General features: G+C 39.4%; 6 protein-coding genes across 10 annotated transcripts; 4 read left to right on the top strand and 2 right to left on the bottom strand.

Moving 5' to 3' along the window:
- The first annotated feature begins 6,527 nt into the window (after positions 1 to 6,527).
- LOC116264155 (protein MEI2-like 2) lies at positions 6,528 to 16,198 on the top strand. 2 transcript variants are annotated; one of them, XM_031644207.1, is made up of 13 exons: positions 6,528 to 6,813; positions 9,355 to 9,397; positions 9,585 to 9,728; positions 9,814 to 10,277; positions 11,990 to 12,148; positions 12,220 to 12,336; positions 12,425 to 12,576; positions 13,525 to 13,616; positions 13,723 to 14,689; positions 14,789 to 14,873; positions 14,954 to 15,022; positions 15,361 to 15,540; positions 15,846 to 16,198. In XM_031644207.1, the coding sequence occupies exons 2-13, from the start codon at positions 9,367 to 9,369 to the stop codon at positions 15,873 to 15,875; spliced, it is 2,490 nt and encodes an 829-aa protein (XP_031500067.1). In that variant the 5' UTR covers positions 6,528 to 6,813; positions 9,355 to 9,366; the 3' UTR covers positions 15,876 to 16,198. The 2 variants fall into 2 exon arrangements, with proteins under 2 accessions (XP_031500067.1, XP_031500066.1); XM_031644206.1 differs by having other exon boundaries at positions 15,634 to 16,198.
- A 4,063-nt stretch (positions 16,199 to 20,261) lies between these two features.
- On the top strand, positions 20,262 to 23,702 carry LOC116263983 (PLASMODESMATA CALLOSE-BINDING PROTEIN 5-like). Of its 2 annotated transcripts, XM_031643843.2 has the most exons (5): positions 20,262 to 20,860; positions 21,983 to 22,477; positions 22,577 to 22,622; positions 23,076 to 23,115; positions 23,250 to 23,702. In XM_031643843.2, exons 1-5 carry the CDS (start codon positions 20,797 to 20,799, stop codon positions 23,421 to 23,423), a joined length of 819 nt encoding a protein of 272 aa, XP_031499703.1. In that variant the 5' UTR covers positions 20,262 to 20,796; the 3' UTR covers positions 23,424 to 23,702. The 2 variants fall into 2 exon arrangements, with proteins under 2 accessions (XP_031499703.1, XP_031499705.1); XM_031643845.2 differs by lacking the exon at positions 22,577 to 22,622 and having other exon boundaries at positions 20,349 to 20,860.
- A 1,886-nt stretch (positions 23,703 to 25,588) lies between these two features.
- Positions 25,589 to 27,207, top strand: LOC116263858 (uncharacterized). The gene has a single exon (XM_031643658.2). The coding sequence runs from the start codon at positions 25,977 to 25,979 to the stop codon at positions 26,862 to 26,864; it is 888 nt and encodes a 295-aa protein (XP_031499518.1). The 5' UTR covers positions 25,589 to 25,976; the 3' UTR covers positions 26,865 to 27,207.
- A 2,366-nt stretch (positions 27,208 to 29,573) lies between these two features.
- Positions 29,574 to 32,771, bottom strand: LOC116264252 (cold-regulated 413 inner membrane protein 1, chloroplastic-like). Of its 2 annotated transcripts, none has more exons than XM_031644376.2 (6): positions 32,495 to 32,771; positions 32,214 to 32,366; positions 30,411 to 30,506; positions 30,280 to 30,344; positions 30,034 to 30,103; positions 29,574 to 29,955 (listed from the first exon to the last, which is right to left on the bottom strand). In XM_031644376.2, the coding sequence occupies exons 1-6, from the start codon at positions 32,629 to 32,631 to the stop codon at positions 29,790 to 29,792; spliced, it is 687 nt and encodes a 228-aa protein (XP_031500236.1). In that variant the 5' UTR covers positions 32,632 to 32,771; the 3' UTR covers positions 29,574 to 29,789. The 2 variants fall into 2 exon arrangements, with proteins under 2 accessions (XP_031500236.1, XP_031500235.1); XM_031644375.2 differs by having other exon boundaries at positions 32,474 to 32,761.
- Positions 32,772 to 35,174: 2,403 nt separating this feature from the next.
- LOC116264251 (probable receptor-like protein kinase At2g42960) lies at positions 35,175 to 39,120 on the bottom strand. The gene is made up of 8 exons (XM_031644374.2): positions 38,667 to 39,120; positions 37,243 to 37,915; positions 37,058 to 37,162; positions 36,654 to 36,776; positions 36,354 to 36,524; positions 36,109 to 36,238; positions 35,795 to 36,004; positions 35,175 to 35,700 (listed from the first exon to the last, which is right to left on the bottom strand). The coding sequence occupies exons 2-8, from the start codon at positions 37,902 to 37,904 to the stop codon at positions 35,635 to 35,637; spliced, it is 1,467 nt and encodes a 488-aa protein (XP_031500234.1). The 5' UTR covers positions 37,905 to 37,915; positions 38,667 to 39,120; the 3' UTR covers positions 35,175 to 35,634.
- Positions 39,121 to 46,136: 7,016 nt separating this feature from the next.
- Positions 46,137 to 49,942, top strand: LOC116265069 (uncharacterized). Of its 2 annotated transcripts, none has more exons than XM_031645607.2 (4): positions 46,137 to 46,550; positions 47,309 to 47,462; positions 48,597 to 48,647; positions 48,970 to 49,942. In XM_031645607.2, the coding sequence occupies exons 2-4, from the start codon at positions 47,389 to 47,391 to the stop codon at positions 49,655 to 49,657; spliced, it is 813 nt and encodes a 270-aa protein (XP_031501467.1). In that variant the 5' UTR covers positions 46,137 to 46,550; positions 47,309 to 47,388; the 3' UTR covers positions 49,658 to 49,942. The 2 variants fall into 2 exon arrangements, with proteins under 2 accessions (XP_031501467.1, XP_031501466.1); XM_031645606.2 differs by having other exon boundaries at positions 46,139 to 46,550; positions 47,294 to 47,462.
- The last annotated feature ends 3,758 nt before the right edge of the window (positions 49,943 to 53,700 follow it).

The raw sequence follows: 53,700 nt of genomic DNA, 5'->3' as shown, positions 1-53,700 counted from the left end.
CAAGGGGAGTGTAGCAAGGGAAGACGATGCATTGTGTCTCAGAGGAGAGGAGGGTCGATGAGAACGGCAGTGGCCTTCGGAGGAGGCGTTCGAACGCATTTCGTCCGACCATTCCATTCGGCGGAACACTTTTTTGGGTCCGTCGGACCGTCGGGCCACGAGGAACGCGTTGTTCCGGACGGTCCACTGTCCCGCGTTTGTCACGCACCTGTGGGTCTCACCCACCATCAGCAGGAACAGAGGTGTTCGTTCTGCCGCCTCTCGTTCTAGAACCAAACGACGCAGCAATGTGCTTCATGGAAGAAAAGAATACACAAATATGAGTGGAAAAAGGCGCAGCTCCCACTATTTGATGTTTGCTGCGAGCCAAAAAGGTATTCGCCATAAGGATTTGAAGATTAGATATATTTAGAAGCATTGTCGGCAGATTGCTTTTGTGTTGTCCTCCATTAACCTGAAATCTTATTTTTCCAAGTTGGCTTATCAATTGGCATCCCAATCTCCTATAATTTTATGTTTTCCTTTCTTAGTGTTCTCCCAATTGAATATCTTACTAAAAGAGAGTTGGTGATTACATTTCAAACAAAATTCAGTTTCTCCAACTTGTAGACTAATATAGGTCAGTGTTATAGCCTCTGATATGCGTGCGATGAATTTTATAGGTTGTGTTCATAGTTGACAAACTTATGACTCGGATTTGCTCGACAAATGGCAGTGTCACTGGGTCAGCAAGTTGATTCACCATAATGTAAATCACTGCAGTTTGATCAGGTGAGTTGGGGCCGAGTCAAGCCAAGTCGGGCTTCGTCAGGCCGAGTCGGGGCGAGTCACAGTCAGGCCCAAGCTAGGCCAACCTTGACTTGTGTCTAGGTTTTTTTTCGAGATTCGAGCTGGCTCGAGCGATTCCCAAGCCAACCAGCAAGTTTGCCATCTATAGTTGTGTTTGATTGCCTTGGATCTCATATCACCTCAAACCTGAGATCGATGCTATCAAACGAATGCAGGGGGCAGAGGCAGAGGGGTCTACCTAGGCCGTGACACCATAGAACAAAATGCTCCCTCATGCCTTGTTCTATACTCTCGCCTATAGTTGGCAAACTCGTGATTTGGACTCGGATCGGAAGATGTCTGCATCACCAGGTCAGCATGGTGACTCGTCGACTCGAGTTTTAAAATAATCTGAATCTGGCAAGTCAGAACAAGTCCGGCCTAGACTGGCTGAGTCATGACGAGTGAGGGGCGAGCCCGGCCAACCTTGACTCATGGTTAGGTTTTCGAGTGATTCAAGCTGACTTGGGTGATTGTTGAGCCAAGTCGACGAGTCAGCCAACTATGCTCTCACCCAAAATGACCCACTGAGTTAAGCAATTGGGTACTCATTTATTGGGACTTTTATTTTACATCTGAATTTGAACCTCACTTATAAATGTACAATTGAATCTGAACTATTAAAAACCGATTTTCAAAATGCATGTATATTGGATATAATATTTAATTATTTGAAACTGCATTCGAATTCCGTCTCATATTTATTTAAAACTAAATCCAAATTCGATGGGATGTCATTTCTTAAAACTAAATTCAATATTTCTTGTTAATTTTTTTTCATATCCAACTTTTATAAAGTAGTTCATCTCATATCTAATCTAATCTGAATCCGATTCATTGCCATCGAATCCCTACCTGTGCCGACAATACTGAATTTAGTTTCTCATGAGAGCTCAATCCTTTCATTGGTATTGTGGATTAAATGGCTAGTAGAATATCATAAGAATATTCTTGAGGAAAAAAAAAATCGAAATGGAGACTGAATTCATGGATTTATAAACCAACCTTAAGAAGTTGAAATGGAAACTGAATTCATGGATTTATAAACAAATCTTAAGAAATTGACTTCTTTCTTTCTTTTTGACATGAGAAACTAAACTTGAAAAGGTTGAAAATTCCGAAACAAAGTCTTTATGAGGCCTGTTTTGGAATGACGGTCCGTACAGTGTTTCGTTCTTCCTTTTGCAATATAAAGAGTTGATATCACATAAATTTAATATGAAGACCAATTGTCGCTACCGCATCCATTGCGCCAACTCCTTCATAATCGCTAGTCATTCAACCACGGCAGCAACAATATCAAGAAGCGAAGCTAAAGCCTGTGTAAAAAAACACGTAAAATGGAGTCGCAGTTTTTCAAAATTGTGAAGAGAAGTTTGTCCCCACGCAAAAAAAACTATCTTCTTCTCCTTTTGCTTGCGGTGATGAACAAGCAAAAGAATTCTGAAACGCAACCTCCTTTCACAGCATCTACTCCATCTGTACATTCAATACTTTTGCTTCCATTTTCAACCCCATTAAAAAAAATAATTGTATTCAAAGATCAGGAGTTATCTTGACCTCATATTTCACCTTTCTCTCTCTATTTTATTCTCTTAATAAATTGTTCCTTGCATCCGATTCTTCATTCGGAAAGGAATAAATAAAGAATTTTTTGTTTCTTTTTCTCCGTGCATTTTCAGCCATTGACTGGTCGACTCTGGCATAAATAATTAACTACTGATGACTACCGTTGGTGCCCCGTCCTCTTTTTATCGTATAAAATGAGAATATACTCTTAAATATCTCAATTTTTTTGTTAATAAGACATAAATTAATTTGAAACTAAAGAGTTGGACGGTGATGAAGGTCAGAATTATCAGTCAAAACTCCTCTTTTTCTTTCTTTTCTTTCTTTTTTTTCTTTCTTTTCTTTCTTTTTAGTGGTAGAGTCAACAATTTCTCGCCAAAGGGTATCATTATTTTTTAAACCTTAAATGATACTTATATAAAAATAAATAAAAAATAATAAAGTATGTATGTATAAATAAAATATATGTTGTAGACTGTGGGCAATTGCCTATACAAACTACAAATGGCTCAGGCACAGTCTCCTTCTCATATCCAAGTGCCGCCTTTGATATATAATTATCATAAGAAAGAAAATAACGAAAGGAAGCAACAGCTACAGTAATAAGTTGTCGCAACTTGTGGGTTGTGAATTAAGTTGAGCCCATAATGATTGGTCAGGCTGGGTAGGGCCTGGGCTCTACCCAACATTTCGAGTTCGGCCTCGTTAAATTAACAAATATATATTTTTAATATAAAATAATATATAAATATAATTAATTGTAATAAAATATTATAATTATATATAAAAATTAATAAAATATATATTAAAAAATATTATGGAGCCCACCCGGACCAGCCCAATAATTTGATCGGGCTGGCCCAGTACCCTTTTTTACCCACCGGCAGCTCACCAATTTTCTTTCTCCAAAAAGTGTTTGATAGTGTTTGATGAGATATTTGCTTCAGGCTCATCTCTGCCGATGGCTTCATTTATTTATAAAAATTTGGAGCTTACTGCTTTTTCAACCTTCTCCTATGCAAAAGTAGCATGTGTGCGTGTGCACATGCCAAACATCACAACTCCTCTTTTCATGAAATGTATTCTTTCTTTGAATTGGGTCAGCAGCTGATATGACTAGTCGCAGCAGATTCGCCATTTCCTCATGCATAGTCATAAGGGTCTAGGATGAGGCCCGTTTGAATGCATGGAATTAAATTCTTGGGCTTAAAACTGCTGGGTATTTAATATCCAATAACTTTTGTTGTGGAATTTTTGTTGCACCAACTGTTTACCCAATTTGTACATTGACAAGTTAACATGCAAAAAATTTCTTCTGGCACTAACGTTTCACATCTTGAGATGAAACTTTAATGCTGATGCTAAAGTTTCATAATGATTCCAAATCTCCCGACACTTCTAACTAAAACTTTTCACCCAACTTGACCTAAAGTTTCATGTATTCAAGCCCAAGGATCTTGGTTACACCGCTAAATGAACAACAAAGTCTTTCATTGTTACGTTTCCGAACTATGCCTAAGCTAACCAAACAGCATATCTTTTTATTGGCTTGGCCGAACCAGACACAGTAAGCCGGCAACACGTGCCACAAAATATATACTCTCTTTCAAAATATTATGATGACTTCCTTTTTGGTTTTTCACTTCACTAAACAGTTTCTATGATCTTGTGATCAGGTCACAGGGAATGCGGCAATGTAGATGGATTTAAGAAATATATTTGAAAGAGTCGGGACCCTTTTTCTGGGATCCAAGCTTCTCGTTTCATCCAGATCATTCAATGCCACTTTGTGGTGTTCTCACTTAGCAATATGCACCGAATCACATTTATTGCACCATGAAACGGCTACCTTTTTTTTTAGCAAAATTCAGCGCATTGTTACCCGAGAATACCGATATCGTAGCACATCATATAAAATGTTTCCTAATAAGTGACCATTTGTTTATTTAACCATAAAGAAAATAATTTCGATATTTTATAAATATACTTTGGATAGAAAATAATATCTATGTATGACGTGTCCCCCATGCATCTAACTTGTGTGACGTAATTAGCCTTCTATATGACCTGAATTACCCGCTGCTCTCTGACTTGATTAGATGCAAATAAAATGAATGACTTCCTAACAATGTTTTGGAGTCTAGAAATTGAAAGTGGATTCACAAGTAAGCTCCTAAAAATTCTTCTTAAAAATTGGAGGCGAGTATAGATTTATCTTTTTAACACTCCGCTGGAATCTAGAAATTGGAAGTAGATTTATATTAAACCTCTTCATGTTCCTTTGGAGTCCAAAAATTAAAGGTGAAGTTGTCACTATCCATCAGATTACCAAAGAAATGAATGTTTTAAGAATGTAGATATGACTATGCTTATTTGTTATTTCCTTGCATGATTTATGCTTACTTAGCTACAGTATTGCATCTCTTGCAATTAACCTTATATTTTTTATTGTGGTATGCTCATTGGATATATATATATATATATATATATATATATATATATATATATATATATATATATATATATATATATATATATATATATATATATATATATATACCGCTCTCTATCTCTTTCATATTATACGGTGGGTTTCAAGAAACTCTCCAATTTCTTCAAATTTTTTATTAACCCAGATAGCAATTTGAAGAGTGATGAAAGTGAATCATGTAGTTAATTAAGGTTATTCTTAGTTATACTAAGATACTAGTCTTCTTATTAACAATTTTCAAATCCTCTTACTGGCTTCCAGCTAAATTTTATTGGATTGCCTTAAAATTCTACCCAAAAAAGAACTTAGACTTCAACTGAGTGTCTGATTTCGACGCAGTTCATGTCATTTAGTAGCTTGAAATGAACTCTACTTATTGGGTGGGTATGGTCTCATCAACCGGTACCAAAAAAACAACGTATGTTGTTAGCCATAAGAAATGGCTTCGAAAAGCACATCAAAATGCATTCGAACACAAAAAAAAATGCACTAAAAAGTCAGATATTACACACCTACTTTAAAAATCATAAAATTTGTGAAATTTTTGTGCGCTTGAGGAAATGTATATCAAAATTTAGAGACGATAAGTCCCCTAGATACAAGAATTCTCATAGTTTCAATAACAAACTGCAAAAAAGAAGCAAAAGAGAAAATATACAATATAACTCACAAAAAATGAAATAAGATGAGTGAGAAGAGAGTGAAAGGACGGAACGACACCATCACCCAGCCGCATAAGGAGGACGCCGCCACAGCCAAATGGCAAAATGAACATCTCCTTGCACAAAACGAGTGACAGACTCCGGCGAAGAAAAGGTGCCCTTGAAGACTCTGTTATTGTGCTCCTCCCAAATGCACCTCCAAGCTGAAATGAGCCACAACTTCTAAACACGATCCCATGAAATAGTCAAGTTAGAGGAAGAATAGAAGAGAAAAAAAAGACGAATGCAATGTAAGTTTGGAAGACTATTAACAAGGAAATGCCAAGAATAAATGACAAGAGGCAAAAAGGTGAATCCGAGACTCAGCCGCGGCAAGACAGAAGGAACCCTGGTTAGCTAAACTGATGCCAAGACGGTAAAAAATGTTAGAAAAAGAGAGAAAAAAAAAACGTTTAAAAATAAATAAAAAAAAACTTTGGTGCATTTTCTAATGAAGTTGAAAAAGCATTGGCTGTTAACACCAAATTAAACGTTTTAGTGGTTCCAAAGAAAACCAATGAACTTTGCTCTCCTCTTCTCAAATATGGCCAAAATACATTATAAAAAAAGATCTTTTTATGAACGAACCAACTTTTACTCATAATCATGCCAAGGAGGCTCATATTTCTCTTTTTCCTGGATTGAGTCTAATCCTTTGTGTCACATAAGTATCATTCGTCATCCTACAAAAAAAAGTCGGCTACTTATATTGGGAAAGTGGGGACTATTAATATTGAAATTAATGAAAGAAAGAGAAGAGTGTTGACAATTTTTTTTTTTCTGATTGCTCAGCAGAGCAATTCTAGAAAACATGTGGCACCCATTAAGGAAACAGAAAACTCTAGGCCTCGATCGACGTTAACGAGAAGTACTAGGACCGGCTGAAATTTTTTAAATAGTATATTATCAAGCCCCTGTGGAGCGCCAGCGTCAACGGACGCCAAATTATGTTTAAATCGAGTTGAATGAGGTCGAAGCCACCAACGAGGAGGAGCTCATCACCTCCCATGTACTTCTCTCCTATCTGTGAAACGTATAAGATTCGACCTCTTCTGGTAAATTTCTACCAGTGGTCGTCGAGGAAAGAGGACGATCACAGAGGGAGGGGGCCAGGCACAGACTGTGAGAGTTGAAGAGGAAGCATGCCTGTTCATTTTTTTGGTTTCTCTCTCCAGCGGCAACAGCATATGTGAGAAAACTCTGAGCTCCCAATTTCCTCAGCAGGTGAATTCCTTGGTGCCATCTTCTCGTTTGCTACTTTTAGTCCCTCTAATCAGTCGCAGAGAAGAGGTCTTCGATCCGCGGAAAAAAATCGAGCTTACTTGATTTTGTTCATTGGTTCTGGATGCCTTCCCCTTTCTTTCCAAAGAGAATCTTTACACATATTTTGCTAAATAAATGTGTTGGTTGAAGTGGGAGAATGGGTCGGGGTTAAAACTCTTTTCTCTTGGTTTAGTGGAAGATTTTTTGGTGGGGATCTGAATGGTTTTAGCCTATTTCTTGCATGAACTCTGGAGCTGTGTTAGTTCCTGGTGTTGGGCGTTCCTTCTTTTCTTTGCCTTTAGTGTGCTTGAGACGGAGTCTTCGGTTCATGAGATGATGTTATCTGTGATTGTGTGGTCAAAATAAGAAAGTTCTTTGATTTTGATCTTCGTGTTTCTGGTTATAATATGGTTGTGTGTGCATGCTTGTGAATAATGTAGTCTTTTGGGAAATTGACAGTTTTCATGACTTTCCGTTGTTTATTTCTTTAAATTTCTTATGTTATGCAAATTGTGTGGGCGGTTCATGAAGAGGACTAAGCTACCGCTCTGTAAGTAGGAGAAGAATTAGTTCCTTGATGGTTGCGCAGGAATTGAAGCTTATGATTGTTTGTCTCCATCTCGAGGTTGTTTTTTGAAGATTAACTTGTGGGTATTGTACAAATGATTCCCCAAACGACGAGTTCTTCTGTTGTTGAACTTTGGTTGGGATATAGGCTACGCGAAATGTGGTTTCTCTAGTCATCTGAGTAGTGATTGCGAATTGCTACAGATTGTTTTTCTTCTACTACTTCAGAGACAAGTTTGTGCTACTTTGTTTTAATTTTTTCCCTGCCTTGGATAAAATCAACCTTCGTATATGACACTAAAAGACAACATTTTGATATAAAGTGTCTATGAATATAATACTTCTAACTGCACGTCCGTTTTGTAATATAAGGTTGCATGCAGGAATCATTGGGGTGCTTGTCATGTGGCAATTTTACTGAAAACCTCTGTGTGTTATATCAGCATGTCTAGAACAACATCCTGACGAAGACCTAGTCTGGATAACCAATAAATCATTTCCATATCAATGACTTTGAATCTTGACATTATACAAAATCTAGAAAATAACATGAAATAGGTAACTAAGATGCTGTGAAGTCATATGGATACTGCCACAGTGTGATTAAAAATTTAAAACCCAATGTCAGGACTGGAATCAGCTGGGATTCTGTCTTTGATGTCTCAAGCTGATTGTCCTAAACTCACTGTCACAAATATCATGAGATTTTAGAAAATCTCTCGACATTTATGAAAAAAATCATGTAAAGCAAAAATATTAGAAAAACCTCACAAGCTTTTGAAAATCTTGGCAAATCGCAATGATTTCACATTTTTTGTGGCTTTTTTGTGTTTTTTTGGTGATTTTCTGATTTTTTTCTATTATTAGTTTCTCATTTATTTTATTTTTCCGTAAGTTCTAGGATTTCTTTTAAAATTTACTGAAATTTTTCCTGAGAAAAACTTCATCAAAAAATACCCGAGAAAAATCTCTCCAATATTTTCCCTATAACGATAATTTGTGACAATGATCCTAGTCTTATTTTGGTGGTGGCCAGAGCTAAGTAAGACAGGCTAATTTGCCTGTTTCAGTCTTCTGCCTGACTTTTGTCAAGGTCCAAATTTGTAGCACGTGAAAAATCACCTTGCAATAAGGGTCTTCCACGCTGGTGCGACATGAAGCTCCCCACCTTTAATGGGTTCGGCAGACCTCTATCCATGCATCTGATAGGATGTAAAAGGAAAGTTTACAAATCTGAATGTGAAGAAACTGTTCATGGCCTCAGGCCCTCAGGGTGTTCAGCCTTATTGTATTTGAGACTGAATTTTCTCCTTCTATGTAAGCTGCGAGTAATAAAGATAATAGTGCTCTCTAGGATTCCTCTTACATAACTTATTTGGATTTCAGGAAGGCATCCATTGACTATCTCAAACTAGTATTACTGTAACGTCTGCTTTATATGTCAAATGCTAATATCAATTTTCAATAACAAGCACACTTGCTTTTCATCTAGTAAGAAATAGGTTGCACTTCAGTTAATTAACTCCGCAGGTGCAGAGTGGATTACTTTGAGAGTAGCTACTTGATGCAAGATTGGTACACTAGAAGGGTAACTTGTCTTGTATTAATCTTTTCTTTTGGTATCTTGTATATTACATTAGGAAGCTGTTGTTTATGTTGTTTCAGCTATGAACTTTGAGCTTTTGGAACAACTTCTTTGTCCTTAATTAAAAAGAACTGATGGACTGTATGCTTTTATTGTGACTTCTTTGAGGGGTATGGCCAGTTTAAAATTTTATTATATGGAGAGATGTCATCTGAGTTGGTTTAAAACTTTAAAACTATGGTTTTACGATTGCTGTTGGTCTGTTGCTTTTACAACTTGACAAAATATGACTTCTATGGAGTTATGTACCTTACAAACTATGTGTTTTCTGACATGCTTGTTTTTGACAGATTTTTGACACAATGGCAGAGTCTTCAGGCTTGTCATCTCAAGGTTTGCTCCTTCTCTTAGTTATGTGGTTGAATAGCTATTTGTAATGATCTTCCTGTGCCATTGGTCAAGGGCATTTTTGTGGATCCCACTTTTTTGGTCATGTATATTTATGTGGATGACAAAAATTATTTTGGTTGTATTCACATTACCATTTTCAACTGCTTATGATGAGTGTTATTTCTTACAGGTCTGGGCAGAGTATTCTCAATGAGGATTCCTCAAAAGGTGGGGAACACTACATGGGGAGTTCAGTCTAAGTCAGAGAAATATCAGGTTGCAGATGATACCAGCCTTTTTTCAAGTTCTTTGCCTGTTTTGCCACATGAAAAATGTAAGTTGTCTGCCTCCGTTTGTTTTCATCACTCTTTTCATTACATATGTCTACTTGATGGAATTCTAGTAATTGGTATTTTCAGTGAATTTTGAGAGTTTGGACAAGCATGTGGAAGCTATGGGAACTGCATCGTCAAATTCAAACCAAGTTTTTTCTGAGAGAGAGAATAAGGAGTCCACTGAGGATATTGATCACGATCCAGTTGATCTGCCTGATGATGAGAATGAACTTTTGGCAGGCATTATGGACGACTTCGACCTGACTGGCTTACCCAGTAATATTGATGATGTGGATGATTATGATCTTTTTGGCAGTGGAGGGGGTATGGAGTTGGATTTTGAGCCACAGGAGAGCCTGAGTCTGAGTTTTGCAAAAGCAAGCATCTCAGATAATTATGTTGGGAATGCAACTGGGCAGTATGGGCTTTCAAATGGTGTGGGGACCGTTGCTGGGGAGCATCCATATGGTGAGCATCCATCGAGAACATTGTTTGTGCGGAATATCAATAGCAATGTTGAAGATTCAGAATTACGGTCATTATTTGAGGTAGATATGTGTACCCTGTCTTAATTTTCCTTTTCCATATTTCCTGCCTATGCTGGTTTGTGTAATCTGGAGTGACATAGGGGGAAAGCTACATCACATAGATGGGGGTGCAGACATCTATATATATATATATAAAACAACAATAAGATCTTAAACAAACAAGCAGATATATTTATTATTTTTATTCATAAAATATGAATTACTAAACAAGAAATACCAAAATAGACCCAAAAAACACAAAATGTAATTTTCCATGTCCTGCACCTGCACCCATGTCGAGCTGTGTCGGCATTTGTGCGGCGCTCTTCCAGGCATGTCTGTGGAACAAAGGACGAAAGGTTTATCCATCATCAAATCCACAAGAAATTGAATGGAACCTGCTTATTCTTCAAAGGGAAAGGAAAAGGTGATATGGGGAGCATGAGTGGCGTCTCAGACTTTGTTGCTTTCGCCCTCTTTTTGTTCATTCAAAAAGTAGGTGCTTGTGTTACGTAGCCCCTCAATGTTTGGCGACCTTCTGAAATTTTTATTGTTTATTCTATCCTATAGAATTTTGTGTCGACTACCTATGCAGTGAAGGAATAAAAAGGAAACAGGAGGGGATATATTTTGCTCTAGTGACAGGATAACATGCTCAGTAGCATTCGTTTGAGTTTTGAGGAGCTTTTTTAAATTTTAAATAGAGTTATGGAAAAGGATTGGGAAAATTTAAGGTTGTCAAGGTTTGGGACTATGGAAACGGACAGAAGATTTTGTATCATCAACAGAAGGCTCACTATCATGTTATCACTCTTATAACTTTTGAAATCATGTAAAATGGTTAAGCTTTTAGCCTTTGATGAAGTGGAGTTGTGATCTATGTCACATAGGTGTGGGGTGGGGGTGCGGGTGCCAGAGCGGTACATCCCAAAAAATTTAGGTGCGGCTGTACGGCGAAAATATTTATTTGTTATTATTAATTTATTATTAATATATATATATATATTATTAATTTCACACACACATATAAGAATTAAGAAATTTAGAGTATACGCTTTACACTGTACACTTTATGGATAAATTATATATGAATATTATATATTACATCTTATAAGTTCTAATGTATTGTGTATATGACTGTAACATATTAAACATTAAAATGCTTACAAAGTACAAACATTGAACAAGTAAACAAAAAAAAAAAACAAAACCAAGACAGAACACAGAAATGAAAAAAAAAAGCTAAACCCTCTTTTTAACATTAAAAATTTTTAAAATAAAAAATATTAAGAAAGGTCAAAAATAGACTTGACGTGGTTTGACCGCACCCGACTAGAGTCAAATGCAAGTCAGGTGCATGTCCAAAATGGATGAAAATGATCGGGTGCGGTCAGCCGCACCCCAACTCTTGTTGACTCGAGTCGGGTGCGAATCCGAGCTGCACCCACACCCGAGTCGTGTCGACATGGGTGCAGCAGTCATTTTGCAGCATCCATGTTGACGTGGTTTGACCGCACCCGACTAGAGTCAAATGCAAGTCAGGTGCATGTCCAAAATGGATGAAAATGATCGGGTGCGGTCAGCCGCACCCCAACTCTTGTTGACTCGAGTCGGGTGCGAATCCGAGCTGCACCCACACCCGAGTCGTGTCGACATGGGTGCAGCAGTCATTTTGCAGCATCCATGTGACTTAGGTTGTGATGCTGTCTTACTATTTTTGTTTGTCCCTGTAGCAATTTGGTGCCATCAGAACTCTGTACACTGCTTGCAAGCACAGGGGATTTGTGATGATATCTTATTATGATATTCGTGATGCTCGAACTGCAATGCGTGCACTGCAAAATAAGCCATTACGCCGGAGGAAACTTGACATACATTTTTCTATTCCAAAGGTTTGTCATAAAAATGTTCTTTTTTCATTGTAATTAGATCAGTGTTGACAATTTTTTATGTTGGATTCCAGGATAACCCTTCGGAAAAGGATATAAATCAGGGAACACTTGTAGTTTTTAATCTGGATCCCTCGGTTTCCAATGATGATCTCCGCCAGATATTTGGGGCTTATGGAGAAATCAAAGAGGTTAAACTTTTTTGTTGTTTGTTTTATTTCTACTTCTACAGCTAGTGCATCTTCTTAAAGTTCAATTTCTCCTGGTTTTTATAAACAGATCCGTGAGACCCCACATAAGCGGCATCATAAATTTATTGAGTTCTATGATGTCAGAGCAGCAGAAGCTGCTCTTCGTTCTTTAAATAGGAGTGACATTGCTGGGAAAAAGATAAAGCTTGAGCCTAGCCGTCCAGGTGGAGCACGAAGAAAGTAAGTCTCTCTCTCTCTCTCTCTCTCTCTCTTGGGTGATGCACTGTTGTAACTTTTTCCAATATTCTGGTGTTTGCAAGCATGTCCTGCAATTTGTATGTGAAAGAGTACCATTTGTTGTCTACATTTTAGTAGCCACATGGTTTTATTATGCCAACAAATACTCATCTCCCAGATAATATTTCTTTGTGAAGAGACAACTTTTCTCATGTATCTTGTTCTTTTATATAATACAGTGTTCACCAGCAGGCCACGGTAGAGCTGCCATTAGATGGGTTTTATCTAGCCATCAAGTTCCAGACTATTTGATCATTTTATAGCATCGTTCCATCATAAATTCCATTCTTCTTTGAAGCGTTTTATTTTTTACTAGGACTTCATTTCCAGGTGAAAAATTTACAAGAACCACCACGAACCTGATTTCCATTGTGTATGCCTCCATTTGCTTACTTATCTTATTTACAAAATTACAAATGGGCTCTTGGTTATCTGGAGGCTTGTTTAGTGTTGTATTTATTTGCCAAAGGTTTTTGAAAATATAAATAGCCTTACTTGAAAAATTGAGTCATGTTGTTTATTTATTTATTTTTAATTCATCATTGCTCAATGGCACCTACAACCTATGGTGATCAGTACCCATAAAGTTGTTTTCCTTGGGCAGCATCAATTACCACAATTGCATCCTTTTCCATTGACCACCACAACCTGCAGTGTCAGCCATCACCTGCACTCCTTCCGTTCTATAGCCTCCACTTCTGCCACCTTTTCCAACATCCACAATCTTCTTCTATGATGAACATTACTGACACTCACTTCCCCTGTTCCAGGCTGCCTGCTAGCATATGACTTGTCTTTGTGCAACAGGATATTGTACTTTAGCAAGTTTAGTGTCGGTTCTCATCCTATAGATTATTTGATTATAACAATTTTGATTCCTGTCCATTTCAGCTTGATGCATCAATTGACCCAGGAGCTCGACCAGGATGAAGCTAGAACTTTTCGGCCTCCAGGAGGTTCTCCAATCGGAAATTCTCCTCCAGGTGTTGTTACTGAGCTTTTTGGTTGATCTTTTCTGTGCGTGTGAATTCATATTCTGCTTTAATATGCGAAATTTAGAGAGACGAATTGATCAACTGTTTGTCACAGGTACTTGGGCATCATACAGCCCAAATGAAAATAGTTTGTTGCACGCTTCCAATCAGTCTCCAGGTGTGGGAACTATTAGTCCCATAGGCAGCAACCATTTACCTGGTTTAGCTTCTATATTACCACCTCTAATGTCTAACACTGTCAAGATTGCACCCATTGGTAAAGACCAAGGTAGGGGCAGCCATACAGAGCAAGTATTCTCAAGCAGGACTTCCATTAATGAAACTGGTATCCAGCAGTCTCATTCCTTTCCGGAGAGTGGCAACACTGTGATGCCAAATATGGGCCAGAGCCCTGGAAGCTTAACATCCTTTGGCCTGACTTCTTCTAGTGCATCTGGTGTTGGTACGTTGTCTGGGCCGCAGTTTCTCTGGGGTAGTTCTACCCCTTACTCTTCACATACCCATTCTTCAGCATGGCCTGCGCCATCAGCTGGACGCTCATTCACCTCTACTGGACAAGGACCTGGATATCCATACTCAAGTCGCCAAGGCTCATTCATGAGTTCATCACATCAGCACCATGTTGGTTCTGCTCCATCTGGAATGCCGTTTGAGAGGCAGTATGGTTTCTTTCCAGATTCTCCTGAAACAAGCTTCATAAATGCTGCTGCTTTTGGGGGTGTGGGTTTAAATCGCAATGACGGAGCTTACCTGATGAATATTGGTGGCAGAACTGCTATTAATTCTGGAATTGGTCTTTCAAATAATATGATGCCTGAAAATGGTTCCCCAAATTTCCGAGTCTTGCCTTCACAGAGGTTGGGGCATATGATGCTTGGGAATAGCCCGTTTGCTGGACCATTTACAAGTATAGATGGGATGGCCGATCGTGGAAGAAGCCGACGAGTTGAGAATAATGTGAACCAGTTAGACAACAAAAAACAATATCAACTTGACTTGGAAAAAATTGAGGGTGGTGAAGACACACGGACAACACTCATGATAAAAAATATCCCTAACAAGTATGATATTTCTCTGTTACAAAACGGAATCCTGTACTTGTTTCTTCTTTCTTTTCTGCCATCATACCTCTGGGGTAAGCTGACATGCTTGAACTTCAGGTACACATCTAAGATGCTTCTTGCTGCCATTGATGAGAATCATAAGGGAACTTATGACTTTTTATACTTGCCAATTGATTTCAAGGTAATATTCTTTTATTCCTTGGAGTATATATCCTTGTTCACAGCTGCAGTTCAACCTGATGTTCTCCTCCTTGTCTGCAGAACAAGTGCAATGTGGGTTATGCCTTCATAAACATGGTGTCTCCGTCATACATCATTCCATTTTTTGAGGTTTGCTGTTTTCCTTTTCCGGCTGTATTATTATGTGACTAAAAACTGATAAATCACCCATCCTTGCATAGTTGCATGTAATGCAAATTATTAAATGTAATATTACTATTTTTGGTTTCATTAAAGCCACTGTTCGGTTCCACACTGAGGGTGCATGCAAGGCACAAGCTGAACTCAATCACCTGCACATCCTGTAGACAAATAGAAGCTATATGACCCTTTACATCCAGTTGATAATGGCATTCTTCAGAGTCCTCCAAATCTGCTTGCAAAAAACATAATTTGTACTTGGGCTAGACAGCAATAGAAGACATGTCACTGTTTTCACGCTTTTGCAGGCATTCAATGGCAAGAAGTGGGAGAAATTTAACAGTGAGAAGGTGGCTTCACTGGCTTATGCCCGTATTCAAGGCAAGGCAGCCCTTGTCACCCATTTCCAGAATTCAAGTCTAATGAATGAAGATAAGCGCTGTCGCCCCATTCTTTTCCACTCAGATGGCTCAGAGGCTGGTGATCAGGTACCATATGCTATTTCATTTGTTCTAGCCTGCTTCCACACACACATACACAGGCATCCTTGCATGGGTTGCTGATGCAATATATTCATCCAGGAACCTTTCCCTTTGAGCAATGTGAATATGCGTCCTCGTCCACTGGATGCATCCAGCTCCAATAGCCTGTCAGAAACCCCAACAACAGTTTGGGGTAGTGAGAAAACTGAGAAAAATGATGGCTGATCTGGTGGCAGTGAATGCTTCATTAGCTGGAGGCAGAAACTGTTAATCTTGTACATAGTGATTAAATTGTATGGTTCATGTCGTAGGTGGATCCCGCTTGCCAAAGTGTTGGATGAACCGAGCTATTTGTCTAGAGACTGAAGAAGCTGTGAATGAAGAGTTAGGAAATCGTTTTGTTGTAGAAAATGGAGGGAAATAACAACCAAGTGTACAGGTGAAGCTGAGTTCTGTTTGTTGTTGCGTGTTCACCAAATTTGTCCATTATTGTCTTTGGTAATTAATGCTGAACTGGTCATGTTTGTCGGGCGGTGTGGTTAATGTCAAATAGGGGTTGTCGATGTACAGTCATATATGAGACTCCTGTTGTCCGTTGTGATATGTGAACATAGTTGTATCTACAAAGACTGTACAATCCATCTCCAGCACTACTCTTTCTTCCTCTTTTTTCATCCATTCGTTGGTTTCTCCAATGTATGTTTGGATATCAGACTATGGCATTTGCCTTGCGATTTCCGTTTCTGATATGGATGTTCTTACTAGATACATGGTTTTGGATTAAACGACTAAGTTGGGAACTCTGCATTGGGTGGTGTCAACACCGTCCCTAATGCAGTGCTTTGTGGAAAACATGGTTTACCAAATGATATCAGGGTTGTGATTTCAACTTTGACACCAGCATATAGTGCTCCGAAACGAAGGTTTATAGAAATCTGGCCCGACGGTGGTTGGGTTAATGTGGCGATGATGAGTCTGATCATGTCATTTATTTCTTTTAACTCGGGATGTACGAGAGAGCTTGAGTTGATTCCGGAGACGGCTGCATGAGGGAGGCTTCCAAACCTTATTGACTAAAAATTGGATATTTAGGAGGAAGAAAATATCAAACCTTTCCCACGGGGTAGCAGTTGAAACGCTAATCTTCAGGACTCCGATGGTATTCCCTGTCGACATAGAGCCATTATTTGATCCCAAAGTTCATGGAGGCAACTTGCAAAAACTGTATGGCCTCATCAGCCGGAGGCCTGCACCCTGTTCCAGAGGAAGGATATCTGTCACCAGGCTCGCTAGTCTTTCTCATTGTTTTGAACTAGTTGTTTCATTTTGAAGCAAAAGAAAAAGTTGTAAAGTTTCCTCTTGTAAGAACCAACTGTTCCACCTTCCAATAATGTAAAGTCTTATAATGTGAGTAATACACTTATTTGCGCTTAAACAAATTCGCAGTTTTGTTCCTATTCTATAAGGTCATGAGTTGAAGTATAGTCACAAATAACATCTTGGAGTTTTAAACGGTGACGTTTTTATCGGGTATAATATGGTGAGCTTGAAAAAAAAAAAAGGTAAATCTTCAAAACTTTAAAAAAACTAAAAATGAGGAGAAAATAAAATAAGTAAGAAACTAATAACACAAACATCAACAGATAAGTAGATTTGCAACAAATAAACTGTGACTATGGGTCAAACTTAGTCATGAGCAGAGTTATTGGTCATCCATGGTAATAACCCGCTGCTTGTGGGAGCCGGAACTTATGTAACTGCCCTTTCTTCTCCTGATTTTGATCATAATGTACATTTCTTGATTCAGTTCTTATTGCTGCATGTCAAATTTAGTCAGATGGATGTGAGAAGAACAGTAAGACTTTAATAGATATAAAGGGCAGATGGTGCTTCCAGAATATGGCATCTATGACTAGGGGAATCCATAATAAAGGGCATACGGCTTATTAACTTATTCAAAGGAGGGGAACATGATGTCTGCATCGGAAAAAGAAGCTAGATGCCCGTCTTCTCCATGTGAGGGCCATGGACATCTCACATGAAGTTGTTAACTCAAAAGGTCATCTCATGCGGAGCTTTACAGTACTTGTGATCTAGCGGGCAGAGGATGAGCCTAACGTGCATGTGTATTAACACTTCTTAGGTTTCAATTTCCGAACATTGCCTCATGCCGTATTCAGATAAAAAATGAGACAGCCTAGAATCTTAAGATATGGCATTAGCATATGATGATGTTTAGTAGCAAAACTCAGTGATGTTCTGAAAATATTGCGAAAATACAGTTGTTGTTTTTTTTTTTGCCATGGTTTCAAGTATGAGCTATACTGTGTTGCCCAGTGATAATACTGCCAAAAACATTAGATTTTGCATAGGAAAACATAGTTTCATGGAAGCATATGTTAATATGTCAATGATTAGCACTCTTTTTTTTGTTTGTTTGTTTGCGAATATGTTAGTAGACTTCTCACTAGACTGATTTTTCTGATAAAAACATGACAATAGAATAAAATTTATTAACTTAAGATAATATTTGAAGTCATTATTATTTCGCCAGTTGCACCTTTTGTAACTTTTGGTGTGTGGGCTTCTCTGATTCTGATGCTCTCAAGATAGTGTGCTTGACTAGACTTAGGCCCCTTTTGCATGGAAAGCACATGGGCACAAGACCAGATCTGGTGTGCACATGAACTTGTCTAGGTCACATGGCCATGGCCATGGTCACGTAGTGGGCTTCTCTTGCCCCCATGGATGTAGGAATATAAGTGGCATTTTCCAAATTGACTTAGTTAGATCCTAGGTTAAGTAGACATAAAATTGAATTGTTTTGAATAAACAAACTGAACCTGAATCCAGTTAGCTTATGTATCACACTGGACATCAAATTAGGTTGGATTACTGATTGTGTTGGGATGCAAGGTCGATCCAAATTCAATTGCCAATATGGGTCCCGATTTGTCTGTTAAAACTGGTTAACAATGTTCAGATTTGACCCGATACCTGACTTGAATCCAAAAGACTTGGAGATGTCAAACAAGTTTCTATCTGACTAGTGCTTTGTTTCCAACGGAGGTTAGCATAGTGAGCAGCGTTCATGTTGGAGTGGCACATGGTCAAGAACCTGCACAATTAGCTCTCCCTCCTTAAGAGTGGTTTGATTTCTGTACCTGTACCAAACTGTATGGATTTCAAATTTGACAGGTAGAATATAAAGTTGCATTTAACATTTATAACGAGAAGCGGCATGCAACCGTGTTGTTTGGGATATAGGTTGTGCCCACAGACAGGGGCGGAGCTAGGATTTTTTTTAGGGACGGGCCAACCATCCGCGGGTTGGGCCAAGAGAAGCGACAGTAAGGCCAAGAGGAGTGACGGGTCGGGCCAAACTAAAAAAATTTGATTTTTTACATATAATTTTTTTTTTCTGGGCTCACCCGGGCCATGGCCCGGGCTGCCCCCCCTCCCTCCGCCCCTGCCCACAGAGGTACTAGCCATAGCTTTTATGTCGCAGAAGTGTGCCTAAGGGGTCGTTTGGCAGCAAGGTACTTTAGGAGTGTCACATGAATCTGCTCCAAATATTGAGGCAGGTTCATAGGACACTAGAACGGTTGTCCTATAAACCTTCCTTAATCTCTGGGATAGATTCACGGAACACTTACAAAGTGTTCTTGCTGCTAAACTATTCATAAGTCTCACATTTTGGGTTGTTTCGAAATGGGTTCATTTTAGATGTAGAAACAAATCATATCTTGAACCCATCTTTATTACTCTTCTCGAATTTGGATCGATTGGGAACCATTTGATCCCAACTTCTGATAGCCATGACTTGCTGCAGAAGCCTAATCCATTATTAGAACTATCCACATGGTGAATAATTACCCAAACTTTACTGGTTATGGCATATATAGCGGCCCTAAGTCTGGTGGGCTCACTCCAGGAGAACAATTAAAACTTTACTGAAAAGAGTCCTTACCTTTGAAAGGTAATAAATGTGCGCCTAGGTATTGCAATTAAAGTCCGAAATGGATCGTAGAAGAAGGCCCATCTCAGCACACTGAGATTCGCATGCGGCCGCTACTCATACAGAAAACCTCCCAGCTGCAGTTCTTGAGAGCAGCAGTGGAACTCCCCAGCTGCATGAGTTGCATGAAAGTTTCACGATTTACTGCTCATAGAAACTTGAAACGCATATAAAAACTGGAATTTTAGAGAGCAATGTTAGTTCGGTGATTGATTTAAGCGTACAAACTATTTTAGTTAATTAGCAGGCAATTGTGGTCCACCTAACTCTAGCTTACTGTTTGAAAAAGATGAGCAAAAAAAAATTCGTAATGCTGCCGTCAGTTTGGTAGCTTGAGAAGTAACGCCATGGAACTGGGTATACCCCATTTTCACGAATATTAACGACAGTGGAGCCTACAGGCTACAGCCATACTCGGATTGATCAGCAGATCCTCTCCCTGTCGATTCTTATATCCTGATCTTGATGGGTCTAAGCGGGAAAGACTTTCTTAACAGGTAAGGTATCTCAAATCTTCTCAACTCAAAACGGTCGCGTGTATTGCCAACAATTTAAGGCCTCCATCGTCTGAACTAGAAAGAAAAAATAAGTGGGAGAAGAAAAGAAAATGAAACTAGACTCCTGCTGCTGCAATTAAAACATATCCACAGGGTTTTTGTCACATGGCCTACAGCATATTTGGCACAGTGTGACATAGACCGCGGGAATGTCCGTTTCGAGAATATCTTTGACGTCAATGGTGCCAATCTCTCTCAGACGGATCGACCAAAATAGGTATGTAGAGTTACGTCGACGATGTCGATCGTCAACTTTAATTGCAGTCGGATAGTCCACAGTGAAAAGGAGATCAAAGAAAAAGAAAAGAGAGAAAGAGAGATCATGGTAGAAAAAAGAGAATGGCATCAAAGCTGGGGAATCCTTCGTGCACAAACAATATATTTTTTTTTGTAAAAACCACGTACTGGTGCCTCTCTATCTCTCTCTCTCTTTTGCTTCCTTTCTCTTCACTCCAAGTCCAAGCTGCTCTGCTCATTCTGCTTTTCTTCGGCCTCCTCAATCTTGCTTTCTCTTCCTTTTCAAGTTTTAAGGTTATTCTTACTTACTCCTTCCACTCAAGCTAACTAGGATTCTCTTTCTTTCCTTCTCCCTCTCAAAGGCTATATGTGTTTCGCTCAGAGGTGTTTAAATAATTAACCTTAGTTCATGGTGCATATTTTGCTCCGTTCGAGGCACAAGAAGCAGAGATGGGCTCAAGGATTGGCTACTTCCTTATCGTCCTTCTATTGGGTCCTATTGCTCTTGGTTCAGGTGAAATGATCAGTACTCCTCCTTCTTCCAGTAGTTCCTGAGTTAATGTTGGTCTCTTCCTCTCATGTGGTCGACCATGGTCTTCTCTCTCTCTTTCTCTCCCTCCCATCCCTCTCTCTGTGGTTATTTGTCTTACGATGTGATGGTTATGCAATATCCATTTCTCTCTCTCTCTCTTCCTCCCTCCCACCCCTCTATCTGTGGTTATTTGCCTTACGATGTGATGGTTATGCAATATCCCCTTGATTGGTAAAGTTGGCCTTGTGAAATCACTGTTACCACTTGGTCATCTTCACTGTTCCTCCAAATGATTTTTGGTGTCTAATCGAAATACAGTGGTATTGACAGCATTTATTTTTCTCTCTCCTGGGGCACATTGAAACCATTATTTCATAAATTTCTCTTTTGCTGACGTTTTAAAGGCTGGCATTTATGGTCAGGAAGTAAAAATAAAGGCTTGCTAGTTGCTGAAGGAAATGAAATAAGGAACGTTTTCATCTTATTACGAAAAATGTGCCGTTTCCCGATCATGTCGAAGAACTTGCTCCACGCTTTCTGCTGACACATTTCGGAAGTTTGTTTAGACGAACATTTGATTAATTAGCTTATTCTATTACTTTGAAAAATCGCCAATTGAGATTAATGATCTCCGTTGTCTTTTCAGTTTGAGTTTTTTCTTCATGGATCTGCTTCATTTGTTTGTTTCCATTGTGCATCGTGCAGATACAAGAAAGACAAGTCAAATATAAAAGCACTAGCCGTTTTTCGGGGTTCAGGGAGTTTCCAGCACCAAAAACATGAAATATCTTGTATACTGAATTTCAAAAGACGAAACAACATATTTGTTCTTTTATGTTTCTTGATTTCCAAGATTGATTCCAATCTTCTGTTATAACATTTTCAAACATTACAAAATTCTCTAATTTCTTGTTAGCCAGTTACATTGGACCATTCACTAATATGTGTGCAATCAGGACCGTGATGTGAATGCTTACAGCAAATTTTTTCATGAAGTTTCTCTCTGGTGTTGAAACCGGGATCAGTATACATGCTGAAGACTTTGAGCTTAAGCTATTACTTGATATCAGGTTTACTGACGATGTAATTGACCCCTCTTCTTAGGGAATTCCCCTGTAAATAAGGATACACCTGATCAGAAAGGGATGTTACCATCCAGAGCTGTTCAGAGCAAGGTCGTTTCCATCAACAACAGACGCGAATTGGACACATATCCCGTGATGACTGTTCCTGTAATCAGTCCTTTAGATCCTAGTACTACAAGTCCACCCATTGTCACAAGTCCAGGGACGACCCCCACTAACACCCCGCCGACCACTCCAACAACCACTCCGACGACCACTCCAACAGCCTCAGGTGGTCAGAGATGGTGTATTGCGAGTCCATCAGCATCACAAACAGCTTTGCAAGTTGCCCTCGACTATGCATGTGGATATGGTGGTGCAGACTGTTCAGCAATTCAGCAGGGTGGAAGCTGTTTTAATCCCGACACTGTTCGCGATCATGCATCATATGCTTTCAATAACTATTATCAGAAGAATCCAGTTGATACCAGTTGTGTCTTTGGGGGAACTGCTACGCTTACGACAACTAATCCTAGTAAGAACTACAATAAGCTTCCTTTTTCATTTACTGTGTTCTGCGTTATGTGCTTCTTTTCCTTTGGTTTAATTGATTGTTCTTTTTTGTTGGTTGTAGCATGTTTCTTCCTGCTCTTACAAAATTCAGCAGTTCACCTCACCTGGTAATTCATGGTAGTTGGTTTGTTGGATGAGAAGTACCGTGAACATGTGGAAATGTGGTTCATGTGCCTAATAACGTCCCTATTCATGACAAAACATTACTTCAAGCGTGATTTTTATACAAATTTCTCAGACATTTTCTGCACGCCAATTTTTTGAAGCATATGGTGAAGCTTTTTCCTGAAATGAGTAACGTGCACCTGAAAGTTATGCATTTCTTCATTTTTGGTTTGTGATATTGGTTAGGCTACCTGGGTGCATGGCTTCTTTTCCCTATTACTCTAGCCTACATCCTATCTGGTATCATGTTTCACTAGAATTAGCTAAGCAGGAGAAATTAACCAAAGGCTCTTGTCCTCCACGTTATAAAGTTAGTCAAGTCATTGATTCTTCTATCTTTTATTTACTTGTTTGTTTATTTTGGTGCATGCCTCACATGTCCTGAACTCTTACAGGCTCTGGTTCATGTGTATATCCGGCCACAACCACAACCAGGTACGAAAAGCTATCATGTTTGAGCTTTTTGTTCAGCATTTTGTTTACTTCAGTTGTCCCTTTCTTAATAAATCCAAAGAACTGAAGGAAAGATTGGAAAAGAATTCTTTATCTTGTTTATATATGATGTGCAGTTTCAATTCACCAACATTGACTCCACCCACTACGACCAATTCACCTGGATCTACAACCTATGGGTCAGATGTCCCCATTACCAGCACTTCATTTGCAGCATCTGTTTCAATAAGCTCTCTGCTACTCTTCACCTTGGTATGCCTGCATTGGTTGATCCACCCATAAAGTTTTGATCAGTGCGACAACCTTCAAGTGATCCAACGCCATGGACCCTTTTCTGCTTAGAAAAGTTTGAAGACTTGGTTGAAGCAGGAAGCTTCTGTTTAGCACAAGCTAGAGCACCACACCCCATCTTTGTTGATTCAGTTTAGGGAATTCATGTTAGCTAATTATATTGTTCATGCAGATATTCCTTTCTGTATTATTGGATAAGGTTAAAACAGAGATAGATGAAAAATAAGAGTAAATTTCATGTCAGCCTCACTGTTGATAAGGTCGGCAGTTTTACTTTTCTTCGCTGCTTTTCTATTGAATGATAACATTCTTGAGAAACATACACATCATCGGTAAACAATATTGAAATCAGTGTTCTTTGCTACATAAATCACTGCTGTAGAAACAAATTTATGGATGTGGTGTACTGGAAAACGTAGGCCTCATGAACTGTGCCTTATTAGTTCAGCAACATTTGAGAAGGTGAGAGGAGAGCTACACGGTTTTCTCTGCACACCTTACATGGGTGACCTTGCAAGGTTTTCATAGTGGACAACCCTTTTCCTGGATGTTGAACTTGAGAAAATGATTTTCCTCCTAGTAGCTTACTGCGTTCTATTTGCATGTGCCATCAAGACATAAAGCAGATTGAGTGAAATCTTCAATGTAAAACATCTTGCGCAGATACATATAATACCTTCTGCTTGTTTTCCATATCAAATGATCCACCACTTTTACCTTTTATTCATTCATCTGTGAAAGGCCTAAACAGAGATTCAGATTTCTCACAACCGGACAAAGATTCACTCACAAAGGCAATACAGCTTAAGCAAATAAAAGCAGGAAACAAAGAGCAAAGAAAGGAAACATATCAACCAGTTGGGAATGGCTAATTTGTCCAAAACTGGTCTGAAATAGGACCACATTTTAAAGACAGAAAGAGATCCAATCTGGACTTCTTTTCCTTTGGGCCTTCAAACTCATTCCCTGGGTTGAATGCACGTCTCAAGAAGGGATGAGTGATGATATTCATGTAGTAATCTGCGAGAGACAGGCTATGTCCCCGTCATTCCTTGTTGTCTTTCAGCAGTGCAGTCAACTCGGGGAAGTATTCTCAAGAAAACTAACTTCACCAAAAAATACTCAGCAAAAACATTGCCGAACGATATTTGTGACAAAGACCCTGTGTGGGCAAAGGTGAGAAAAGTGAAACTTGTTGTTTTTCCATAATGACTGAAATGTGTCCATTTCATTTTGAAAAATAACAAAAAAAACTACCCGAATATGGGAGCCCGTGTTCACCACCCAACACTCAAATTGCTTTTGTCTTTTAACTGACCCGCTTGAACGTAGACACAAACATTATATGCAAAAAAAAAAGAACGCTCTCTTATAAAGACAAAAAAATAGTAGAAATGTTAAAAAAAAAAAATCTTTTTGAAAAAACCCCAAAGTACCCAACTCTTCCTTCCTTTTTTTTTTTTTTTTGGTAGTATATATCTGTCGCATGCACCACCCTTATGCATACAACCTAGGTTTCTAGAAATATGAATATAACAAAATAAATAATTCACCATTAATGATTGTTTCTTTTTTTTCTTCCTTCACATTTTTCTTTTCTAAACTAAGCCAACTTGGAAACTTGTAGGACCGTGTGGGAGGAGAACGGTCCATGCCGGACGTTGACACCGTACCTCCAGTTCACCACTCAATTGGGGATCAGTCGGAGGATTTATCCGCTTGGAATGATTGAGAAAGACATCAATCATAGAGCTTCGAGAAAATGGACTTTTTTTTTTTTTGCTGAACTACAAACTCTTGAACTATAGATTTAGTCCTCCTAGAGTTGTTAGTGTACTTGTGAGAGTATCATGAGAAATCGATTGAATCAAATTACTTGTGAATTAATAAGCAAAAGAATTTAATTTTGTTGAGCAGAGGAATATATGTGTGTGTGTATTGATTAGAAATTAAAAAAAAACTTAAATACACTTACGACTCAAATTAGCCACATTTGCCATTAATTTTATTTGAACAAGATATTTCCGGCTGATTCCCGAAAACACAACGTAGGCTAATCATTCAAAAAAGAAAAAAAGAAAAAAGCATATACTGTGTATATATATGAACATAAAATTCTACTATTTTCAATCAAATACTTCTACTCTTTTGGGCCGTTTAAAAAGTCGACACGAAAATAGTGTCGCTGTTTCTCGTGGAAAATATAGTTTCCGTTCTTGCTGAACGGTCTGCAAGTTACCGTCGCCGTGGAGGTATCAACTACGCAAAGGTTACCATTTTACATGTCGTGGGGGAAGAAGGAAAAGGATAGACAGATTATCGACAGACGCGAAGAAGAAAAAGGAAGAAAGAAATGGTGATGGTGACGGTGGCGGTGGGCCTCCCCTCCACCGTGGTTCGTCGATGCCGAGACGAAACCAATAATAGAAGACCTTACCACTTCCCTCTTTTCCTCTGCCACCAATTCAAAATGGCGATAATGGATTCCTGGGAGTTTCTCGGTTACTTGGGGAGACGCTGAAGCCCTGTTGATTGATTAAGCTTTGGAAGAAATGGAAGGGGAGGAGAAGAGTCGAAGCACAAGCGGCGGCATCACCCTCCGTCTTTTCACCGTCTTCGCCGTCGCCGCCGTCTCCGTCTGGGCGAACCACGAAGCCTCCAAAGGGTTCGACATCCATGTGAGCAACGAGATCGCCGACGCCACGTCCGCTCGGCGGTTCCACATGTTGTTCGTGGCCGACGACCGCATCGACCGGATGGTTCTCTCATCTAGCCGAGCCGCAGAGCGCCTCCTCTACGGTGAGAACGCTCAAAACAGAAAGAAGGTCGTGAAGCGAGTAAGCATCACCGTCCGGCTTTCTGCCTCCGACCAGCCGGGGAGTACTGCTTTCTTTGCCGCAGACGCGGGAAACTGCGCAGAGCAATGCTTTTGTTACACGATCTATGTTGGCAGCGGGATTCTTCGGGAGAAAGAGGACGTGGGGAAGGTCAGAAGGGTGGTGGGGTCGGCTGTGCAGAAAGTCATGGCCTACGTATGGCTGTCTGACGGCGACGGCCGAACGCCGGCGGAGTTGCTCGACGGGATAGCTGATTATGTTACCCTCGCATCGGTGGGAGGGCTTAAGGTCGCGAGAGTACCTACAGGAGAAGGCAATGGAAGGACGGGAGAGACCAACGTCAGCGGCAGCAGAAGCAGAGAGTGCTGGTTGGCGGAGGATCCGGGCGAGGTCGCGGCGTTTATCGGGTATTGCGAGTGCATGAGCAGCGGTTTTGTGGCCCGGCTGAACGAGAAGATGGCGGAAGGATGGCGGCCGGAGATGGTGGACGAGGCGTTGGGGACGTCCTCCATGAGGCTCTGCTCATCCTTCTCTTCGGCTCTCGCCTTGGCATCACAGTCTACGTCTGACGCTTGCCCGTCTTGGAGGACGTGGACTCAGTAGCCGGACTAAATGCAATTTTATATCTCAGTCGAATTACAACATGAAGATGGATTCAACAACAGGCCTCAGCGAATTCGATTTTCATCTTGATTAGATTGAAAGAGTAGCATATCATTAGTTTCAGTTGCAATTTCGTAACTCTCAATCTACAAATCTCGAAGGAGAATATCTTGAATACAACAGAGAACAAAACCGATTGATCTCCCACTACGACTAATGAAATTTCACTAGTTTGTATTTCTCAAGTACAAACCGGGTGAAACTTTTTCATACAGCTTGGCGGAAAGAAAAAAATGTCTCTAAGAAGATCTGAGTTTTTTATGTGAAAATTTTTCTTGGCGTACTGAAAGAATTGTTTTGTTAAAAGAATTTTACCATTTCAAGTCATGCCCCCTCCGGAATGAAATTGGGTTGGTGTGACAACGGAGTAATTTCAGAGCATGTAGAACACCATGACTTCATCTATGCAGACAGATTTGACTGAAACAATACACTGTTCGACCCTGGGGAAACTATTTCCAATAGTTAGTTGTTTCTAATTGTTTTTCTCCCCTTCCCTTTCCTCGGTCATCAAACAATCGAACCTTTTGTAGTTCATCAAACACAGTTCATTTTAAGATGAAGGTAAAATTTTCCACTTCCACCCCTTACTAAGGTAACTTTCCCCTCCAAAATCAGGATGTGCAAACAAACTTTACCTACCTGAAACAATACAGTTAAAAATAAAAATATGCCAGCACCTTGCTAGCCTGGCCCAATCTGGCACAGATGCGGATTCCAGGTCCTGTTCTAAGCTTGGGATTGGATCTGGATTCAAATTTGCTTGCGGTCATTTTTTATGTTTCTTACAGGAAGACGAAAACGAAGGACGTGTCGAATATTTTAAATTTTTTTAACAGCCAGCTCATCGTCACAATGACGGTGGCTTCAAGTAGTAAAGATGTCAGCGCCTGAAAATCTTTCCAAAAATTTAAAAGGTTCATTCTTCTGCAGTTTTTAGGCCTTCAAGACAAGAATAATGTAAAAACATAAAAAAGCTGTACTAATGAAGCACAGACACAGAAAATAAATATAAAATGCTTAAACTTTTAGACAGCAAGGGTTCATCTCCGATTGCTGACTGAAAGCCACCTATCTCTGTCGGCCTCTCTCCAAGTGTGAGGTACGCGCATGTAGCTGCACATGAGATGTGAGTTGAGCATATCCATGGAGGCATTGATATTCATTTTGCTTGGTACATAATATATTTCCTCCTCATCTTTTCTCTCTCAAAGAAGGTACAGATTCTGTTGAGGTGTCGCCACCGTCATTTGAGTCTAATAGTTAGATGCACGGTCAAATTTGGATTTGAAAGGAGATAAGCCAGATTCAGATTCAGATAGTTTTCATTCTAACCAGATTCAAATACCAAGCAGAAACCAAAGCCTCAAACTGATTTGATGAAAATATCTTACTGTAGTCTCCATGTGTCACTAATTAGATAAATTTTCCTTTTGTCAGAACCCCTTTAGTTAATCAGAATTAGATCCGACTCGGTGGTAGGGAAAATGTAACTCATCAACATCTCCACCTTGAGCACCAAATGGGCCATTTGGCGACAGTAATAAGTTCTTATGTTCTATGTATTTGCCCAAAAAATTTAGGCAAATTCATGCTGTCACTGTATTTCATGACTCTGTCCTAATATTTGGAGCAAGTTTATGAGATAGCAACAGCTTATTACTGTTATCAAATGGGCCCAAAAGATTACACCTAGTTTTGGTTAATGTTTGATGTTGAATCAAATTGGTAGATCACAGGGTAAAACGCTTGGGTTTTATCAAACAGTCTGCAGTGGTGGCATTTGAAAGTAGAACGAAGATTCAAAGCATATGCACGTTCTAGTGGTGTTTCACGTTGCTGGGAGGCCTGATCCTCTCTACTTGAGAGATTTTCACTCTGTGCACCCAAATATGTGCCTTCCTAACCCAAAAGTTAACGGTTAGGCGACATAAATAGAGTATAGACGAGCTCGGCTGCAGAATTTAGTTTAGTGTTTAGCGGATAACTAGACAGTTCGCTGATCCTGAACCAAGTACGTCGTTGCAGATTCTACATCAATTTCAGGAGTCAAAATCAGTAAGAGTATCATGTTTGCATTAGTTGAATTCTAAAACGTTATCCAAATTCTCATCCACATTGGAAATTATGGCATTCTCAAACAGGATTTTGAAGTTGTGGCATTCTCAGTATGTTGGTAAAGACCATACTTTGTTATAGCAGGAACAGGATCTGGTTTCTCTCTGTGTCTCTCAACCTTTTCTTTTTCTAGTTCGTGCACAAACGATCACGTTCTCATGAGCCCCAAGAGCCAAGTCCATGCAGTTGAGAAGAAGACCACTAGACCTGAGTGAGGAAAATCTACGAGGAAACTAACAATTTGATCAAAATCTTGAAGAACCTAATCGTAGAGTATACCTACAGTTAGGACATACACCCAGAAAGGTGGCAAACGTTAGCGTTCCAGTTTTCATTAGCAACAATATGATATTCAGCTTTTGATTGAGATCCATGTGCTCAGAACTTGAGTGATTAGTAACAAAATTGTGTTTCTAATCCTTGGATCTCAGCTTTGGGTTTAAGAAATGAAAAAAGAAAAGTGTCCTTTAACTATCCGAAATATGGCAATAGATATTGTTTTTACTTGGACGCCAAGAGGCTAAGGCCTGATGCAGATGTGAAGGGTAGAGATCCTCTTATGCGCCAATCTGTCTTTGGCCTGTAACTTATGTACATAACTGTATGAAGTACAGTATCTTTCAGGTAATATTTGCAGTTCATAGAGAAGAAAACAACGGCAAGCTACCAAACGTTGCCATTCATACACAAACTCTGGTTCGCTTTCTAGCTTCCAGACAGAAACATGCTAGACTATACCAGTGAGACTTATAACAGAGAAATACACAACATGCTTACAACAGCTAGAACTGCTAAGGTTGCAATTATGGATACTTGATCGAAAGCTTTCTGAAGGCTACCTATTCTTGAGAAATGTTGGTAGGCAATGTATGCAGCAATCACCCAGCTGACAATGGCTCCAGCTTGAGTCCCTCTGAATCATGAAGATTAGAAGATTAATATACATGGACAAACAACAATCAGAAGGAAATGTCTATGTTCCATTATCTACCTCAGATTTGATGCTTGGTAAGGAGCAACAATCAGTAGCAACAATGCTATGAAAGGCAGCTCAAGTTCACCTGCAATTTAGTAAAAGAGCGCATACTTTATTTTGAAATATCAACCAACATTTTCAATAGTGAAATTACAGGAATAAAAACAGCAATTAATAACATTCAGATATAACAGAAAGAGTAGCTGAAAATGTTTCAAGATTGAGAGCAGTTGCAGCAGCAGAAATTCCAAAAATACCAACCTGGAATAAAATAGAAGAGTCTCACTAAAAGAGCTAAGAACGCACTCCAGACACCATATTCACCCCTGCCATATGTATTGAATTTTAGAGCAGGTTGGCTGATGAACTCTAATGAGTTGGGATAACTTCACCTGGCCCATGCAACAACACTTTGTGGAGCTTGGAGAGCAAAGAGCGGCACCAAGAACTGTTTTTGAATTGCAGTGCCTCTTGCAAGCATCAGAACCCTAGAAACAGAAACAACTGCAACTATAAGAACTTCTGGTGATCACGGTTTTAAAAAACAATAGCTTCATTCAACAATTTACTCTAGAATGATGAATGTGATGCTTTACAAATAGAAAATAGTTTGTAACAATGAAAGAAGGCTAATTCAGATTGAACTTGAGCAGGTTAGTATGAGTTGGTTTGGAAGTGCAGTTCACAACCTGGTCAGATCTCGCAGAGTGACCAGCTAATTGGGATGGACTTCAGTTCGAGAAAAATTGAATTTTGGATATGGACTGAGTCCAATGAATAGGACTCCAAAGAACACTAGTTTAGCCTTGAGCTTACAAAGGACCCAATAAGAACTCTGACCATGCATACAGCTACAGCGACTGCAGATCCAGTTACACTAAATAAATAACAAGTTAACCAGCCAAAATTGGCTACGATGATGTGGTCTATGAAGCTGATATTTTAACATCAGTTGCAGCCAAGTGCAAGCTGCTGGATCAGAGGAATGGCTGGATCAGATAAGAACACTAAACTTATTTGTAGAAAATGAATCTTGAGCAGCACGCCTACAAACATAGACAGTTGAATGTTGGGTTTTTACTTCTTAGCTCCAGTTGTTGCATCAGAGGAATGAATAGATCTACTAAGAATTCCTACATATTTGTAGCAATTAAATTTTGAGCAGAAAGCCTGCAAACATAGAAAGACAACTGTTGGGATCTTTGCTCAAGCCATTTCATCAGAGGAATGTCTATTAAGAATTACTCGTATTATTTATAGAAATTTAATTTTGAGGAGAACGCCTGCAAACAGTATTGGGGTATTCATCGTACGGCTCTGCCAGGTTCATGGAACGCATACTTTCCCAAAAAATTCGAAGCAGATGGTGGAAAGAAGTTAAAGATAGACAAAAAAAGCATGAAATTCCATTTTATGTGTTAAAGATGTCAACTTTGATTCTAAATATTCAAGAGACATTGCCTCTCAATCTGTAAGATCTACGGACTCAGGTGTTGATGGCCACGATACTGGGTGTTGGACTCTTAACCTCCTTCAACTTGAAGGCCTCAAGTCCGATGCCCTACCCTGGTCTAAGGAGCACCTTTTTGCAATCATGTCGCTTTTCTGCAGTCCATTTTTCAGCATTTAAAAAATTAGAACTCATCTTACGTACGGTAGAGAAAGTCAAAGGGAAAAGTCTCAAGCTACAAACAGAAACACCGACCCTACAAAGCAATGAAATATGTTAATAATCATCCATGTGGATCGTACAATTAGAGATCAATTTATATCTCAGTTACATAACATCAACGTACTAGCAGCCTGTAGGAGAAGGTATTAACATCTATAATTGAAAGAATACACCAGAATGTAGAAGAATAAGCAAGATATATGCAGAAATTTCATGGTAAGTCTGCGATATTGCAAAAATAGCTTTGACACCAGTTATTTAAGATTTTTCTTTGATTTGCTAAATTCAATATCCAAGACGATCTGTCCTACAGTTCCTTCCGTATCATATGAAAATGAAATGTCGTTTCCTATTGGGCTGGTAAGCCGCATGCCTCCAATCAGTAACGATTGAAGAGAAAAAAAGAAGGGGGGGGAGAGAGAAAAAGGAAGAGGATCATCGTGGGAGCGAAAAAAAGGTTCTCCATGCACTAGGTAGTTCCAAACTCAGAAAAAGGTTCAATTTGGTCCTCAAGAAGTCTTACGCGACGGAAATAGAGCAGACCCACTGAACGGTCTCTGGTGGAAGGTACGCGATGGAACACCTCCAACGCATTGCTGCAGCTCCTCCTCCTCTTCTCCTCCTGCTACTGCTTCCATCCTCCTTCCTCTCAGCCAGCCACAATGAGGGGAGAGTCCTGTCAATTTTTACGTGAGCCAACCACAGGATTCATAGGAAAACTACAGGTCAGCCCAGGCATATGTGTCTCCGCGAGAGAGAAAGAGAAAGAGAGAGAGAGAGGACCTGGGGATTGCAGAGAGGCACCTCTTATGACATTGGTGGTGATCGAGGAGGAGGCATTGTGTCTTGCAAGGAAGACAACGAGCAGAGGGAGAGGATGAGGCCTTCAATTTCACCACAACTGATGAAGTGAACAGGGGACGGAACAGAAGAGAAGCCATAATTTTCACGCTCTATCTCCAGGCTATTCAATTCTTCTTCTTCTTCTTCACCCTCTCACGAACACAGAACACAGTGGAGACGGTTAGAGAGAGAAGCCAGCCGCATCGTACACGTGGCAACGCCTTGGGTTTGTCCGCACTCAAAGGCGAAAGTTTTCCGGGAGCAGTTGTCGCCTTAGGCGAGAAAAAGACAAAAAAAAAAAGGAAAAATTATACGATAAAGTCCAAAAAAATTTATCTAATGCCTGAAGAGTGACCATTGTTTTACTACCAAATGCAGGAAACATCAAAACAATTTTTTACTACCAAAAAATTGGTTTTGATGTATCATTCAAACACCCCAGCTTTTCGTTTCTTGGTACACCATTTTCCTAAATTTCCGCTCTTTCTTTGGCCGGAAAAAGGTGCTAGAAGACGCCAGTTTTTTGTTAATTTCAGTGACTAGCTAGATGCTCCATTCTTGATCACTCTTTTTCTTTTTGTTTATGGTTTTCCTTTTTAGCTCAACAATCAAGAGGCATGTCAAAGAATGAATATTTTATTTGATTAAAATGTTTTACACGGCAGGGAAATTAGGCAAGATTAATATAAGAACACCCAACATGACTCTGATATTTGAATACCAGATAATGCAATAGTTGCTCAAGTATTATCACAAGACAGCTTTTATAAAGAGCAGTACAGCCTTTTTATAAGTGCCCATTCTCGAAGAAGAAGCCTTTATCTAAGAACTCTTTTATAAACAGAAATAGTAAGAGTATAAGAAGAAGTCCAGAGAAAACCTTAATTCACTATTAAAATTTGGGTGAACCCAGTTACATGGGTAGTCCTACTAAATCTGGGTCACTATTTTATGGTCAATTGAAAATTTGTTAATTATATATTTAGTGCTTCATATATATAAAAAACCAAATGGACTTTATGTGGGTGTAGGTTTATAAAATTTTGAAGAACATGTGCTATCTAGTAGTAACATGTTTCTAGCTAGGGGCTGGCAAGGGCCTTACACTTAACCCAAGAAAAAAAATTACAGAAAAAATAATAAATTTACATGTTCAATTTTATTTGAAAAATGGTACTTCAGCTCATATCATGAAAAATTTCTAGCTAGCTCTACCTCTGTTCCTAGCAATCAATTTGTTTGTGAAGTATTTTCTTTTCAAAAAGAGAAGAGGGGCAATTTTTGGTATTAAAAAAAAATATTTTCATTATTTTACGAAAAAAAAGCAATTGTCTTTTTATTTTTTCCCATTAAATAGGTTTCCTTTTGGTATTTTCATCATTTTTAAGCTTTTAACTCTCTACCCGTGTTAGGGTCCAAAGATACCTTGGATAAGTAAAATTCTGATGAATTATCAGGTGAAAAAGAAAAATAACGTGATACAGGAACACTGGTTTTATTTGCATAACCACATTTTATAAGAGAAAGAAGAGAGAGAATGAGAAGGAGAGAGAGAGAGAGGGTGGGGAAGAGGCAACCATAACCCCAAGAATCTCACCCTGAGCCCTCAAGTCTCAAATTCAACTGAAGGGAATCGAACCTCTGATCTCTTGTCCAACCAGCTATGCTACACACTAGTTGGTGCAGAGAAGAGAAAGAGAGAAAGATTGATTTATCAATAACTAATTGGGTTTTATGGTTGTTTGCTTGAGCATTTTTCTCAGGAAAGAGGCATTCCTTGCGTATGAAAGATCTCGTTTCCAAAGCAGAACAAACACTTCCTTGGCGTATGGTTTGGGTGGGACCTGCACATTTAACACAAAAATAACTTTCACATGGAAAACCAGGTAAGTTAGGCCCCACATGAGAAAAAAGAATCAAAGGGAAACCTAGACTTGACCCTGTCACAGGATGCAGGTAAAATCTGTTTACCTTCCCAACCAGCAGACAGTTGACGCCATATGCCTATGCTTCGGTTTTTGCAAAAAGGCAATGGCCACTCTGTTCAAACTCTGACTGCGTTTCTCACACCTCATACCCACCTCAGCTCTATCCGCTCCCTCTGTTTCAATGAGGAAACCAGCTTTTTTCTTTCCCATAAAGGAGGCCCAATTAACAGGAAAGTGACTTTTTTCCATCAGTAATGTTCATACACCAAATTTTTCACGAGACATTTCTCACATAAGAAGAAAAAGAAGGGAGAAGCTTGTTTTGACACCTTCATTTTCTTTATCATTTTTCAGTTCCTATTGTACAGTAGTACAAATCTACCACCTCACCAACAGCAGCTGTTTACTACTACCAACCAATTTATGGAACGCAGTGCAAAGTAATGCTGCGTCCCAACATCAGTATGATCTTCAAAAGGCTTCTTCCACGTGGGTTCCAAAGTTTTCCCATTTCCACCAAGACCGAGTTCAGGAATCTCGTCTCGCAGAAGCATAGGGAAAACTTCTTGGATCCACCAGGCAGTGCATGATCAGAAAATGCAGTTTAAGCTCCAAGGATAGGATAAGTTAAACGAGATAAGGCATCATTCCATTCAATTACTATAAAAACAAGGAACAGCGTCACCATTTAAGTATAGATGAACAAAAATGGGTAGCTCAAAAAATCATTCAACAGCGGTCACTGAAGCATCAAACGCAGTAGCAAAGAACGCAACAGTCCATGGTAATGGTAGAGGGAAAAGAAAAGGAATCATGTGTGGTTTGGGACATCTTCCATGAGTAGTTAACAATTTTATACACTAACAATTTTGGGTAATCAGACCACAGAGGGAGGGGAGTAGAGAGAGAGAGAGAGAGACTTCTATCTTATTCACAATGGTGGACCCTTCTCTAGTTAAAGCAGCTCCCGGCTTACTCCATTTGTGTCTTGAATTGTTACCAAATGGGTCCTTTACCTTGGCACCTGCATCACTCCAGTATGCATGTGAACTTTTGATCTCTTGAAGGTTGTAAAAAGAGCAAAAGCAGCTCTCTTTGTTAGAAAAAGAAAAAGATATCTGAGTGATTCCCTTAGACACTTTTGATGACAAATCAGGATCTACTTTGGCATTTTTATGGGTTATCCTTTGTAGACTCAATCTCTGCGCTCCCAGAACGACTGTGCCTGTTCCTTCTCTCCTGCAAAATGTAAGGCCAAACTAAAAGTTCAGGAATGACCATTTTTTTATGAAAATCACTACAGAGTTTTGAAGCTAGACTGCTATATGAAAACCTGACGGTATGGGAATTCCTCTGCTTCAAGCATTCTGACAACTTGACCCATCTGGGGTCGTTTTTCTGAATCAGGATCAACACAGCGCAAAGCAATGAGTAAGGCACGTTTTAATGCCCGTGTAGATGGCTTAACTTCCAAATTTGGATCTATAACTTCCTCGGAATGCCTATTTGCTACCATCTGCTTCAGCCACTCCACGAGATTCACCTGTATACACATAATCCCACACCAGGAGTGTTCAGCAAGATTTTAATTCAAAAATTTTCTCTCTCTAGCATGCATATAATTGTGGAGCATGCACTGATATTTACCTCATTGGCAGGCCTGCCATAATCTACAGGATCTCTTCCAGTAACTGCCTCCAGCAGGAGGACACCAAAGCTGTAGATATCACTCTTCTCATTCAACAGTCCTGTGTTTGCATATTCTGGGGCTACATATCTGAAGTCATTGGAACAATATAACAGCTTTAACAAACATTAGATTGTTTGAAGCCAATCAATCATAAAATGCAATAGAGCAAGGATGCAGGCTGCGTCACAGCCACAGTTTGTACCCAAATGTTCCCATCACTCTCGTTGTTACATGGCTCTTTCCTGAGCCCAGCAGCTTAGCTAGGCCAAAGTCAGAAACTTTCGCATTGAAATCTTCATCAATCAGGATATTGCTGGACTTTATGTCTCTATGAACAACTTTTGGCTCTATAGCTTCATGTAAATATGCAAGTCTGCAAACAATTGGTGAAATTATGATTAAGCCATTTTATTGCAATATTCCAAGTTCATCATGCAAAAACGGAGGAAAAAACCATTGAATTATTAGCAAGGAAAGATGGAGGCAGGGTTTTGTGGCATACGCTTTAGCAGTGCCTAGTATAACCTTCATGCGTGCCTCCCAACTCAGTGAACCTCGCTGGCGCATTGCACCATGAAGCCATTGCTCTAAGTTCCCGTTGTTAACATACTCATATACCAACATTCTGTACTTCGATACAGGAAAGAATTAGCAAAGGAATAAAAATTATGATCCAAATGAAACAGGCATAAATTCAATAAGGAAAGAGTAGATAAAATAACGAGGAACGAAAAAATATAGTTCAAAACTTCAAATGAAACATGATATTAAAAACCAAATTTTGTAATTGTACTTCTTTTATGTTTAACATCATTAATTGATAACATGAATCTCATAACTTGTATACATTCCACATGAAACCAAAAATTCTACAAAAATAAGCAGAACAAAAAAAAAACACTTTACCTGTGAGTTCCTTCCACACAGTAACCCAGTAGACGCACAAGATTTTTGTGACGCACATGGCCAATAGCCTCCACCTCTACTCTAAATTCTTTCTCTGCTTGTCCCCTGTATATTTCCAGTAAAATAATCTGAATGAGAGGGGTGAAGATGAGGACGAAGATAAATATGAATTTTACTGGAATTACATGTTGTTGAGGAGTTTCTTCACAGCTACAGGGGTCCCATTGACTAACTGCCCTTTATACACAACTCCATATCCACCCTCACCAAGTACATTATCCTTTGAGAAGCGACTAGTTGCCAACTCTAAATCCCTTAATGTAAACCAGTGGCCCCAGCCAAGATGTGATACTTCAGGTAAGCCTGTCAATGGAGAAGCTGTCCTGTAACCATGTGATGAAGATGGGTTATGGACATGGCCCGAGCTTCCATCATCACCTGACTGTGAACTGCCAGCTCTCTCCAGCTGATAAACTGAACTGCACTGACTGAGATTATCGGCATCACTTGATCTGCTCCTGCCCAAATGCACTGACATCTTCTCTGAGTCTTTTGTGCTAGACTGATCATGCAAATTGAAGGCAACACCATCATGATTTCGGAAAGCTGTATTCAGATTGTGAGCAGCCACTCTGTCAACTTTTATCTCCTTGGATACACTGGGGATTTGAGAGAGTGGGAATTTATCGAGTGTTCTTTTCGATTTCTTTTGAGAGGCCAACCACATAGCCAAAATAGACAGAGCCATCGCTATGAATATCCCAACTGAGATACAGATCACGACCCATAATTTAAGACCAAAGAGAGCTGTCTTTCTTGAAAGCGATTCACTCAGGGAGGATGACATCTTTCATACTACTATAAGTAAAAAATCGGAACAGTAATTAGCATCTATTAATTAGTATAGACTAACAGAGACAGACTTAAGAGTCGCATCTCTGATCGTCTTGTAAGGGGAAAAAAAATCTCATTCTGCTAGCTAAAAGCAAAATATCCATTAAAATCATTACAATATGAAGTACCCATATTCAAGTTGTCACAAAACACAAACGACAGGGACAATCTTATGCTATGCAATAGAAACTATTTGTACGGGGTCAAATGAACAACTGAATCGCTTCTCCATAGGGCGCAGCACGGCAGATTATTGACTAATTCACTGAAGGGATGAGATACTATAGAACGATATAACACATTTAGCACATCCGTACCCTTCGTTCTGTATACGGCCTTCAACTATTTTTTTTCTTAAGTCAGAGTCGCCCAAAAGATCTTTTTTTTTCCACGATTTTAGTCTACACTAGCCAAGAAGCTTTACATTCATTATATTCAAGGCATCGCTCTGTGAAACTTTAACACATGACGAACGACTCTAATTTCAGCCATGATCTCACAGAAATATCGGACATCCCAGTTGGTAGTTGGACTGAGAACAAATTTAACATCAAACAGACAACCACATTGACACCGAAGAACCATATAACCCTAACAATCACAAGAACCAACATATTGACCACAAGTTAAGCCGAAGAACAATTCCACTTCCTTTTAGAAAACGCCACAAGAGAAAGGTAAAAATGCGAGCAAGGAAAGGAATCTCGATACCAACCATAGCAAACCTCAAAAGCTCGGACCGCAACGATCATACCTCCGCTGTTGTAGGCCACTGTAGAATGAAGCCCTTTGATCCACTCCCAATCAACACCAACCGAGAAAGAAACACTCCTTTTTCCTTTCGGTCTTTTTTTTCTTGCTCCTCTTGTCCTTGCACAGGCATTTAATCCCGAAACAGACGAGCAGCCACAAACTTTTCAGCCCATTTAAACCCTAAACCCCCAAGCAAAGATCATTGGGACCAAGGAAGTTTGTCTTTCAGGCGATGCGTGCAGAAATGCAGGCCGGAAAACCACTCAAACAACAGATGCCAAGGAGCTACAAGCTTGTTCGTCTGTCAAAATAGGCCACATTTTTGTAGGAAGAGTTAGCGCGTCAAGCGCCCCTCTGGTGTGCCACAGAGAAAGAGAGAGATAAAAAGGAGGAGAAAAAGAACTGGTAGTAAAAGGAAGGGCCAAGGCCAGAAGCCAGAAGCCAGCCCACCACCACTCAGGGTTGAACAAGTAGGCAACATCCATCGCATCGACACGACACGCTACCACTTTGCAAACGGATGAATTTCCATAACCCAAAATTACTTTTTGGCAAAAGCGGCAACATTTACCAATTATCGCAATCAGTAAATTTTTTTTAAAAAAAATCATGCTTCTGCTAAATTCTGATTTTAGAAGAGAGAATGAAGGGAATTCAACCAAGTTTATGGTATCGTGTCGATTTAGTCGTTTTCACTGGTTACCTACATTATACTTTTTACTGCAAGTGTTCCTCTTTTTTTTCTTAGTGAAAACTACCCAAAGATTAAACCACTTCAACGGATGTGACTTTGCCGGAAAAGGACGGCAACTTCAATCTCAAAATGGCAGCGCCCAGACTTGGTCCAAGTATCATTTTAGGAGTTTTTGTCAGATTTTCAGCTCCATGAATCTGATAACCATATCTTCATATTCAAACATATGATCTATTAAACTAAAGATCTTAGGTCAGAACCTAAGATCTACCGTTGAAATGCTTATTTTACTCATTTTTGGTTCACCCAAAAACAATATGAAAGCATTAATTAATATATAAATTTTGAATTTTAAAAGTAGAGAGAGAGAGAGAGAGAGTAGGTGTCATTGAAGAAAAAGAACCCAGGGAGGCCAAAAGGGCAACACTGACTTGCATGACAGATAAAGGTGAATCTGCAATTTTTTCTTTTTCCGGCGAAGCGAGGAATCGAGCATTTCGAATCCCCCGGGAGGTTTACAGCTTATGGTAATTGAAAAAATATGCAACGAATTCGCAAACACATTGAATTATGTGGTTGCCGGAAAAGAAGCGGCCTTCATTGCCGAGCTCTGCGCTGTTTTGGAAATGGTGACGGTGGTTGCAGCATTTTTTTCTGCTCATTAATTATATTTAATGTAATATTGAAAGACTTTTCGAGTTGGCATTTTTCTTTTCGACGCCAACTTAGTCGATCTACTCCTCTCGTTATAAATATGATTCCATAGAGGCGTACCTGTGAAGAATCATAAGAAGTCAGCTTCTAGAGAGAGAGAGACTTTGGCTCGAAGCAAACTTTTTTATTAAAGTTGCAGTAGTTCATTACAAGCATTTGCTTCTTTTCATAACCCAAAAGAAGAAGATGAGATCTTTTTTTGCCTTTTTGTGTTAAAACCCAGAAAAGAGAAAGATCTGAATTTGTTCTTATGTTTTTCTTTTTTCTACTGAATGTTTTATATGACAGCAAAAGAAGGGAGATAAAATAAGAACTGTCAAAGTTTTGAGTTGCATTTTCTTTGGATTGTTTTAAATCAACTATTTAAAAGGGTTTGCATCTTCATAGCGGTGGCCATCATGTTGTATTGGATGATATTATATTGGAAATCTCAAAGTACAGAATGGCAACACGAAGACTTGGTTTAGGTCTTCGTCTCAGCACTGTGCTTTCATTATATTACTGTTTTTTTAAATTGGACACATTTGACACGATATCATGAAGTGTATTGATTAGGCATTTCACATCATACAATAAATGCGTTTATACATGAAAGAACCCTATTGGAAGATAAGATTTCCACTAAGATATGAATAATGTACTTATAATTTTAGTTTATACATTAAATATTTGTTTTATGAAGGAGGAGTTACGACTGCATAACATAGCTGGTCGGACAGGTAGTATGAAAAGTCATCAATTTGATTCCCATGACAAAAGGATCGGACACAACCATATTGAAAACAGGGCTCGACACAACCATCTTAGATGTAAGAGGCTAAGCTTCGACTTTCATTTGGACGGGTTAAAGGGCCGAAAAATTACATTTAATTAAGCACATTTTTGAGTTCCCAGCTTTGTGCAATTTAAGGGTGTGAATTGGTCATACTGCAGCTGTTCAATCTTTTAGTCTTTATTTTTTAATAAAGGAGGATTAAATAACTTGAATTTCTTCCGTTTAAAGAAAAAGCTATGGCCTATTGACATTTTCAAAATGCACGCTTGCATGCGTCATATGAAAGTTCCACAAACTCAACCATATAAAATAGGTCCACCAAGCCATATTATATATATATATATATATATGTTAAAACTCTCCAACAATAGTCTATACGTGCTTTCTATAGAAAATTTTAAGTCAAAAGGCACACATATATAAATTTTAAATTGAACGAAAAGGAAAAGATCGTTATATATATATATATATATATATATAGAGTCGGCTACCTTTATTGTTAGATCGATTTTTTTATTTTGTATCATTAAAAACTATCACAAAAATGTGTATTTCATCTTATTGTTGTAAATGTGTCTTTTGCAATTTGTTTTTTGTGACACAAAATAAAAGAAATAACCATTTCCACTATAGAAGCAACCGTCGGATGGCTCTCCTTTCATATGCTCGGTACACTTGGTAAAGAGAGAGAAAGAGAAAGAGAGAGAGGATAACTTGATAATTTGATTCTCGCCCTCATATTAACATGATATGTATTCTTTAATCCAGTCGAAAAAATACAGTTATATATATTATATATACATAGGTAGCGGGATAAGTTGATATGTATTCTTTAATGGCAACCATCCAGTTGGGTTCGTTTCCCTCGGCGACTTTTCCTTTTCCGGAAACGCTAGGGAATATGCCATCACGTCCTGAGCACTAACCTTTCTGTTAGGTTCATGCAATATATAATCATATATAAATTATTCATCATTAGGATATATCATTTATTAAGATACTTTTTGTATTATTCCAACAAGAAATTTCATAAACTAATGCACTAAATCAGAGTGATAAAACTGCAGAAGAAAGAAGAGATGGTGTTTTTTTTTTACAAAAAAAAAAGTTTGATCTTATTCGGACTGCCAGTTGGTCCAGCCAAACAAGCCAAGATTCGAATCTAAATCAGATCCAAACAGTAGAAGACTTGACAAAACTCTCATTCTGCTTCCTACCCACTTGCAATTTAATCAAGAAAAAGTTACCCCTCCATTTAATTCTGACTCCAAAAAAAAAAAAAAAAATTGTGGGCAGATCAGATCAGGATTAATCTTATTTTCTTTACGGGTCCGATCTAAACCTATTTGAAGCGGGTCGGGTACCAAGTATTGAATTTCCGATTAAGCCGGATTTAAGATCCAAGGATCCGACCCGAAGCCCACCTTAAATTCATGGCTCTAGCAAGCTACTGACTGAGAACCACATCCCTGTCCATGCATCTTTAGGTCCCAAGAGCTCAAGTCATGTCAGAATCCATGCAAGCAAACGCCTCCTTAAAGAATGAACAGGGAACTGAACATGGAGCGGTTCTGTTCCATAAATATGAAGACATATGCGAACCCACCACTAGCATGTTCATCACTGTAAGAAGGAAAGAAATCATGCTACCATGATACGAATGTGGGCAATTCTATGTGTCCCACAGGCTCTCAGCCAGAGGACAAGAGAACCCGAAAACGAAGAAGACACAGAGATGCTGAACAGTCATGTGCTGTTACTTGTTACTGCTTCCTTCGAGGGAATTGCTTGGTAGATGTCACTGTAAGATGGCGATTTTGGTGCGCAAGGAGATAAATGCTCATTAATGGCGGTTCCAAGCTGAGTCATGCTGTTTCCTTTTAATGTACACTGGATGGTCTGGAATCTGATTAGGTGCCGACTGCAGTTTGGGACCCCAAGTCTTGATGTTAATTGATTTCAATGTTGTCTTAAGCAAATCTAGCAATAAGATCGAGTTTCGGATCGTGTTTAATCGACGCAAAAATGTGGTTTATTAGATCCACATACTGGATTATGGTGATTCAAAGGTTGATTCTTACTAAAATCATTCGTGTAGATCACATCTATGCTTCATCATCTTTTCTTCTTATTTTTCTATCAACTTTCAATCTAAGAAAGATCAAGGAGTGGGATATAGTTTCTTATATATATATATGTATGTATATAAACTTAGGTTAGCAAACTTTAAAAACAAATCATGCCCATTGACGGCCTTATCTTTATCTGGTTTTAATAGTAAAGGGAGTCCAGATCCAAAATATAATTGGATCTAATTTATTTTTCTTGCAGGGAGTAGGTGTGGAGTCCGTTGACGTCCATGCCTTTCTTACCGGCCCACATTATGCCGACGTTCTCACTTTTCACCAACCAGCCTTTTGAGTTCGAATTTTTTAGTGCCTCTTAGAATTAGAAATTGAATCGAATGGGCCATGCAAATTTAATTGAATTGGCCAAAAGTATTATTATACACATTATGCAAGTATACAAACAATTAAACAACTTCATAGATATTGTAAACAAATAGTAAAGGAGTTGCATATTTTCAAAGACATTGTTTCAGTGATCTTCAAAAAGAAACAGCTCTTCAAAGTCAAGTGGATTTTATGAATGTAGGAACAGGAAAAGAAACATGTGGTCTAAAAATTAAACTATGAGCCTCGTTAAAACATTCTTTAGCATTGGATCTGGGTGTACTCATAGTTAAATTTTTTTCTTTTTTTGAGAAGTCAATTGGAGCCAGATAGATAGACTTCAACCAGACTCACACAGTATATCAAACTCCGAGTTGCATGTTCGACCTAACACATGATGGGGACCCGGCCTCCTGCATGTCAGGAGCTCTCCAGAGCCGGGGACTCGTGGCATGCAAGGGGCACCAAACATGTGTTAGGCCGAACATACAAAGTGCACCACTCTTGACCTCCTTCAACTTGAAAGCCTTTAAGTTCATCGGCGGTGATCTCCTAACAGAGACGGCCGAGCTCTCTCCTTACGAGCTTAGTTGTGACTTTCTAGACCCTGCCAAACACAGAACATGTGTACCAAGTTCAAATATTAATTAACTTGAATCCATAAATACCTTATTAATTAAGGCTGACTAAGTCGCCATTAGAAAAAGAAAAATATGAAGAAAGAAGAACTTTAATATTCAATATGGCAAACAGCAAATACGTGCTGGTTTCACATGCAAGAGTCCGTTAGGTTTTAGTTCCAACAACCGGCTGCTAGATTAAGTTGCAAGCTCACAGTTACAGAAAGAAAACGTGCAAAGAGTGGAAGCCAATACTGCAGGTAGAATATCTTAAGAATTTTGACCAATTTATGCTTTTGTAGAGCACGCCTACCAAACATTTTTTTTAAGAAGTCTTCGTCATTTTATTTTGTGCAAGTCTGGATGGCTGATGAAGAAATAGAGTTCAAACGGGTTGTTAGATGGCAGTGTCATTTTCATGGTGGGCGGGACCTTTCAAAGAAGGTGGACGAAGTGCTCCTTTTCCCGGGTTCGGGGCTGTTTTGACCTGCACAAGAGACGGTGTAGCAGAACTAAGAATTTTGGTCGAAGGACACTAATTAAAAGCACCTTCCGACCTTAATGGCCCGTTTGATTGCAATGAAGAATTTAACGTGGTAAATTTACCACGGTAAATTTTTCTAGAAAAAAATACATGATGAAATTTAACCCTCTTCCTATTTGAGGCCCTGTTTGATTGCAATGAAGTTTTTTGCAGGGTAAAGTTAACTGTGTTTGATGCACAGGGTAAAATGAATGAAGGAGAGACGTTTTGGCTGACCGTTGGATGATGACTTTTAATGGAGCACTTCGTCACCAAAATTCCGGCCAGCCAACAATGATTTGACGTTCACCCCCAAATCCATGCCGGCGTTCTCCACCACGGCCATGGCTGCAAGAGATCAACGACCTCCTTTATTCCAGGGCGAATTTAAAATTCACTCTGACAGACAATTAATAATCAAGGAAACAATCACGCAGATTATCTTCTTCTCATCCTTCTCCCTCTGCTTCTCCATTTTCCCTTTGCTTCTCCCTTTTCCCCTCTTCTTCTCGTCCTTCTTCCTCTTCTTCTTCTCGTCTTTCTTCTACCCCTTCTTCTTCTTCTTCTTCTTCTTCTTCTTCTTCTCGTCCTTCTTCTCCATCGAGCAGGTGAACTTTCACCCGCTCGCTTTAACGAGAAACGGGTGAATGCGAGCAACTGCCTATATGTGGCTCCACCACTGCTAGGAGAATGATGCCGATGCCACTCAAACCAGCAACCGGCCGGCTGTCCATCAGAGATGGGCCGGAGCCGGTGAGTCGAACCCCTTGAGGCTTGTGCCATTCTCATGAATGGTCACTTTTTGTGTAGTTCTTTAAATCTGGATGCGCTTGTTGAGGCTTCGAGGAGAGTTGAGTTGGGGTTGTTTCGTAGCTCCACATATTCAACAGAGGGTGTTATCTTCTGACTTCATGAAAAAATGATTTCATAGATGAACAGAAAAAATATATTTTAAGATAGAGTTCTAATGGTGCACCAAACATGAATTTGTCAAAATCCAATTCCAAGGTGCCACTTTTTTGGATTAGGTGTATCAAGTGTCCAATTTTCAGGGTTGATCAAACTTCAGATTTTTAAAACCATAGTTTTTAGATCCTGAAAGGGGCAAAATTGATGGTTTAGAAAGAGAGAGAGAGAAAGAGAGAGAGCCGATAAAATGAGAATGTATATTAAAATTTGGGAACAAGAAGTCTTCTACATACAAAAATTGAGGACAAGAAATTCCTAACTATAGTAACAAACCGTAAAATAGAAGCAAAAGAGAAAATATACAATACAATTCACAAAAAATGAAATAAAAGGGGTGGGAAGAGAGTGGAAGGACAGAACAACACCATCACCCAGCCGTGGGAGAGAGAGAGAGAGAGAGAGAGAGAGAGAGATTGGAGAATCTGAAATCAGGGTTTGAATTTAAGAACCCTTGACAATCAAAAGCAGCATAATATTTTAGGTGTACAATAACAATGGGCGTTCGGATGACACTCTAAAACCAGACTTTTGAAGTGTTTGAATGCCATCAAAACTGGATTTAAGGAAAACCCAGATTTGAAAAAGCTTGGTTTTATGAAAAGGAGTGAAAAACCTAACTCTCCTCAGATCATTCATAAAAACACCAGGTTTTGAATGCCATAAAAAAAAAATGAACCAAGTTTTCCAAACTTATTAAAAAACTTGATCTCTAAGTTTAAGCGGGGAACTTGAAACCCCTCTAGCGCAGCGTTGAGTCAAGTTTCAAGAATTTTGCTCTTTAAAAAGAAGATTTCATCCGATTCAGATTGGATCTACGCTCTGCCAACGCCAACTTGTTTGAATCTCCTTAACTAAGTTCTGATTCAAATTAAAATGCAGTTTTCTAGAACCCGATGTTCAGATTTTTGGTGTTAATCGGATCTTATTTCGTCGACTTCATCGTGTCCGACCAGTCAGATTTGGGTCGGCAACCGGATAAGATCCAGATGTTCCTGATTAACTCAGGGGGCCACTCGCGGGCGAGTTCTCCACGATCGACGCAGCCGCCCGACTTCTCTTCCTCCTCATTGCAGAGGCTAGTGACTGCCGTCTTCCTTGGTACTCTCTCTCTCTCTTCTTCTCCTCCTGCTTCTTTCTCTGTTTCTGTTTATCGTTGTTGGGGAGTGGCTTTATTTTCTTTCTGGGAGGTGGTCTGGGATTCCTTTTTCCGTTTCTTCTTCTCTTGACGAGCACAACCCATGTGGGAATCGAACCTGAGAACTCTCCGGTTCTCATACTGTGATCTAACTATTTTACCTTTTTCTTAACTATTCATGTGGTGAAAGAATATGTACTACGTTAAGGCTGCTTCCCTTTAGGGCTAGATCCACCCTTGCATCTTTGTCTTTGCGAAACACATCCCTATCATTTCCGTCCGTAGTTCTGGGGCCTTTTTGTTACTTGGCACCGTGTATTTGCTAATGCTGGCTTTTGAATTAGATACATTATTGCCCGTTTGGTTTTTGGTGGAATGAATACGTCTGGGTTGATTCTCCGTTAAGATTATATAAAAATTGTTCATTACAAAAGAAAAAAGAATAGCATGATTCAGTTTTCTTGATAGATTGAGTTTTCGTCTCTGGTTTCCATCATAGATACAATTGGTGGGTGTTTCATGAGCTTTATCCCCTTCTCTGATTCTCCGTTCAAGACTGTATAAAATGCTTCAGTGTTTCAAAAGACCGAAAGCTATGAGTCGCATTGTACCGGTGCTTTTTGGGTTCTTCAAGAGTTAACTAGGAAAAAATTTCGGATTTCTATATGTTTTCTTTCTTCCTGAAAAACATATCGTACTCTTATAGTTCCTTGATGGCAAGGCAATTGATGTCATAAGAAAGGAAGCTGCTAGGGGAAAGAGTAGAGACATTGTCGAGTTTACAAGATACTGAGGCAGAATATGGAATCTTCAGTTGGAACTGGAGCTGCAACACTTAATTCTTCAGTTGCTCCGTCTTCGTCTGCACCAACACTGTGAGTTTCTCTCTTTGTGCTTGGGGAAATGGACTGTGCTGTTATCTTTCATTTTCTTTTTTCGCTGGACATCTGGTGCATATTCTTTCTAGAGAGCCTTCTTTACAAGGTCCAGTCATTCTCTTCGTCTAACTGAGGGTCCTGTGATCCTTGTTTTTAATTTCTAAAACCGGATATTATGAATTTCAGTCAATGAAACCAACATCCTTCTCATGATTGCCTTGGAAGTTAATGTGTTGCGAACTAATTCCTAGTTCTTTTTTCCTACGTCTCTGTCTCTTAGAAACTAATTGGTTGTTCCTTTTCTTTGTTTTTCTCCCTCCTAGAAACTAATTAATAGTTCTCTCTCTCGCTCTCTCTTCTCTCTCTCTCTCTCTCTCTGTCTTTGTGTGTGTGTGTGTGTGTGTGTGTGAGAGAGAGAGAGAGAGAGAGAGAGAGAGAGGGCGAACCTAAAATGTGATTCATTTTTAAAACCAACACTTTGATCAAGAAGTAGCAAGAAGCGGACCTTTCTCTGGAGATTTTGGCTACTTGCTATATGATGGGAGGTTTGGGCTGCTGGAAAGGACTTTCTCTACTGTGAGAAGCTGCTTAATTGTTGACATCTTGGCAAAAGAACTCCTTTCAGATGTTAGCTCCATTTCATTTCAAAATTTCATTGTAGGAGAGTAGACAAGGAATTAAGAATATCTGGCCCTGTCACATCTACCTCCCCCTTGAATTTTCTGTTTATTCTTTTAAGCTGATTTTGTTTGTCTCAGTTTCAAAAATCATTGGGCTGTGCTACTTCCGTCATGCTATGTGATCGGTAACTACTCTCTCTCTCTCTCTCTGAGACTAGTTCCTGGTTCTTTTTTCTGTCTTCCCTTCAGAGAGAGAGAGAGAGAGAGAGAGAGAGAGAGAGAGAGAGCTTGGTCCAGGATTGTTTATAGCGTGTGTTACCATGTACTAGTTTTACAAAACTTTGATACCCCACCATAGATATTCTGGTTTTCTGGACTCAATTTGTAATGCCTACGATTGCAAGATAATGTTACTTTCTTATTTTAACACAATTTTGTTAATGCTATAACTTTGAAGTTTGAACTACATTAATACAAATCTGAATTATCACTTTGAACTATATTAACACAGATCTGAGCGTTCATGGACTTGCATTGATCTTGTTTCTTCATCTCCATCAAGGTACGCACATTTTCTTGCATGCATATTTTTTACTTCTTAAATGTTAAAGCTATTGTGTTTTATGTTCCCCAAAAGTTCTACGTTTTTTTATTGATTGCAGTTCTTTGTTGATTTTATTTTTCAGTAACCATTCGTAAATTAGAATTGCAGTTGTTCCATATAGTAAAAAACTTGAACAGATGCTTCTATTTCCTTTTCACATGGTCTTTGTTGGAATTCTTCCTTTTCTTGTGTTTTTTCTGCCCACTTTCTGTACCATTCATGACTTCCAAAAATTGTGTGACGTGGTCTCTTTTGCTAATGCCTTAATCTGAACTGTTAGTGGCCAACCTCAAGTCAGAAGCTTGGGTTCTACTCAAGATAATCCTAAGGTGGAACAGGGGACACCATTGCAAAGCATAAGTTCGCATCAGCAACGAAATAAACTTCCTCAACAAGAACGGAATTATGCTGTGCCACAATCTGGCCATGCAAAAACCATTCCAACATACCTGGATGAATTTAAGAATGGGTTTCCAATGGATGGCTTGTCATCTGTTTCAGTCAGATGGTGGGGAAATGTGGAGAGTGATGATAAAGATGCACTTTTGGAGAAAGAAAGTGTGGAGAATGAACCACCAAAGGATTCAGCAGCCAAGACTGGAGAGACAGACTGTGGAGATGATAAAAATACACTTTCAGAGAAAGAAAGGGTGAACAACGAGCCATCAAAGAGTTCAATAGCCAAGACTGGAGAAGCAAACCATGAAGATGACCAAGCCTCAACACCTGTTGTGGGGGCTCCATGTGTGACAGCTCCCTGTAACACGGAGAACCTTGAAGCGCAATTAGAAGGTGCATCTTTGCTTTCTGCAATACGTAAAAAAAATGCAGAGGATGGGATTCATGTTCTTAAACTTGGTATATCGAGAGGATATGGTACATCCAGGTTAAGCAAGCGAGAGAAATTATTTCTCTCAGAAATTTTCAGATCTTCATTGCCAGCTCAATGGAGATACAGCATGTTTTAAGCCATGATTTCAAGAAGATATAGTCCACACCGCATCAGTAAGGAGGCCAGCGATGAAGTAAAAAGAAAATCAAGTTAATGAGGACCAGGGTCCTGCTGGGCATCCTCTTGAGGGGAAATATGACAACAGTGGAATTGGGACCTTAGTGAATCTGCTTATAAGGGTCACACACACACACACACACACACAGGGAGAGAGAGAGAGAGAGAGAGAACATTGTCTATGACTATATGTGGAACATTGCTGAATGTTATCTCTATTACATAAGGGCAAATTTCTTGATTTTGGAGGGGGCTGATATTTCAGGTGATCGCATATATGAGAAAATGATTATCATCATTTGTACCTGCATTTCAGAAAAATGACTTCCGTTGCAGGTGGAGTGGTGGTAGGGAAGGAACAATAGTGAAGGCCTTCAATCCGAAGATCTTGGATCAATTCCTTAACCTGCCAGTTTGCACCTTCATTCTTTCCCTAATATTGTCTTTAGGTATAACGGTTGGTGGTTACCTGGTAGTGTACCTTCTGGGGAGCAGATCCATTTGTGGTCTGTCTTTTGGATGGTTCCTCGTCGTCAAAACACAAGGAAAAAGAAAAGCTAAAAATTTTCAAAGTGGTTGCAGCCTGCCCGAAGGGAGGTCTTCCACGAACTGTTTGTGAAACTGAAGACGTCTAAAAGAAGCTAAGTTGTTGGACGGAGTGACGCATGGGGTGGTTACAAAGGAAAAATCTGGTGCACCACATGAAAATTTGCTGTCAGCCATGATGCAAATTTGAAATGCCTCTCGATAGATTTGCCCTAGAAGTAGCAACCTTATGGATTGATCTTTGGTTTAACCAGCCACCATGATTGATATAATGGGTTTAAAGCATGACTTGTTATTGTGGCAAGCTGGGCCAAACACAGTATTTTCAAGCAGTTGAATCATGAGCCAAGCTTGAGCCAGCTCATATGTTCATGTGAAATGCTTTTCCTTTTCAAAGGTTGGTGGGAAAATTTAAGGTCGAGCTCAAACCTGCTTAAAGTAGAATTGGCTTGTTGTATTTTGTTACAACTACATTTACCGTGTGAATGACGCCAAAACCATGTTAGAGACTTGGTTTCACCTTCAACTCTCGTCTGGAACTAGTTTGGATCATGTGAAAACCATGTAGAGAAACTAGTTTTTATGTCAAAACCAAGTTTCTAACGGGGTTTTTCAATCAGACGGTTGGTCAGTAAATGACATTACTTGTTCAAGGTTTATCGTTTTTGAAAGAGAAACATGTAACAAATACTAGGTAATAGACATACAGATTGAGCCCGGCACGGCACCGCTCCCACGTAAACCAGCAAGACGAAGCGGACGGAAGCACTGGCGTCTGGGAGACTCTGCTGTTGCATCAGAGATGTGGTGGAGGTTTGCTGTAAGCAATACATTGTTTATGATGTCATGATGTTTATGATGTCATGATTGGTAAACGACAGTGTAGGCCGTATATCCATCATCCGTATTTTACGGTTAGTTCCCAGCTTGTCCAAAAAGGACTATGGTGGATTGATATGCACATTCAAACTTCCCCCGGCTCTTGGGGTCCGAGGTTGGGCTCGGAATGCTGTACACCCATCGCCTAAAGTGTCATGTATTCATGATCTACAGTTCAAATAAGTAGCTGCCATCAAAATTGAACTGATGACCAGACTTACAACCCATCCCTCCATGCTATGTTCCTCAGGATTTTTTCCGCTCCAGAAAAGGACATATTTCATAAGAAAAAGCAGGCTACTCTTCCTATTGTTTTGGTTAGACTCCACGCACTGGGAAGCTGTTTCTTGATCAGGAAATCTGTTCAGAAAATTGCTTTCCCATGGACAGCTTCACGTCACGTCCCTCTCCCCAGAGAGAGTTCAGTTGCTTCTTCTCGAGCAGGAATTTGCTTCGCTTGTCGTTATAATAAAAGGAGCCTCTTTCTTAGTTAGAACTGCTGCCTTGAAACAAAGGTGGCAGGTCACGATACATGCACATTCGCTTGGAAAATAGAACGTCGAGCGGTATTTTCACAGAATACTGGCTCAATGAATGCCTGAAAATGTATGAAGGAGCTGTAAGCTGAAAAATCCGCTGCAGAAGCGTTATAGGATTTTCAGTCCAGCCCCCAGGTCCAATTGAAGATTAAGAAATCTGGAGAAGTTGTCTAAGTTTTTCTTTGTCGCCTTCGATTCAGCATTGGATGACCCGGGCGTCATGTTCGTCCTAGATAACTTGTCTATTCAATCAATCATGCTCAGAGAAAGAGAGTGAGAGAGAGCCGTTCTTAACAGATGGAGTCATGGAAACTCAAAGAAGTATAGTGGATCATGCAGTTCAGATCTCATGGGTCTCATTCCTTGTGCAAGTCAAAACTACAAGCGCCGGAATTTGGGGTTGAAGATGTAAAACAGTTAAGAGGTTTCACAATTACTCTCAAGAGGGTTCAGATCCAAGTCTCTCTTGATTTTTTTTGTTTTATGAAAAATCAAATCATAAACAATGTCTTGCTCTTCATGAATCTTACATATGCTGAATGTAGCGAATCGAATCGATGCCATACACACCATTATGTTGGAGCGGCAGTGATAAAGCCAGGAACTTTTGGCTAAAGGGCGCTAGTGACAGTTTGAGGCAAGAGTAGCAGATTCTCTTGGTTGTGCGTCGCCAAAAGCATGGTCGGGGAACTCAGGATAGATTCACAATCACACCAAAACTGCAGGGCTGTTTGGTATTAGGAATATCATGTGAGTGTTATATGAATTTACTTCAACATTAGTGATGCATTCATGGGATACTTGTTCGAGTGTTTCATGAATTTACTTCAATTTTGAAGTCGATTCATGAAATAGTTATACCTTGGTCCTCTCAAGGCACTGACCAGAGTCTACCGGACGCACCTCATATGGCTGGACCTAAGGTCCATTCTCATGTTTAGCTTAGAACCTACAGTCTTGAGAGGGCAGTTGCCCACCTACTGGCGCAAGAGCATGAAATTGACAAAAACATGATTTAAGTTTGAAACCTTTTCAATTAACTGGCGGTTAAATGAGAGAATTGTAGATTGAAGTTCAGTGAAGTTTAGTTTAGGACCCTAGGTTTTCTTAAAGATCATTTGCGTCTGGATATATTTACTCCACAAGCAACTTTGGCACGTATGTAACCGAGGAGGAGCATATCTGATGATAGACCTCAGCATCCACGTCTAAGAATATTTGGATGACGATATTGTCTGGTTCATGACACGATCGGTTTTGGGACAACTGTAGTCCAATTCCTTATCACTTTTTCTTTTAATATGATGAAAGCAGGAGCAAGATTTGCCCCTTATGAAATGTCAAAAGTCTCTGATTCCTTTCTTAATAACATTTTTATCTTGTTCTAGAAATATATTCCTTTGTGGGTGCAGAAGATATCAACATATTTTATGAATTGGCAAGCCGCGCTCAGGTAAACCCTCACCGGGTGATCACAAAAGAAGCGTTTTCCGGGTACCAAACTCTTAAATTCAATTCAACTTAATGATTAAATATAGAACCTTCCACAAGCAGATGCAATTCTTGTTGGCAGATAGAAAGCTAAACTAAAGAATTAGTTTATTCATGCATATACTACTATCAGACAAACTTTAGCCATAAACTCACCAAGTATTTGTTTGAGATTTTGATGAGTAATGACAACCTGCTCTTATAAAACTTTCATGCTTCCTGCCGTATACATGAAATTATGATAAACAAAAAAAAAAAAATCTAAGATAAACAACCTTTTTTATCCACTTGATCCTTTTTGGTAGAATAGAATATACAGAACTCTAGAACTGAAGGCTCGAGCACTCGCTGCCGGTCTCAATGTATTTCTTTTCTTACATATCTGCAATTAGTGAGAAACACAATAATGAATTCTGGCTTTATTGGTACTTAATATGGCGCATGACATTTCATTTTCAAAGGCACCAAGCGGGGGTGGACTCCTATAATGGCCACAAATAAAGAAAAGTAAGAGACAGATGCCACAAGCACCAAGAGGAAATGGTAG

This window comes from Nymphaea colorata, chromosome 11 (assembly GCF_008831285.2).
Source record: "Nymphaea colorata isolate Beijing-Zhang1983 chromosome 11, ASM883128v2, whole genome shotgun sequence".
NCBI classification, from domain to species: Eukaryota; Viridiplantae; Streptophyta; class Magnoliopsida; order Nymphaeales; family Nymphaeaceae; genus Nymphaea; species Nymphaea colorata.
Note: the sequence above shows the minus strand (reverse complement) of the source record. Positions and strands in the feature narration are given on the sequence as shown.

Excerpts from the sequence above, each read along its gene's own strand:
- LOC116264251 (XM_031644374.2), bottom strand. The coding sequence starts at position 37,904 with ATGTCATCCTCCCTGAGTGAATCGCTTTCAAGAAAGACAGCTCTCTTT. Across the intron at positions 36,777-37,057 it reads TGTGTGGAAGGAACTCACAG|AATGTTGGTATATGAGTATG; the intron begins GTAAAGTGTTTT and ends ATCGAAGTACAG. Across the intron at positions 35,701-35,794 it reads AGGAATTCCCATACCGTCAG|GAGAGAAGGAACAGGCACAG; the intron begins GTTTTCATATAG and ends TACATTTTGCAG.
- LOC116263983 (XM_031643843.2), top strand. The coding sequence starts at position 20,797 with ATGGGCTCAAGGATTGGCTACTTCCTTATCGTCCTTCTATTGGGTCCT. Across the intron at positions 22,478-22,576 it reads GCTTACGACAACTAATCCTA|CATGTTTCTTCCTGCTCTTA; the intron begins GTAAGAACTACA and ends TGTTGGTTGTAG. Across the intron at positions 22,623-23,075 it reads TCAGCAGTTCACCTCACCTG|GCTCTGGTTCATGTGTATAT; the intron begins GTAATTCATGGT and ends GAACTCTTACAG.
- LOC116264252 (XM_031644375.2), bottom strand. The coding sequence starts at position 32,631 with ATGGCTTCTCTTCTGTTCCGTCCCCTGTTCACTTCATCAGTTGTGGTG. Across the intron at positions 32,367-32,473 it reads TGCCTCTCTGCAATCCCCAG|GACTCTCCCCTCATTGTGGC; the intron begins GTCCTCTCTCTC and ends AAAAATTGACAG. Across the intron at positions 30,345-30,410 it reads AGTGTTGTTGCATGGGCCAG|GGGTGAATATGGTGTCTGGA; the intron begins GTGAAGTTATCC and ends TACATATGGCAG.
- LOC116264155 (XM_031644206.1), top strand. The coding sequence starts at position 9,367 with ATGGCAGAGTCTTCAGGCTTGTCATCTCAAG. Across the intron at positions 12,337-12,424 it reads CTTATGGAGAAATCAAAGAG|ATCCGTGAGACCCCACATAA; the intron begins GTTAAACTTTTT and ends TTTTATAAACAG. Across the intron at positions 15,541-15,633 it reads GCTCAGAGGCTGGTGATCAG|GAACCTTTCCCTTTGAGCAA; the intron begins GTACCATATGCT and ends ATATTCATCCAG.
- LOC116265069 (XM_031645607.2), top strand. The coding sequence starts at position 47,389 with ATGGAATCTTCAGTTGGAACTGGAGCTGCAACACTTAATTCTTCAGTT. Across the intron at positions 47,463-48,596 it reads TCTTCGTCTGCACCAACACT|ATCTGAGCGTTCATGGACTT; the intron begins GTGAGTTTCTCT and ends ATATTAACACAG. Across the intron at positions 48,648-48,969 it reads GTTTCTTCATCTCCATCAAG|TGGCCAACCTCAAGTCAGAA; the intron begins GTACGCACATTT and ends CTGAACTGTTAG.
- LOC116263858 (XM_031643658.2), top strand. The coding sequence starts at position 25,977 with ATGGAAGGGGAGGAGAAGAGTCGAAGCACAAGCGGCGGCATCACCCTC.